Source organism: Telopea speciosissima, chromosome 11 (assembly GCF_018873765.1).
Source record: "Telopea speciosissima isolate NSW1024214 ecotype Mountain lineage chromosome 11, Tspe_v1, whole genome shotgun sequence".
In the NCBI taxonomy this organism is placed as follows: Eukaryota; Viridiplantae; Streptophyta; class Magnoliopsida; order Proteales; family Proteaceae; genus Telopea; species Telopea speciosissima.
In genome coordinates, this window is record NC_057926.1 from 24,170,603 (window position 1) to 24,242,691 (window position 72,089).

General features: G+C 40.8%; 1 pseudogene; it reads left to right on the forward strand.

Moving 5' to 3' along the window:
• Positions 1-16,133: 16,133 nt before the first annotated feature.
• On the forward strand, positions 16,134-38,651 carry LOC122644889 (annotated as a pseudogene).
• The last annotated feature ends 33,438 nt before the right edge of the window (positions 38,652-72,089 follow it).

A 72,089-nucleotide genomic window follows, 5' to 3' on the forward strand; every position in this document is an offset into this window, starting at 1 on the left:
ATTGTTTGTTTTCCAGTCGAAGTGAAACACTAAGTAGCAAGTAATGAACTATGGAATATAACTGATCCATCAAGTGACATCACGAGGACCTCAGTGTCGCTGGTTCCTTGGTAAGCTCTGACGCTGCTGCTATTCCTGGCTTTGCAAGTTATAAGATATTTATCTACAAGCCCCAAACTGAACATGCTTGAAAACCCCACTTCTCATACCGGCAACTGATCTTCCCCTTTTCAAACCCAAAATGATTTGGGGAAGATGAGTTGCAGGTTTTTTTTTCCCTTGAAGTGGCATTTTTGTAACTTTACCCCTGGGTTTTAACACTGTTAGTCATGATCTAACGGAATGGGTGTATTTGTTAACGTTTGTAAACCTCAGGGGGACACCCAGAATTATCCAAAACTGGGGGTAAAATTATACTTTCGTTAAACCTCAGAGGTGGTATGTGTAAAGTACCCTAAATAAAAAAAGGTGACTTAAGTCACTTAAATTGAACCACTGGTTCAAACTAGCTTTGGACCCTTTCAAGTTAAAACACACATAGAACCCAACCCTAGACTTATTCCTAACAAAACAAGCCTATTTTGGTGATGAATCTTCATGGGGGGGGGGGGGAGGGGATGTGTAATTACACTTCTACTACCCACCCTCGTCCAACGGTTGAAGGCACGTCAATGTACGTACACAGCTATGCAAAAAATCTTTTCCCTTATTATTATTATAATTATCATTTTATTACTGTCAACATCTTCATCATTATTATTGATTTATTATTATTGTTATTATTAGGGAAAAGTCTGGGTACCCTGCTAGTATACCGTAACCTAGCATCCGATGTGTCTATCTCTCTCTTCCCCTTTTGAAATGACCCCTTGCCCCTCCTGTATGATGCCCTGTCACGCGACCCCATTGGTGCCGCCAGCATGCTTACCGCAGTACCGCATGTGGCTAGTGTGCCTATCTCTCTCCTTTATTATTATTATTGTTTTTTTTGTCATTATGGACGGTTAGCGGAGATGAGGAGGTTGAGATGGATGTGTGGTAAAACTAGGAAGGATAAAGTAAGGAATGACCATATTAGAAATGATTTGGGAGTTGCCCCGATACAGGATAAACTACGAGAGGTGGCATGGCCATGTTCAACGGTGGCCTTGGGATGTTTTAGTACGAAGGTGTGATTTGATTCAGATGGCGGAAACTAAAATAGCTAGGGTCAGGCCTAAAATTACCATAGGAGAGAAGTGGTGAGTAGATACATGCATATTTTGGGCTTTGTTTCAAGTATGATCTGGAATAGTGATGATTGGAGTTTTAGGATCCATATAGCCGAACCCATTTAGTTTGGGATAAGGAGGTCATAATGTTGCTGAAGTTTATATTTTGTATCGATGCCATAGCCCATTGAAGAGCAAGGATCCATGTAACCAACCCCATTTAGTTGGGATAAGGGTGAGTAGTAGTTGTTATTGTTGTATTATTTTCATTATTATTATTATCATAAATAGAGAATCTATTCTTAAAATTGAACTACGATGGATTTCTTATTTTTGAAATATATTCGATGGATACAACCAAACAATTTCAATTTCTTGACCAAAAATATCTGTTTACTTATTTTAAGAAACCAAATTGAAATTGAAATTGAAATAGAAATCCAACCATAGAGGGCCTTTGTGATGTGTGGTTTGTTTCATATACGCAGAGAAGCGACAATAATCGAGGTCTTATTTTTCCACAGGAAGAGGTTGCTAAAGAGTTTGGCATTCCAGTTGAATCGCGGCGTTTTTGGTCGTGGGCCAAGGGTCAAAATGATAATTATCGTCCAAGCGGCACCAATGATTTTTAAGGAAGAGCAACAATCTGTAACTACTTCTACTTTCATATATTTGTTTTATTAGTTTCAACTATCTACATCCTAAAGTTATCATGAATGTGGCACTACATGTATTGCTTTATTTCTGTCGCTTTTTCCTTCTAAATAATGCCTAGTTGTCCAAAGAATCTATATTCCATAATTTATCATGATTTTAGCCATAGATGCATTACTTTACTTCTTGGTGCTCTCTATTAAAGGAAAAAAGGCAGGCAACTTACTCCTCCGGATTACATTCAAAGTGTTATTACACTGTAATTGTCATCCTGATTTTTGTTGATGGGGGCATTTTGTGTGTCTATGTGTGTGTCCAGTTGAGATTTAGGTAATGGATGTAAGGTAAGAAAGAAGAAGAAGATAGAAGAAGAAGAAGAGAAGAAGAAGATGAAGAAATGGAGAGGAAGATAATTCGATGGAAAAGTTGTGTGTCAGAGAGAATGTCTCTCACACACCTATATTACTTCACTAATGAGAATAGAACAAATTACATACTCTTCCCTAGGGAGGTAAAAGGAAAAAAAGAGAATTACAACATAAGGCAACTAGTAAACTAACTAGTCCCTTAAAAACCCTTACAACATATAAACTCTAACACTCCCCTTCAAGTTGGAGAATAAATATCATGCATTCCCGCTTGCATAATAGGGTACCATCTTGGAGAGAAGAAAGCCCTTTGGTAAAGATGTCCGCCAATTGATCACCTGTCTTCACAAAAGGAGTGCAAATACAGCCGGAGTCCTTTTTCTCCTTGATGAAATGCCGGTCCACTTCGATGTACTTAGTTCTATTGTGTTGTACCGGACTGTGAGCAATGCTTATAGTTGCCTTGTTGTCACAATAGAGCCGCATAGGATCATTTGCAGCAAAATCCTAACTCTTGAACTAATCGCTTCAGCCATATAAGTTCACAAACTCCATGTGCCATTGCCCTAAATTCTGCCTCTGCACTGGATCTAGCTACAACAAGTTGTTTCTTGCTTCTCCATGTAACCAAATTACCACCAACAAATGTGCAATAATCAGAAGTAGATCTTCTATCTGAGATGGATCTAGCCCAATCAGCATTTGTAAAACCCTCTATCCTCAGGTGATCATGCCTGCCATACAATAGTCCATTCCCTGGGGAGGACTTCAAGTATCTAAGTATACAATATACAACATCTAAGTGCCCACTCTTGGGGGCATGCATAAACCGACTCACAACTCCCTCTCGCATAAGAAATGTCCTGGCGAGTCATAGATAGGTAGATGAGTTTTCCCACTAATCTCTGGTACTTCCCTGCATCAACAAGAGGGGGACCACAATCTTCTCCTAGTTTGTGATTTTGCTCAATAGGAGAGCTCACTGGTTTGCAGCCCAACATCCCTGTCTCTTTTAACAAGTCCAGAACAAACTTCCTTGACATATGTTGATGCCTTTCTTGGACCGTGACACTTCAATTCCCAAAAAATACCTCAAAGGACCCAAATCGTTAATCTCAAACTGTTGAGCCAAGTAGGACTTCAGTCTAGCTAACTCAACACTATCATTACCAGTCACAATAATGTCATCAACAGAGACTATAAGGGTTGTAATGGTACCATTACCACGCCGAGTAAATAAGGTATGGTCAGCTTGACTTTGAGAGTATCCATTCTTCAGAATAGCCTGCCTGAACCTCTCAAACCATGCTTTTGGAGATTGTTTGAGACCATATAAAGCCTTCTTGAGGAGACACACCTTGCCTTCAGCTGAAGGGAACTTGAAGCCAAGAGGAGGCTGCATGTATACTTCCTCCTCTAAGTCACCATGGAGGAACGCATTCTTCACATCCAACTGGAATAGGAGCCAATCCATATTGGTTGCCAATGATAAGAGAACCCGAATAGAATTGTTCTTTAGCTACAGGAGCAAATGTCTCCTGATAATCAATCCCATACACTTGACTATAACCTTTGGCTACCAATCTTGCTTTGTACCTCTCAACTGCATCGTCAGAGCTATACTTGATTATATAAACCCACCTGCATCCGACTGGGACTCTTCCCCTGGGAAGATCTACTAATTTCCAAGTACCATTCTTCTCAAGAGCCATCATCTCCTCAGACATGGCTTGCTTTCACTTTGGATCAGACATAGCTTCAGTGAGATTCCTGGGAATGGAATAAGAAGAAAGAGCAACAGTGAAAGCAAGACTTATGGGAGAGAGAGCATCATAGGAAACAAACTGGGAAATAGGGTTAGTACAAGTTCTCTTTCCTTTTCTAACAGCAATCGGAAGGTCTAAATTAGAGGGAGGAGGAGGGATATCACCTGAATGAGGTCAGTGGAGCTCAGGATGAGGATCCAAATAGGGCTCTTGGCAAGTCTTCTATCCTGTATTATGCAAGCCTTCACCTCTTTTGTATATAATGTGGTAATCTTTCTGATTACCAGAACCATTTTCAACAACAACAGCCCCTTCTATTTCATTGCTAGCATCATCACCTGAATGAGTATCAGTATCAACAACAGCCCCTTCTTTGTGTTTCCCAATATCAAACAAAAACGAAGAAGTAGGCAGGTGGATAGAAAGGGATAGAAGCAGCCTCTTCATTTCCATTATTCTCCCCTTGAAGAGGATGATGAGAAGAAGTAAAGAAAGGAATAGATTCAAAGAACGTAACATCTTTGGAGAGAAATGTCCTTCTGGAAGAAGGATAAAAGCACTTATACCCCTTGTAAAGGAGGAGTATCCAAGAAAAATACATTTGAGTGCTTGGTCAAGCTTGGTCCGAGCACATTTATTGGCATGGACATAGTAGACCCACCCAAACACCTTAAGAGGAAGAGAGAAAGCAGAAGTCTAAGGAGACAACAAGTCTGTAGGGGATTTGGAGCCAAAAAGTTTAGAGGGCATGCGATTGATTAAAAAGGCAGCAGTAAGAAGGGCTGCAGACCAAAAAGTCTTAGGAGCATGCATGCCAAACAGGAGACTCCTAGTGACTTCCAACAGATGGAGATTTTTCCTTTCTACCACCCCATTCTGTTGAGGGGTGTCAACACAGGAAACTTGATGGATAATGCTATGATCAGTGAAAAACTGTTGAAGCCACCCATACATATACTCCCCCCCTTTATCAAAACGAACAATTTGAATGCGAGTATGAAACTGGGTACAAATGAGCTGATAAAAATTTTTAAAAGCATCATAAACATCAATTTTTTGTTTCATCAAGTAGGTCCAAGTGGACCTGGAATAGTCCTCAACAAAGGAAACAAAATAACGATAGCCAGACAGAGAAGTAGTCGGAGATGGTCCCCAAACATCAGAGTGTACAATATGGAAAGGAACATCAGATCTATGACCATGATAAGGATAAGGAGAACGACAATGTTTGGCAAATAAACAGGGTTCACACTTAAACACATGGAAGAAAATAGGTGGGGTAATTTTGCCCTCATAATACCAAAAGAAGGGTGACCCAAACGCTAATGCCACAACATAACAGAGTCGACATTACTATTGTCATTACGCCCACATACATATGACTGAGCAATCATAAAAGATGATGGACCTATATCAAGAAGGTAGAGCCCCTTTTCCTCATGGCCTCTGCCAATTACCCTCTTTGTCACCAAATCTTGAAAAACACTATGAGATGGAAAGAAAGTAACAGAGAAATTCAAGGATTTGATTAGATGGCTCACAGATAGGAGATTAGTATGAAACTGAGAAACATGTAGAACAGAGTCAAGAGAGAGAGATGAAGTAACACGGACACTACCTTTACCAGAAATGGAAGAATAGGAACCATCAGCAACTCTAACCTTTTCTGACCATAATAGGTAGAGTAAGAGTCATAACACTGAGATATGCAGGTTATATGGTCAGTGGCTCCAGAGTCAATGACCCACATAGAGGTAGTAGAAGAGCCAAATGTAGAGGCCTATAAAGTGGAAGTTGAGTACACCAGTGTTTGTCTGTAGTCCATATGGAGGTCGCATAGGTGTATCCTCACTCAACAAGGTGCATGCTCTGGCTCCCCCTCTTCTGCTGCCTGGTATACCAAGGAGATAACCATGAAGTGTCCAACATCTCTCTCGTGTATGTCCAAACTTCCCACAATGCTCACAGTGGAACCTATCTCTGTCATTTTCTTGGGTTGGATCCTGACCTCTTCCACCAGGAGCTGACATAATGTAGGAATGAACAAAGAAAAGGAAATGATACTCAAATCCAATAGGGAGTATATTCTCAACCGAAAAAGAAATTTTCAAACATTGGTAATTGCAATCCAGGTAGCAAACCAAGCTAATACTTCAACAATATCCAATTCCACCATATGCTTCAAAGTGTAATGGCATCATACAACAACACGAGAGACTCAAACAACACACCTCACCAACACCACGCAACTGAAAGTATCACATACCATCTAGGTTGGTAGCTCCCTTCTTCACCAATAGCACCTTCTATCCATTATAAAACAACCCATAATCTTGAAACAATATAACTCAGCAAATAAAACCCATCAAATAGGTTCAATATAGTAGTATATCATAAAACAGTCATTATTTCAACAACTGGCAGCATTATAGAGCATCACAGTTTGGAGTAAAAAAAAAGAGGGCTAGATATCACCAACTGAGCCTATAAAGGCTTGAAAGTAGATACCAAGGTGACTCCATAGGACCTGATTTCATCTCCAACTGACCTTGGATGAAGGAGAAACAAGAAAAACTTCCCGAAGCAGCGGAGTTACTGTAGTAAGCAAAGACATAAAAGTAAGTTGCGGACCTTGGGCTTTCCTCCTTTGCAACCAATGTTTTGGGGGCTTGAAAGGGGACCCTAGGGCGACTCCAATGGGCCAGGTCCAAGCTTCAACAAAGCCAAGATGAGGGAGAACAAGGGTTGTTTCAGAAAAAGGAAAAGTAATTTCTTAGGTTACTATTCACAAAGCAGTATTCTGGGTTGTCTTTCATTGATTTGGGCTTCAAACAGCCAAGTCTTCACATGAAGACCTATCTTAGTGCTTCCATAGGCTTCATCAAGAGATATGGCATGATTTCTTCAAAGTTTTCGCATATCAGCCTCTTCCTTGGAACCCCTTTGTAACCTAGGGTTCCAAAAAAAGGGAAAGGAGGTAGAGAGCTTGTAGGATGACTCTCAAACCAGAAATGGAGGTTGCTCTGATACCAAGTTGAGATTTAGGTAATGGATGTAAGGTAAGAAAGAAGAAGAAGATAGAAGAAAAGATAGAAGAAGAAGAAGAGAAGAAGAAGATGAAGAAATGGAAAGGAAGAGAATTCAGTGGAAAAGTTGTGTGTCAGAGAGAATGTCTCTCACACACCTATATTACTTCACTAATGGGAATAGAACAAAATACATACTCCTCCCTAGGGAGGTAAAATGGAAAAAAGAGAATTACAACATAAGGCAACTAGTAAACTAACTAGTACCTTAAAAACCCTTACAACATATAAACTCTAACATGTCCATCAGCTGGGATGTGCATTCTGTAGGTGTTGAATGAGTTAGATATTTCTTGCTCTAGTTAGGGCTCCTTTACTTGATGAGAAGAATGCAATTTCCAGAATAAGGGTTTTGAGTAAGGCATTGATAAGAAAGCTATTGTTTTTCTCCACTTTTCCCACTCCAACTTGAGAGCAGTGGTTGTAATTATTCTGATTCCTCGTTTCGTTTGGTAAAGGATGTCATTCCCTTTGTCTAACTATTCTTTACTTTGTCAAAATGTTTCACCTTTTGAAGTATGCAATGTGAAAATACACAATCAGTATGCCTTTGCAATGTCGTTAAGGAGAAAGTCACTTGCTTAATTATTGTTTTGGGAACCATATCTCATTGCTACACTTATGGTTTGGAACGCATTGTTCTTAGACCATGCAAAGCTTTCTTGGATGTTATTCCTTTCTCTTAATGTTTGGGACCTTGATAATTAAATACAACTGATGCAATTAGACGTTGGATAAATTAGGAATTAATTTTTTTTTCTTTATTTTAGTCGCAGATACAAGTTAGGTTTGAGCCAAAGTTGTTTTAGTTTTACAGTCCAATTAGAGTTGAATTTTGTTTTAGAATTAGATAGGGTCGATTCTAATTTAGAGTTCGATAAGGATTAGGATTTTATTTTTTCTTTAAATATTTCTTGTAACCAGCGTATTATTCAGTTTTGAATGAATGAAATTTTGATTAGGTTAACCAATGGCTGCCATGAGCCTTGCATGGATTTCTTCCCTCTTCCGATTCTTTCTTTCATCCTCCTCTCTTTCATTCTTCTTCTTCTTCTTCCTCTTCTTTTACCCAAACATTTACGATACTCTGTCTCGAGAAAGGAGTGATCGAATTCCTTGCTGTTCTTTGGTTTAGGCCTGAGATCTTAATCTACCTAATCCAGGGGTTTCATTACTCAAATCAACTTCTGTTTGAAGATCAAGTCAAGTAAGGACCGCTTCCTGTTTTACCACCAGACCTGGTTTTGAGTCTCTTCGGATCCTCTTCGCTACTTTATTCCAACTGGTTGCTTGTGCTATTGAGAGGCCCTGGGGTGTAGTTGCTACTCTCAAAATTTTGATGTAATTGCTTCTTTTCTTGGGTGGGCCCTTAAGCAACCCAATAAGGGTTATTCCAACCCGGGTCTACATTAAATTGGTATCAGAGCTGAATTTTTGGCAATTACGAACCATGATAGCCACGGTCACATCACTAACACTGAGTTGCACAAATTATACCGGGAATTGGCTAAGAATCAACTGGAGAGTGAGGCCAGACTTGAGGCCATATTTGAAAAAAAATGAGGCTAAACTTGACAAATTTATGGAAGAGATGTTTACTTTTATGAGGAGAATCGACAAACAAGTTGAAGCAAGAACTTCTACACCACTTCCTCAGTTTCATAACTTATAGATTGAAGGTACACCTCAAAGATAACCCGATCTAGTTATACCCTAGGAAATCACCGGATAATTTTTTATAGGGACTATGGCATCAAAATTGAGGTTCCAGTGTTCGGTGGTGAAAAGGGGCCAGAGAAATTTCTTGACTGGCTTACCAAGGTTGAAAGGATCTTTGCTTATAAATCCTTTCTGGATGAGAAAATGTGTGAACTTATCCTTACCAAATTTAATGGGTATGCATGTTCAAGGTGGGATGATGTATTACACTCGAGGTTTATCAGGCGACTTGGACTTGTTAGTTGTTACCAATTGGGAGGTCGTAAAATAGATTCTAAACGAGAAATTTGTTCCTCCTAATTATGAGCATAGTTCAAAAACTCGGGTCTCGGTGAGATCTCGGTCCCTTGGAAAACCGAGACTAGTCAAGATCTCGATGAGATTCTACATTTTTTTTTACTCGGACCCCCAACTCGGTAGGTTTTACACATATTTTGAGTCTGAAACTTGGTATTCTACCTATTTTAGGCTATTTAAACACAATGACATGCCCAGATTTCCCAAAAAATAAGTCCAAATATAAGTTTCAATTTGGATCATAGGTTGGTAGGCAACGAGTCATACTAAAATAACCTACTCTGCACATAATTTAGTAATACATAGCAAATTAGCAATCAAAACATTCAAATAAAGAGTACATTACATCAATCTTCTTTGAATTTATTACATAAAATGTGATCGAGTAATGAATTCTTCTCCATATTGATCCACAAAGAATTCCCATGTCATAGAATTGCTGAAATGTTGCACATAATGTTACACAGCCTCCATATAAGTGTTGTCATCAACATATTCCAAACTCTTTATCCTAGGGTATATGGGAGGCTGTTGGTATGAGGTGTGAGATCCACTGCTACTGTCATATTGAGTTTGGGGCGTGTATGGCTGGTTTGGGACTGAGAATATGTACCCAAAACCTGACCCAGTGCTTTGATTGTCAAACTCAACTAATGACTGCCTAAACTGACCATAGCCACTATATTCAGAACCAGTGCTCTCCTGGCCATATTCAAAGCCATGATGATGATGAGATGAATGCCATGACTAATACTCACTAGTAGTATCTATACTCATACTTCCAAAACTTACAAGCATGGTGTTCATACTGTTGTCATCATCTTGAGCATGTGAGTATTTGCGACCCTTCTTTCTGTTGTACATTTCTGTGTGGCCACCATAGTCTTGATCTTGAGTAGCTTGCATAAACTGAGACTCACTTGTGAAACGTACAGGGTTCGCTTGCGTTTCAACATTATACTAAAACTGCTTGCGCATCCCCTCATGCCGATCATCATAATAACCACCACTCTATATGCCACCACCACCACCACCACCACCACCATCACCATCATCACCATCACCAACCTCATCACCATCATCATCATCAGTAGGACTTCCTACAGCAGGCTCAAAAGGTCTCGGTGACTCTGAATGTATACGCCCCCTCTTACGACATATAGTCCTTAACATCAGTACCGGTTACAGACGTAATAGTGGGGTCGGACCTACCCTTAGGCTGATCCATATCGGGTATACCACAATCCTTCACCCACTGGAATAGGGAATCCTCATCATCATCAGAGTCCTCCTTTAAAATGTTGGACAGTTCAATGGGTTCTTTGTCATTGGCTTCAATTCCTTCATGTATGCGCCTCATCATTAATCTTATATTATAGTGCACATACACAAGCTGCTCCAGGACTCAGCTTGTTCGCTACCCAATCCGTTCGCCTCTTTGAATGTATCAATGAGAATGTACTCTAGTTGCGCTCGCATCCAAAGGATGAACAAGTCTATGAGAGCACTCTCACTGCTACCTTCCTTAGGTTTGGTGAACTTGTACCATAAAGCACCCACCATTCGGCTGTATAACAAATGTAGAATATTAAGAGTATGTACATTCTAGAGGGATAAAATTATAATTCATAAATATAATATCATGCCACCTACCAGGGTCTAACTTTTGTCTACCCTCCACTGCAGCTTATCGATCGAAACTTGTTGAGGTCTCTCTAAAGTATTTGATGTATTTTTATTTTAAATTTCAAACATTGTTACATGCATTAGTATTTGGTATTTAGTAATTACATTCATAAACTAACTACCAAAGTACCAAAGTCCCATACTCTCACCTCATCATTGCAGGTAGTTTGTATCTTTGGATTGGGCTACAACTGCTCAATAACAGCTTGAACTCCTACTAATAAATCTGTGTCTAGCCCAAGATCATGGGAGTACTGATACTTATTCAAATAGTATGCTGGTAAAGTAGACACACAAATATAATTTGTTAGTAACTTAATGCCTTTGGGTTTTGAATATATAAATGCAAAAAAATTTTAACATTTAAAGTGTAAAGTATGTTGAACACACCAGCTTTATGCAATGGATGACTCAAGTGCTTCTCCCACAACTCATCAATGTTAATGTATCTCCTCCATTTGATCTTCCTTCAAAGTTGGCGATCATCATCTCCATGAACTTTGAACACATGTGGATCATCATCATCAACATGCACTAGAAAATCTCATCTCCTTTAAAATTACAATGGAAACCTAGTAAAAATTTTATAGACTTTCTTTTCCATAATAAAGAAACCCCGTATGGAGAAACTAACCCACCATTTGGGCTGCCTATGGGGTGGAGTACATTTGCTTATAAAACAGATAAGGGGTGAGAGAGAGAGAGAGAGAAGGAGGCATAACATCCATCCATTAACCCCATGAAATTAACTCATGCAAAAAATAACCACCCACATTATTAGATAGCCAATCCCATAATCACATAGCCAATGCAAATCATGTATGGGCATAACCATGCAAGTAAAGAAACACATGGATTTCATCAAATATTGAAACACCACATCACATGTGATAACATGTACCCAAACCCATAAAAATCAAAATCCAATTTTAATTCCAATAGGGTGGAGAGAAGTTTCTCTTCACCCATCTTCTTCCTCCAACCACAAAACTAATGTTTAAAAACAAAATTTTGTTTTGTAAATTTTTTTTTTTAAATACTGGAGGTAAAAATACTGCAGGAAAAAAATTCTGTCGAAAACCGCACCCTAGCACAGGCCCTGATCATGGATTATGAGCAAGGTCTAGGGGAGGAGCGTGCAGGGGTGCTTAGCAACGTACGCTCCACCCCCACATCAAAAAATTAATAAAATCTTCTTCCCTAATTAGGTACAAGTTTTCAATAATTAGAAGTAAACATGGTTTATCAAGATTATAACCAACTCACATGACCAAGTTGCTATAAAATTTAACAACCTTGTAACTAACCATGTGTACATGGGAAGGTTATTACAATAACCAAATAACCACCCATGTGCATCCTTAACAAATCCAATAAAAACTTAACAACTTGCATCCCATACATAATAAATACATCTAAATTTAATTATGTGATATCCATGGGTGAGTAAGGTAGCTCTGATACCACACTGTCCATGGGATCATCTCCACGGTTCTCCTGGGAAATCGATAAGAAGCATCATCTTGGGACTACATGAATGGGAAAACTTGGGTTTCCTTAGGACACCCTATTTAAATTTTAGGGTTTCCCATGGTCACCCATGGGTGCCCTACTGTGATCCTATTTAAATTTAGGATTGCCCATGTGAACCCGGGTGTAACCCAATCCTTCTCTTTCTCGTCCCATAAAATTATGGGATCCCTAAGAAAGAGAAATTCATCTCTTTTTCATCCCACGGAAAGAGGGATCCATCCCATACCCGAATGCGTAGTGGAAAAAGATTAATTCAGGTTTCTTTCACATCCCATGAATAATCATATAATTAAAACAAGAGGAATTAACAGTAACTTGCTAACCTGATGAGCCTCAAGTGTTGCTCCTCCAATAGATAGTGGTTCTTCCTCCAACGAGCACACTACGAAAACAGATCTGAACCTCCAATGGTGCAGCCAAGGATCTCCAAGTCAAAACCAAATATTCTTCAAATCTTCAAGGGCAATCTTGGATTTCCAAAACCCTAACTCTCAAAAGCTAGAGAGCAAAAAGAATGAGAGAGAAAAGAGAGAGAGAGAGAGAGAGAGAGAGAGAGAGAGAGAGAAGATTGTGGAAGAGGAGGGGGGGGGAGCACCCAAAATGCACAAGGCTGGAAACGTGGGGCTCCCTTCCATGGTTTTGGATATTTAAATAGATAGGGCTTGTAAAGCTCTATTTGGAAAAAATCCTAGTGAGAGTCTATTGCTCTCTCTCCTCTTTGACTTGAACCTATTTAAACCTAATGGGCTTCTAATTGGTGAAAAAACAGAATCTAATAGGGAATAGTTTAATTAATTATTATTTTGTATTTAATAGATAAATAAAAATAGCACCTTATCCAATAAATTAAATAAACTATTAATTAGTTAGCAAATTTCATTTATACCCTCATATAATAATCAATTATTATATACCAACCCACCACTAATCAACATCATCATTATGGAATCTAGGGCATGTACACATGTACTGCCAAACCCCATTCCATAGAATATATCCATACGAGAGCATCTGTGTACGTGATCAGATCCTGCAAAACACGATAAAATATTTTAAATAAAAACTATATATAATTTATCATTTTATGTAAAATAGGTTTTGCAAAAACCAATTTAAAACGGCATTGAATCCAGATTCCAATCCGACCTTCCACAGACAATCTCTATTTTGATGTTCCCCAATTGGGCAGTGGTGACCATGTTGAGTAGCTCTCCCACTCACGAAATATTCATGCATTCCCAGAACACTGGCTTTGACTCTCTTGAATCTTAGTCATTGATGATCCAACGAATATGGTCACATTTTGCAGTGACAAGGTCCTCTCAGGTACAGGGTCTCGATGACACATGTCTATCCCATCCTACATCTGACAATAATACAGGAGGGATTCGACAAAGTAGATTCTTCGCCAATGCACATCATAATGTACATTTAGATTCATACCTTGACATCAATATGTCTAGGCATACCCAATGCGACGACCATATGATAAGGGTATCTAGCCTAAACCCTGGTTGTGACTACCATTTTAAGTAAAACTTATGGACAAATAATATTCAAAAAGTTTATATCGCATGTGAATATTAAATCGAAATGTATAAAAGGTTTAATATAAAATAAATCAGACCGAACCGGAAACATACCGTGTTTGATGGATATATAAATCCAGCAGTACTCTCCTTAGACTAGGAGATGATCCGGACTCATGTCTGGTGCCGAGAAAGCGTACAATACACACCCATGTAACATGTCAGTGGAGGATTGGTTCAGTGTGAAAAATTTAAGGGTGTGAGATAAGGATGACACGGAGCACATACAAACACCTGACGTGATGAAGCTTACGCCAGATGCCATCAGTGAAAAGATTGGAGAAAGGGAAAAGGAAACGTAGGAGAAAGAAACTACAGGATTCGATCTTTAATTTCCATTTTCCACATTACCCTACAAAAGATTGCTTTAATTTTGACTTCTAGGATCTGCATCAAGGAATATGCTCCTACTAGATATTTTTTGGTACGATTCCCACTAGATATTGACGTAGAGTAGCATTTGAGAGGTCTCTTTAATTTTAAGCTAGATTTAGGTGTTTTTTTTTTATCTTAAAAGGTCCAATGTTAGGTGCGTGAGTGCATTTAGATATTGACGTAGAGTAGCATTTGAGAAGGTCCCTTTAATTTTAAGCTGGATTTAGGTTTTTTTTTAATCTTAGAAGGTACATTTTTAGGTGCGTGAGTACATGGATCTGGCGTGGCTGAGCTGGACGTACGCTACGGAATGGTAATAACACTGAATCCAGATCTTCTCTAACGACATTTTTACCATCAAAGTCGATCTCATACCATCCATGGGATGTGAGACCACATCCCAGAGATTGTCTCCACACCCATAGTTGGTGTGAGATCGACTCTGGTGATTAAATGTCATTGGAAGGATCCCGACTCTTCACATGTGGGAGGTGTTAATTATTATTATATGGTGTTATCATACGTATGGAATGCTAGTTATTATCGTATGTAGGAAGTGTTAATTGGTACTTTATGTACGTGGTGTGGTGATCACATGAAGTTGTGGGGTTATCCTATGTGCTAGGAGGTAGTTATGGGGAGTATGGAAGTGGGAAGGTGTTGGTAAGGGTATGTTTATGTATTTATTGTTGAGAAATTAATGGAGAAATATCGCCAACAGAGTGCATGCTGAATCTTCAGGCGTGTTTCATCGGAGCCGCTGGATCTCAATGGGAATCGCATGCCCGAGTTGTGCTTCAATGCGGTACTTCAACGCAGTGCTTCAAAGCTACTGCATCAACTTCCTCCTCTCCGGCAACGGCCATGCGAGAACCAGCCCAGGATCTCAATGGGAATCGCATGCCCGAGTTGTGCTTCAATGCGGTACTTCAACGCAGTGCTTCAAAGCTACTGCATCAACTTCCTCCTCTCCGGCAACGGCCATGCAAGAACCAACCCAAATGATAAAAACCTTTTTTTGAATCGTCCTTCAAATGGTTTGGTTAACCAAGGTTAGAGTAAAGGTATGGTTGTTTAACCAGAGTTAGGGTATGGGTTGGTGTAATAGGATTAGATAAGAACTTAAAAACTTATTATTAAATTTTGACCATTAGATCAGCTAATACCAAATATCACGATTCTAGAAGTACTTACAAGAACATAAAGATCTTGAACTTGAGAGGAGAAAAATCCAAAAAATCCATAACCAGCTGACGCCGTGAACATTCACCCCCCAGCTAGACACTTATCATAATTAATAAAACATTCTTACCTTTCTTTCTTAGCAAATGACTAAAAACATCAGAAACATGTTTTAATAAAAAAATCTTAATGTCCTTTCATTCTTTGTCAAGACTAGCACATTAGAAACATGTATAGTATTCTAACTTTAAATATTCACCGGAGGATGTGACAAATGATCTATATATACAAAGCACTTGTTTGCCCAAACTTGCATCTTCGCTTGCTGTATCGTTTTACCATTCTGAGTTCGGTTCCCTTGCAAGAGAGAAATAGAGAGACTCTTACCGACGACACAGATAGTTTTGTGTTTGATTCCTTCTCTCCCTAAGCTTCTTTTATTGAGAGAGAGATATTCATGATTTTGTCCGTCTAGTTGCTTCTCTCTCTACTTTCTTCTCTGCTCTGTCCTATAAGAATAGAAATTTCTGTTATTATCACTATCTTTGTTTCTTCCTTTCTGAAACCTCTTTCTTTCCTAAATAATTTTTTCTCAGAATCGAAGCTCTCGAAAACAAAACTCCAATGGCCTCAGCTACCCCAAATAAAGCTTCAGTTTCAGATAACGTGAATTCAAACATGGTGTTTGGTTGCTGTATGAAGGGACCAAGTTACTTGACTCCCATTGACGCCATGTCTGGTCCAAAAGAAGCTCTGATGTATGTAGCATGTAACTATTCAGGTAACCTCCATCGAGAAAGCATATCTACGTATCATAGTGCTCTTTAAGTTGGTTATTGGTTTCGTCCGCATCATCACCGTCGGTTTCTTTTTTTATTTTTTATATTTTATTTTTATATATGAAAGTGTATTCACACAAGCCACACATCAATCCCAAAAGGTTAACAGACTGTTCGGACCTTCAATTTCTTTTGTCCTTTTTTTTTTTTTTTGATTTTTCGGGGTAGGAATAAGATGTCATTGATGCCCGTGACCATATATATATTTTTATGGAAAAAGATTCCTGCTTGGTAGTGCCCCCTACGCCCGGTTAGAGGATATCATGAAATGACACCTTTGCCCCTGAGTGGATACCCAGACACAACTCCCCCATTGGCCCAGATGTTGGTGTAGAGACTATGCGACCAACGCTATCTGGTCATGTGGTTCCTGTGCCTAGATATAGGAGCGTGGAAAGTACTACCCTATCCTTATGAAATAAAAAATCACATCTTCATTGATGTCCCCTATGTGCTTTCGTTGGCCCCTGCGCTGGTGCAAACGCTACACGACCAGACAACAATCTCTTGCATTTTTTATTATTTTTGTAGAGGTTTCTCTAAGCAAGTGGCATAGAGGAGCACACCAACGAGGTGTGTCAAAACTGTATGATGCATGGGAGGGCAGCAAGGTCATTTCATATTTGAAGGAGAGAGATAGGCATAGGTATGCTAGTATACCCTACCCCAGCTGATCAGAGAATCTTTTTCCTTTTTTGGGGGGGGGGGGGGAGAGGATAGGCACACTCTCCACGTGCGGTAAGCCAATGGCTGCACAATGGGGGCACGGGATTTAACATTATACATGAGGGACAAGGGTTTATTTCAAAGGGAGGAAGAGAGTGATAGACACAATGGTGCTAGACTCCTAGCTTGCAGCATGCATGTGGTGTACCCAGCCTTTTTTTGTCGTTTGTTTGGATAGATAATCCCTTTATTAAGTTTCCTTTGGTTGCAAAGTAAAATAAAAGGGAAGGGAAATAAAGATTTTTAAACATAATAAAAAAAAAATTGGTAACTATTATCCAACATGGTTGTACAAACTAAATTTTTTTTATCATATTTAGTAATAACGTTTTGGGGAAAGTTTTCATACACGGCCGTGTAATCATGCACGATCGTGTCCCCTCTCACAAAGAGTTGAAAAAGTCATAAACCCCCACCCATTAATTAATGCTTTGAATCTCCCACCCTCACATACACGGCTGTGTATGAAAACTTTCCCCCTAATATTTTTTAGATGTAATTTTATTTTACTTTTCAAAGATATTTAGATGCAAAGTAAAAATGCATTTATATAATCTAATATGGAATGATTTAAAGTTAATAATATAATCATGTGCGATAATAACTACAAAAATTTCCTTTTTAGGTTAAAAAATTTCAAAGTCCCCTTCCTTGAACAAAACGGAGCTGGGAAACAAAAAAACTATGATATATTGTTCATTTATGAAAGAATTTGAATCACCAAATTTTTTGTTTCGTTGGGTAACAAATTGAGCTACGAGGCAAAGAAATACTTTTCCCCACCCCTCTCCCCCTCCCCTCCCCTCCGCCACCCATCAAATGATTAAAGAGAAACTGAACTAATCCGGATATAGGATTGTAAAAAGGAGAACCTGAAGTTGTCTATTGTTTCTCAATTTAAATCTCTCTCTCTCTCTCTCTCTCTCTGTCTCTCTTCATATTTGTAACGTATTATTAATGGAAAAAATAACTGACATTTTATGGGAAAGAGGTTTTTATAGGCAGCCCAACCAGAAAGGTTTTTCTCTACGGCCCAATTAGCTGCCACGTGGAAATATCTTCCCCTGGCAGCTCAAATGGTCCTAATTTTTGTGGGCGGGAAGACCTCAAACCTCTTGCTTATACATTTTAAGTTTTAGCTCAGATAGAATTTGGCAAGTGAAAAAATAAAGTTTTGAACAATTTTTAGGGTTGCAGAGAGTATGGATGAACATATATGAGAGGGTATGTCAATACATATGAGGACATGTGATTGAATCTAAATTTGGAATGTGTTACTTGACTAATCTAAGAACATTACCTGTATATCATTTTGAACATTCGTACATAGGGGAACGGAGCAATGATTCCAACAGCATGGTCTATTGTGTTGCCGCTCACAAAACCTTTAAACTACTTGGTCTATTATTTTTTTGGGTTTTTCTTCTAATGTGATGTAGTGGTTGTACTCATAGCTTTATTAATTTGCACAGGGACTGGAATAGAGAAACCCGATTACTTAGCTACAGTGGACGTAGAACCAAGTTCACCTACTTATTCTAAAGTAATCCATCGTCTACCTATGCCTTACATAGGGGATGAACTTCATCATTTTGGTTGGAATGCCTGCAGCTCATGCCATAAAGATCCATCTGCAGTCCGCCGTTTTCTTATCATGCCTGCATTCCTGTAAGATATGTGATTCTTTTTGAGTTGCAAGTTCATTTCTTAGCTTCCCATGGAACAACTAACTCTCAAGAAAATTTCTTGTTAACTAGATTGGTTATACAAAATTTTTTTTATTATAAAAATTTTAGTGAGTGGTAGCAAAATAGGTGTTTTCTCAGGCCAAACAAAATAGTCCCTTATTTCTACCACCAAACAACTCATCCAAATCTCAAATTTGGCAAACGGGTAGGTCCACCATTTCCCATTTTCTGGTCTAATTTCAACCCAATCTGAATTTTACACATGGATAAAAACGATATGAATGAAATAAATTGACTTTGAAAATTGTTGGGCCTAGAAGATCAGTGTCTCCTCGTGACTCTGGGACTAAACAATCGCCTTGCATAAGAAAATAAAATTGCACCCTCACTACCACCAATAGGTTTTACTGTAGCAATAAGCACTTAACTCGAAAGGCCAATAATTGATATTAGAACCAAGGTCATATGTTTGAGTTACTCTTCAAATGCTAAGAGGAGATTATTGAGCCTAGAAGATTAGCATCTTCTTGTGGCTCTAGGATTAATCCCTCGTCTTGCATTAGGAAATAAAGTTGCACCCTCACTACCACCAATTGGTTTAGTGTAGCTGTAAGTGCTTGATCCGAAAGACCAACAAAAATATACAATGAATGTTCTAGTACAAATGGACCATATGATGGAATTAACTACCAAAGTTAACATTTGACCACTCCAAAATAGACTCTAACTATCAATATGGCTTGAACTTTCTAAAACACTTGACAATGGCATAAATGAGATGAACCACTTTGCAAACCTAGAGAGAACCATTCTGCCACCTTCTTGCCCCCCCCCCCACCCCCCACCCCAAAAGAAAAAAGTTATGGGACCTAAATAGAAGAATCATGATATCAAGACAAACATAAATAATCAAAACATAATTGTTATCCTAATCGAATCCCTATAGCTGAATAGGGGGCACTGATGGGGGGAGGGGGGGCTGTTCTTGACACTTTGGTTTTTTTTATTAAAAAAACACTTTGGTGTTTTAACTAACGGTTCTCTTCCCCGTGACTATGTCTAGTGAAGTATACCACTTCATTATTTGCCACATGGCAATATATGGGTTAGTCCATGTGATAGAGGACAAGGCAAGCATCTCATTGGTACAATTTCACCTTAAAATGAGTAGAGAAAGTAGCTAAAATTACAAAATATGTCATTTTGTAGTTATGATAAGATAGGATTCTAGGATTGAAAGATGAAGAAGAGAAGGGAAAGACACCAGAATTAAAGTGGTTCGGTTGTAGTAGCCTACGTCTACTGTGAGAATGCATTCCACTATGTTATCCCATATGGTTACAATCCTTATATAAAGAGGACTGTTGATTGGTTGGTGAGGTAATTGATTGAGGAATCCCTCTATACAAGGTAATAGAATATTTAGGATTGATTTCCTGAGAATTAGAAATTATCCTCCTACTTTATATATTGGACTTGATTGGATTCTTATCCTTTTCCAGCCGTTGCTTGATTGAAGTAGCCGTTGGAGAAAGATTCTCCCTTATAATATTCATCTCCATTTGATGGTATTTTGGAGGTTTTCTTATAATTTGAATCAAAGTTTGAGTAACTTTCCTTTCTTACTTTGGACTGAAATTTGGCCATTGAAATGTATGTGGAGTCCTGTACCACATGGACTTACCCATATATTGCCAAGTAGCAATTAGTAAATACTTCACTAGGCAAAGTTTGAGCAACTTTCCTTGCTTACAAAGAATTCTATTTGTAAACTGCAATGATTTTGTACTGTTACAGCAAATTGTATAATCAATCTGAGTGACTCATCAGACAGCAATCCACTACCATTAATGCATGCATAACCTTAACATTCCCTAACAACTATAATTATGTTTTTGATCTTTAATTATGAAATTAACATTGTTGATGAACTTAGTCATAGTATGTTATTATTCTACCAGTTCAGGTCACATATACGTGATTGACACACAAAAGAATCCAAGAGCTCCCACTTTGCATAAAGTTGTTGAGTCTACAGATATTGAGCAGAAAACTGGTCTAGCATATCCCCACACCACTCACTGCCTTGCTTCTGATGATATCATGGTGTCTTTCCTTGGAGATAAAGGTGGAAACGCTAAAGGAAGTGGCTTTCTTCTTCTTGACACAAAGTTTAACGTCAAGGGAAGGTATTATAATTAATTTCTCTCGGTATGTAGATATAGTTTTTGAGTGTGAATGCCCAGTACACCTTCCAAGTCCCCTAGACTCGAACTGAGCCTATAATATTAATGTATTAAGTGTTGAACACACAGTGCAGATGGCAGTGACTGTGTGTTGGTTGTCATTGTTGTCAACACAGTGCATGTGTGTTGTTGTGGTCAACACAATGCATCTTGGTGCAAATACAGCTCATAGGGGCATTTTGGTCATTTGACAATGTTGTGACATGTTGACAATGATGTTGGAGCATCCGGGAATTATGTGGCAGCATAAGAGTGTTCATTGCAGTGTTTGGAAGCTTTAAATAGCCTTGGGTGAAGGCTAGGTGCATTAAGAATGTTGATTTCATAGGTTTCCGCACTGGCATATTGTTCATTGGCATTTTTGGAGGGTATTTTGACAGAACTGGGTGGAGCTTTCTACATGAATATTTTAGTTCGTCAAGTCCTCTTCGAAATGCAACTGGAATCGTGTAATTCCGAGTTTGGATGGCGAAGTTACATTAATTCCCGTTTGGTCACTTAAAATGAAGGGCAATTTAGTCAATCCGAACTGTTTTTGGGTTTCCTGAGAAAATCAGTAAAGATTTTGCTGATGTGGATAATTTTGATTGGTAGTGCTCATCGTCACGGACACGTGGCCCCAAACGGCGCTTAAATCGGAGCTAAAACGAAGAAGTTATGGCCTAGATTCCATTTCGGGCTCCTTGGTTGGTTGAAGATGCAAAAGATTCCGATCAACACGATCTCATTCAATTGAGATTTTAAAATTTGAATGTGTGGTCTAGATTTTAAAATTTGAGTGTGGCGCCTGTTATTTCAAGATATAAATGATGAAGATCCAACGGTCTAAGAGCTTTCCCGCCTTCACCGACAGATCTAACGGATCGCAGTCCGCCGTACGAGACAGCCAATAGGAGCGCGAAACGTCGCCTGCTATGTCAGCCGATGACGATTGACTTGCTGATACGATCTGAAGCGATCTGACGGTCTCAAGTTCTATGATTCTGATCCAGCGATTCCTGCTGTGCGCGATACTGTATCTGTGCTACACAGAATCAAGCGGCACTAAAGTGTTTGCGCGTCCACGCATACTCTCCCTCGAGATTCCATTTTAACCTCTACGAATGGCCCAACTTCTAAACCTGATATCTCACTCATCCAATGGCCAAATGAGGTGAGTTTTTTTTTTTATTCTGGGTAATTTTTCGAGATCTATCCATTGGTGTGCTGAGAGAACAGAGAAGAGACGCAAAGGTCGCCGGAAAAGGGTTACAACCCTAAATAGCTGATGTGTGTAGTCATGGCTTGAATCACCTTCTCCATCTCATGTGCTCAGCCTCCCTAGAAGCCATTGATAGTCTGAAATCATAGTTTCAGCACCTCCCTTTGTGGTTGTAGCCAAGGAAGAAAGGGGAAAAGAGAAAGAAAAAAAGAAAGAAGGAAGGAAGGAAGGAAGGAAGAAAGAATGAAGAAGGGGAAAAGAAGATGAAGGAATGGGGAATGAGATAAAGCAAAAAGGTTGAAGCTCATCTCACATTCCGTGAAGGTAGGTTTAGTGCAAAAAGAAAGAAAGGAAGAAGAAAGAAAGAAAAAGAAAAGGAAAGGAAAAAAGGAAAAGAAGAGAAAAGAAAGGAAAGGAAAGGAAAGGAAAAGAAGAGAAAAGAAAAGAAAGGGAAGGAAATAGAAGGAAAAGAAAGAAAATGAAGAAGACAGTGGTTTCCCACAATGCCAGTAACCACTCCAGGACTCCAGTGACGGAGCACACTTGAAGATTCCAGTTCTCCATCAAATTGGGAGAAATTGAAGATTCCAGTGAGCCACCAGAGTTGCCAGACTCCATCACCGAACATCAGTGATCAGAGACAGTGCATGGTTGTGAGATTTTCTACACTTTATTGTCTGTTGTGTTTGATATACTCTATTTCCATTGCATATGCTAGCTAGGTTATACTGCCATAGACCTATGTTATGTGGATTTCATTGTAGGGCATTTGTATATGCCCAATTATGTTTATTGAGTTGTCCAGTTGCATCTAGACACAGTGCTGGTTACCAGTGGGTGCTGGGAAAACCATTGGGGGTAACACCCTTGTCTCTATACTTAGGGACAAAAGTAGGTCAGATGTCCTGAGTCATAGGTGTGACTAAAACATTATCTGCTGTGGGTGTGGTCTCTCAGTTTTATACTGGGAAAATTAGTGATGAGTAGATGCTGAGGTCCAAGTGACCATTACTCCGTGCACGTAGGCAAATTGCCGAAGCATGTATTTCTTTATGCTATGGATGATTGCTTGCCTTTATTAGAAGTGCTTTTCTGCAGGATGGGTGTACACACCTGGTAGAGCCTTTGACAGTCAGGCTGGGGTGTGTATGTGTATATGTATGCCATCAGTGAGGTCCTCCAGTTGTGATTGAGTCAGTGTGCTTGAGTAAGGGATCTCCAACAGTTGACATAGCAGCTATTGGCAACACTTTGTTTAGTAGCTCTTGGCAGCAGTATCAGTGACTGTGGTTGTATGAGACTGAGTCAGGATTGCTATTAGAGTGTGATTGTGTGCCTGTGTGTATTCTGAGAAGACTGTGTGGGTGGTTGTGGTGAGTGATCTCAACAGGTGAATAGATAGTGAAACTATTGAGGGAAAAATAATTTTATAGTCCGCTGATTCACCCCCCCTCTCAGTGGCCATCACTGTTCAATAATTGGTATCAGAACAAGGTCCCTGCAGTTAGCTTCAGCAGCTTAGGGTGATCTTGGTAATGATGGCAGCAGTTGATAGCCTTGGACATCCCAGATTTTCTGATTCAAGAGCACCTACCTTCTATAGTGTAGATTATGTTTTCTAGAGATGTAAGATGGACTCATATATTGGAGCTGAAGGAGGCTATGATGTGTATCAAGTTGTCAAGAAAGGCTATGGAAAGTCAAAGAAAGAAAAAAGGTTTGATTCCAAAGCCAAAGCTCTTATACTTGATGGATTGACTGATAGCATCAAAGTCAAGGTTAGTGGATGTACTTCTTCCAAGTCTATGGGGGATAGACTTCAGAGCTTATATGCTACTGAGCCATGTAGAGCAATTGTACAGTTAGCTAGTGATGAGTCAACATCAGAGGCAGCTAGCAGATCATCAGGACAGTGCTCTATTAGCCACTCAGAGATAAAGGACATTGATCCAGCTTTTGTGGTTTCTAAGGAGATAGAGCATAGAACAGTTGATAGTGTACACACAAAGTCTGATGATGAGGCAGATGAGGCAGATGATGCAGATATTAACTGGAGAGGAGAACTGACATCTGCTCTCAGTGAGTTGAGACTGGAGAGGGATAGACACCAGGAGATCTTCAGAGATCTCATAGATGCCAGAGAGACCATCCAATCCTTGAAAGCTCAATTGAGAGAGTCCTCAGTTATAGTTGAGGAGTTGGAGGCTCAGGTCATTAGGAGGGATGACATGTACATCAGTCTGGAGGTGGAGACTACTGCTTTGAGGTCACAGTTGGTAGAGCTTGAGAGCAGCAGATGTGTCTACTGTAGACAGTCAGAGGCTAATAGTACAGTCACGAGATCATTACTGGAGACATCAGTACAGGAATTATGCGATAGTCACCTTGAGGAGAGATGCAGAGGACTTCAGCCAGAAGTCATAGCATTGCAGACACAATTGCAGGAGCATCAGAGCAGTCAGACATCCATCCCATCTATGGTTGTGGATATTGATAGACAGCCAGCTCAGTCAGTAGATTGTCAGAGACCACCCATCATTAGTTCTGATTCTATTACAGAGCAGGGTGAGTCATCTAGGAGAGCTGCAGAGACAGATTTGAGCAGACCACAGAGACTGAGCACTGGCACAGCTCAGAGGAGGACACAACAGAGAGCTCATAGGAGACAGAGACAGAGAGATCAGAGGTACAGGCAGATAAGACCTTCAGCACACCAGGCACAGTGTGGAGGTAGTCCACAGCAGAGATAGACTCGAGGGACTCATACCAGAGGTACCTTCCAGCAGATGCAGAGGAGAGGTACAGAGTTCAGAGGTAGAGGCCAGCAGAGGCAAGGCAGATATGGTGACACAGGGAGATATAGCATGTTATATCAGAGATTAGCTGGGCATGGCAGGTTCAGTAGATTTCCCCATCAGAGGCAGATGGTTCCTACAGATTGGCATAGAATACCACCCAATTGGCATAGGCAGCCCCCAGTGAGACAGTCACATTTTCATTGGTATTGTCACAGGTGCAGTGGGTATGGACACAGGAGTGCAGAGTGCACTCAGAGAGTAGGATCCACTAGCTATGGAGGGAGGACTCCCATAGCACCACTAGGCAGACAGTCAGTGGAGTGTCTTAGATTTCACCAGCTTGGACATTGGGCCAAGCACTGCAGGACAGTTCTCTCCCCTCATCTTGCTCAGCAACAGAGAGATTATTTACACTCCAGAACCAGGAAACCTAAAAGTGGTTCTAGGAGACAGCAGATGAGTAGACAGCAGCAGAGACAGGAAAGACAGCATCAGCTGTGGACAGAGTCTGGAGACAGAAGACAAATGTTAGTTCAGCAGTTGTTCAGGCAGGCTTCAGAGAGAGTAGACCATCTGTTGGGCAAGCAACAGAGAGGTCAGTTGATTCGGTTGAGCAGAGACAGAGGCACGAACAGAGATATAGAGTAGTGACTAAACAGAGAGGTAGGCAGTAGAGCAGGAGAGCTTCTGAGAAGAAGCCCAGGCAGAAGACCAAGGCAGTTGGTCAGAGAGTTTGGAGAGAGAGGCAAACTGAGGTGTGTGCAGCTACACTCACCACCCTCACACCACATAGCTTGGGTGTGGGAGTGGGCACCTCCCAAGCACTAGGTGCACAAGAGAGGGGGAGCTCACTAGATGTTCATTGGTGCCCCCAACAGGACTCAGATTATAGCCATAGAGTTCCTGTAGTAGTGCTTAGATTGGAGACATCAGTTGACACACAGTGCAGTTCTCGACAGTGTTGTTGCATTTGGTGGATATGGCAGTCATCAGATGAGCAATTTCAGGACAATCAGAGGACAGAGCAGTTAGTGGTGATGTCAGAGATTTACAGTTGATGAGTGTGGCAGCCAGCAGTCAGTTTATGTGCATTAGTATGAGTCAAAGTTTCAGTTGGTATCACTTTCAGAGACAGTTGTCAGAGTGCAGTTCTTCAATTGAGCATGGTGATTGTCTGACTTGGGCAGAGTTGGATGTTTTAGCACTTGTGAGGGGGAGTGATATGTTGTTTTGACTGGATACAGAGGTTTATGGTAGACAGCTAGTGTTGGTGTTGTAGCTGTGAGCTGCAGTTGTTTTTGTTGGTATGTATCCACTTGTGACAACACTCTTTCTGTTGAGTAGTGTTGGGTGGATATGAGTTTGAGGTGAGTAATTGAATTTTCAACTCATAGGATAGGGAAGATGCGCATGGGCACTCCTATGTAATTTGAGAATTCACACCTGTAGGATAGGAAGATGCGGTGGGCACTCCTATAGGTGCTTGTATCCCATTCTGGGAGAGATTGCTCAGTTTAGGAGATTGTCAGAGGCAGCAGATGGATATATGGACTATTTTTGTTGTTGCTACTTTTAGTTTGGACTCATATGGAGTCAAATGGATTTCTTTGGTACTGAAGCCAAAGATGGTGTTCTCAGATATACATGAGAGAGAGACCAATTGGGCATAGGGATATCCCAGCCAGGGGGAGTATTCTCAGGCAGTTGTGCTCAGTAGCATAGAGCAGAGATTGGACTTAGGGGAAGTCCAAAGGAGGGAGTCTCTATTGAAGGTGGAAGGCAGTCCACTTCATCCCTTTGCAATTATTGTCAAGGGGGAGAGAGAGAGACTCATGAGCATGGATGACTTTTGATGATATTTTGCTCATGATGTGTTGACAACAATTCCAAAGGGGGGGATTGTTGAACACACAGTGCAGATGGCAGTGATTGTGTGTTGGTTTTCATTGTTGTCAACACAGTGCATGTGTGTTGTTGTGGCCAACACAATGCATCTTGGTGCAGATACAACTCATAGGGGCATTTTGGTCATTTGACAGTGTTGTGACATGTTGACAATGATGTTGGAGCATCCAAGAATTATGTGGCAGTATAAGAGTGTTCATTGTAGTGTTTGGAAGCTTTAAATAGCCTTGGGTGAAGGCTAGGTGCATTAAGAATGTTGATTTCATAGGTTTCTGCATTGGCAGCGTGTTTGTTGGCATTTTTGGAGGGTATTTTGACAAAACTGGGTGGAGCATTCTACATAAATATATTAGTCATCGAGTCCTCTTCGAAATGCAACTGGAATCGTGTAATTCCGAGTTCAGACGGCGAAGTTACATTAATTCCCATTTGGTCACTTAAAATGAAGGGCAATTTAATCAATCCAAACTGTTTTTGGGTTTCCTGAGAAAATCAATAAGGATTTTGCTGATGTGGATAACTTTGATTGGTAGTGCTCATCGTCACGGATACGTGGCCGTAAACGGCGCTTAAATCGGAGCTAAAACGAAGATGTTATGGCCTAGATTCCATTTCGGGCTCCTTGGTTGGTTGAAGATGCAAAAGATTCTGATCAACACGATCTCATTCAACTGAGATTTTAAAATTTGAATGTGTGGTCCAGATTAATTCAGATCTGTAGACCCTGTGGTCCCTGATTGAGTGTGGCGCCTGTTATTTCAAGATATAAATGATGAAGATCCAACAGTCTAAGAGCTTTCCCGCCTTCACTGACAGATCTAACGGATCGCAGTCCACCGTACGAGACAGCCAATAGGAGAGTGAAACATCGCCTGCTATGCCAGCCGTTGACGATTGACTTGTTGATATGATCTGAAGTGATCTGACGGTCTCAAGTTCTATGATTCTGATCTAGCGATTCCTACTGTGCGCGATACTGTATGTGTGCTACACAGAATCAAGCGGCGCTAAAGTGTTGTGCGTCCACGCATACTCTCCCTCAAGATTCCATTTTAAGCTCTATGAATGGCCCAACTTCTAAACCCGATATCTCACTCATCCAATGGCCAAATGAGGTGAACTTTTTTTTTGATTTTGGGTAATTTTTCTAGATCTATCCATTGGTGTGCTGAGAGAATAGAGAAGAGAAGTAGAGGTCGCCGAAAAAGGGTTGCAGCCCTAAATAGGTGATGTGTGTAGTCATGGCTTGAATCACCTTCTCCATCTCATGTGCTCAGCCTCCCTAGAAGCCATTGATAGTCTGAAATCATAGTTTCAGCACCTCCCTTTGTGGTTGTAGTCAAGGAAGAAAGGGGAAAAGAGAAAGAAAAAAAGAAAGAAGGAAGAAAGAAGAAGGGGAAAAGAAGAAGAAGGAAAGGGGAATGAGATAAATCAAAAAGGTTGAAGCTCATCTCACATTCCGTGAAGGTAGGTTTAGTGCAAAAAGAAAGAAAGGAAGAAGAAAGAAAGAAAAAGAAAAGGAAAGGAAAAGAAGAGAAAAGGAAGGAAAGGAAAGGAAAAGAAGAGAAAAGAAAAGAAAGGGAAGGAAATAGAAGGAAAAGAAAGAAAATGAAGAAGCAGGTCAGATGTCCTGAGTCATAGGTGTGACTAAAACATCATCTGCCATGGGTGCGGCCTCTCAGCTTTATGCTGGGAAAATTAGTGATGAGTAGATGCTGAGGTCCAAGTGACCATTACTCCGTGCACGTAGGCAAACTGCCGAAGCACGTATTTCTTTGTGCTGTGGATGATTGCTTGCCTTTGTTAGAAGTGCTTTTCTGTAGGATGGTTGTGCACACCTGGTAGAGCCTTGGACAGTCAGGCTGGGGTGTGTATGTGTATATGTATGCCATCAGTGAGGTCCTCCAGTTGTGATTGAGTCAGTGTGCTTGAGTGAGGGATCTCCAACAGTTGACATAGCAACTCTTGGTAGCACTTTGTTTAGTAGCTCTTGGCAGCAGTATCAGTGACTGTGGTTGTATGAGACTGAGTCAAGAAGGATTGCTATTAGAGTGTGATTGTGTACCTGTGTGTATTCTGAGAAGACTGTGTGGGTGGTTGTAGTGAGTGATCTCAACAGGTGAATAGATAGTGTAACTGTTGAGGGAAAAAGAATTTTATAGTCCACTAATTCACCTCCCCCTCTTAGTGGCCATCACTGTTCAACATTAAGCATATTGGCCCGTTCAGTTAAGCAAGAGTATCATCACATTGATAGTTCCCAAGTCTTTTAATGTTAATCTTCCATATGGTTTTAATTATGATCAGGAGGGAGAAACCAGGTCATAGTCCCCCTTTTGGCAGTGATTTTTGGTATCATCCCCGACACAATACCATGATCAGCTCAGAATTTGGAGCTCCAGTAGCTTACACAAAAGGTTTTCATCTTTAGCATGTTGCAGATGGTCTGTCTGGAAGTAATCTCAACGTATACAGTTGGCCTGGTGGGGAACTAAAACAAACAATGGAGCTTGGAAATGTAGGTCTCTTAACCTTAGAGGTGATTAGCTTTGGAGACAATAAACTTGCATGTTAGCTAGGCTTCACTTCTTCCTTGGAGCAATTCTAATACAATTTTGATTTATATGTAGGTAAGGTTCCTCCATGATCCTTCAAAAGACATAGGCTTCGTGGTGTGTGGACTATCAAGCAATGTCGTAAGGTTTTTCAAAAAGGCTGATGGGTCTTGGGATCATGAGGTGTACTTTCTTATTCTTATGAATTTGTATTAATAAATTTCACTTCTTTTTGATGATTCAAAGCTAAGAAGTTAAACTCAAAATGTGAATGTGAATGATTGTAGGTTGCGATCACAGTGGAACCAATAAAGGTGAAGAATTGGATACTTCCTAAAATGCCTGGGCTTGTAACCGAGTGTTTGATCTCACTTGATGATCGTTACCTCTACTTTGTGAATTGGCTTCATGGGGATTTGAGGCAGTACAACATTGAGGACCCTACAAAACCCATATTGACAGGCCAAGTGTGGATTGGTGGTCTACTTCAAAAGGGAAGCCCTATAGTAGCTGTGGCAGAAGATGGGAATGAGTGGCAGATTGATGTCCCTAAAGTACAGGTAATTAAGTTCACTCAATGGTCTATTTCAACATGAATTTCCCTGGCCCAACAAAGTGAAAAGTGGAGCCCATAATCAGTAGTTAATCGGTTCTAACTGGTAAATTGGTTCGGTTCAGTCTTTGTGCTGTCTCTAAAATATAATTCACTCTAATGGCTAGGATCATAACTGGCTCAATAATAATTGGAATTGATTGATTTTTGGACCTGATTAGAATTATAGGTCCATTTGGATTTTATATCAGATTATGATCTATCATCATTATCACGCAATCGAAAATTATCTCCTCTAGTTTCCTGCCCGACCCAATTCCCCAGCTCCTCTAATAGGGGCTGATGGACCCCACCCGAGTAGAGTGTGTGGGCAAAGGTAGGGTGCTCATTTCAGCCTCCCCTTGTTAGAGGAACTGGGGAACTGGGCTGGGCAGGAAACTGAAGGAGATAAAGATCCTGAGTCACATAATGCGCTAGTTGAGATTGTTACCAAATTAGCATTCCATTAATCACAGAGGTTTAGGGATTACCTGAACAAAATGGAATCGTAGCGGAAGGGATGATCAAATGTGGCTTGCCATTACGAGCAGATCACGATCATGAACAATCACGAAAGGTTTCTCCACAAAGAAGAACTCCATACCACAAAACCCTAGGCAACGATGGAAACCCTAGGATAACATAGAACTTGAAAGAGAGGGAGAGAGACGGCTTCTCAAAAGATATGAATTAATCGTGATAGGGTTTAAGCCTAATACTTATTTATAGACAAAACCCTGGGCGCCTCTCTCACTTGGTCGACTTCCACTAGAAGTCTAGACCGAATAGAAAAGGGGAGGGTTGGTCACTTAAGTGATCGACCCCTCCAGAGCTCGGGTCTCTCGTGGCCAGCCCCTTATGGGCGCACAAATTGGGCCCAGCCCATTTACGTTTACATCTCCCACTCGCCCACACAGGGCGCATAATTTTAATTATGCATTCAAGCTTCTCTCATTTTGCGTTATCCTCTATACAAGTAATGAGGCGTGCGACCTATCGAGATGGTACAAGGTAGGAGTACTATATCAAACTTCCATCTAGCCAACATAGTACATCACTCTCAAGAGTCTCGAAATACCCCAAACGATCCACTTACACCCGACCTAACACCCTCGATCCCTCATGATGAGTAGTGTTAATCCTTGGTATGTAATGTACTCATGACTGCGTTGATCACAAATACGACACATCGCTCGAGCAATAAGACACATAACAAAGGTGTAACGTCCAATGGTTTTCCCTGAGCCCCTCATGTCAACCCAAATATCCCAACAGCTTTCCCAATCGCTTCCCGCTAGACCGCATCATCCATGGTCCTAAGGAGAATGTCAAAGTAGTGTCATTGGGTATCTTTTTTATGACATTGTCTCAGGTAATAAGGGTACTGTGGGATTGATATAATCCACATGGCTCACACAGTGACAAAGCAGGGATCCATTCGGTCACTCTCACAATTGGTCGTCATGAGCACATGTAGTATGATATGCACGTTATGGCGTAACTCCCACTAGGGTGGGCATGTCACTCGCAATAAATAAATGCCATATAGATCTTAGTCTAGCCGCTACTCTAAGCGCCTAACCTGAGTCTCTAGCGCAGTCACCCTCATGGTTTCTGCCTAGAACCTCACATCTGGCTTCTAACAGGCTACTTGGAAGTGTTGTGTCTTCCAAGTTGGACCAAGTAAGGGTCTCATCTTAGCTCTAACTAAGGGGCCATAGAGCACACATGCTCATGGGCTCATCTCACTCGCTACACCCCAGAGCCGAGGTGAATCACCCGTGTGAGTGGGTCGATTCTATGCCTGGTGACATCTTTACAAACAATGAATGTATACACACAAGATTACTCAAACAAATATATGCTCATCAATAAATGTCAAAGAAATACAGATCAATATCCATCACAAACAAAGTGTTCTCAAAGCAAATACATATCAGATCCGCCTGAGTCCCAAGTTCCTAACATGAACTAGGAAAACATCTCTGGCAATGGGCTTAGTTAACGGATCAGCCAATATATTGCCAGTGGAGATATGCTGCAGAACCACTTCACCTCGCGCTACCATGTCTCGAATGTAGTGATACCGTATGTCAATGTGCTTGGCTCTACCATGGAACTTGGGGTCCTTCGCAAATGCAAGCGTTGCCATGCTGTCACAGTGTATAAGCACAGCGTCGTCTGAGTGAGCAGAAATGCTAAGTCTCTGCAAGAACCTCCTAAGCCAAATGGCCTCATGTACTACTGCCAAACATGCGACGTACTCCGACTGCATCGTGGATAGAGCGATGTAGGTCTGCTTTTTGCTACTCCAAGTGACAGCCCCGCCTCCTAGGACAAATGCATACCCCAAAGTGGACTTGCGCTCGTCTCTATCACTAGCCCAATCAGCATCACTGTAGCCTCTCAGTCTCAAGTCTGAACCACTGAAGGTGAGCGAGAGGTCTACAGTGCCACGTAGGTATTGAAGTATCCTCTTAATTGCCTACCAATGAGCTAGCCCTGGGTTACTCTAGTAACGACTCACCATGCCAACGGCAAAGCAAATATTTGGACGCATGCACATCATCGTATACATTAGACTGCCTACTGTCGCTACATAGGGTATTTTGGACATTTGATTTCTTTCTTCATCACTCTTAGGGCATTGGTCTAGGCTCAAAGTACATGCCTTGTCCATTGGAGTGTCAACGGGTTTTGAGTTGCTTATATGGAACAGCTCCAGGACTTTCTTTATGTAAGTCTCTTGAGACAAATTAAGAAGTCTCCTAGTGCGATCCCTCATAATCTTCACGCCCAACACAAAGTTACCCTCACCTATGTCCTTCATCTCAAAAGTAGAGGACAACCACTCTTTAGTGGCGACAATCATTCATGTTTCCTAGCTAATAAGATGTCGTCAACATACAATGATAGGATAAGAAACCCTGCCTTGGATCGTTTAACATACACACAGTGGTCCTCTTCAATCATGTCAAAATCCGCAGTGGTAATGGCATGGTGAAATCTAATGTACCACTGCCTGGACGATTGCTTAAGGCCATAGATGGAACGTTTGAGACGGCATACTTTGCGCTCATTTCCCTTCTTCTCAAAGCCCACAGGCTAAGCCATAAAGATCTCTTCGTCCAGTTCTCCATTGAGAAAAGCAGTTTTAACGTCCATTTGGTAGAGTTCCAAATCCAACTTTGCGACAATGGCTAGAATGAGACGTATTGAGGCCATTCTCACCATAGGGGAGAACGTCTCATCATAGTCTATACCCTCCTTTTGGGTATATTCCTTCACCACAAGACATGCCTTATACTTGTCAATTGATCTATCTGCCTTTCGCTTGACCTTCAAGACCCACTTGTTTCCGATGGCCTTGCTCCCAGGTGGAAGATTAACTAACTCCCAGACTTGGTTCTTACTCATAGAACTCAACTCATCTTCCATAGCAGCTTACCATATTTCCTTAGCTGGAGAAGAGAGCGCCTCACTCACTGAGGTTGGCTCATCCTCATCCCTCGGGGCACAGACGAGGGCAGCGTCCCCTTCAATCTCAAAATGACGTTGGGGAATGTGTCCACATGCGCTCTTACGTGCAGAGGGTTCTTGACCCATAGGTTATGCGCTTTCATTAGGTAGCGCACTCCCACTGGGATGATGATCACTCTCACCCTCTCTGGCGATCTCATGATGAGTGTTTAATTCCTCACCCTCGCCAAGAGTAGGTGAGACATTTTCATCAGTCTCTATCTCAAAGAGATCAAGGTCTCTGCCAGCGTCACTGATGCTAGGGAAATCAATCTCAAGAAAATCCATATCGCGGGACTCACTCTCTGTCATTCCTCCATCTTGATGTTTACCGTACACTACATAGCCTTTCAAGGTAATGGAATATCTTATAAAGATACTCCTTTTAGCTCAAGGGCCAAGTTTTCCAAACTGATGGGAGGTACTATGAATGGTCGCATATGCCCCAAAGTAGGTTTTGCGCCTTTCCACAATTCATAGGGAGTGGAGGGAACTGACTGTGATGGCACGCGATTAAGGACGTGGGCAGCGGTCAACATAGCATCCCCCCAGAAAGATATTGGGAGGTTGGCCTGCGCCATCATCGATCTAACCATATCTAAAAGCTTCCTATTCCTCCGCTCTGCTACACCATTTTGCTGTGGAGTGTGGGGAATAGTCAGCTGCCTAGTGATTCCTTTTTCTTCACACATCTCTTTAAATTGATCAGACAAATACTCACGTCCTCGATCAGTGCGCAGAGTTTTTAACCTCTTGCCTTGCTGATTCTCAACCTCTGCTACAAAGCGTTTGAAGCAATCTAGTGCTTCGTAGCAGTGAGCGATCAGATACACATAACCATATCGTGAATAATCATCGATAAAAGTGAGAAAATAGGAAGCACCATGACGTGCCTTCAAATTCATAGGTCCGCAGATGTCCGAATGGACAAGCTCTAGGGTCTGGATTACTCGTTTAGCCTTTCCAAAAGGCTTCCGGTGGGCCTTACCCGCTAAACAGGCCTCACATGTTGGTAGGTTGACTTTAGCGAGTGAGCCCCAAGAAGGCCTTCTCGAGCTAGCCGTCCCATCCTATCTCGACCTATGTGTCCTAGTCTAGCATGCCATATAACTGAATCTGGACTTGTATTAGAATCAACTACAACAGCTGAAGAGGAAACAACAGGAATTATTAAATCTAATTTAACAAAACCATTCTCAAGTCTACAATATCCAAAACTACTGCCATCCAAACGAATCTCAAAAGAGTCACCATAAAAAATAAAGGAATATCCTAAAGTCAATAATGCAGTAACTGAAAGTAGATTATGCTGGATTTTTGGTGCGTATAGCACATCATGAAGTAGCAAGATGCGCCCAGTGCGCAAGGTGAGCCGGTAGGTACCAACTCCTCGAACTGCTTCACTTGTGCCATTCCCCATGTATACACTTTGGACACCATCCAAAACCTTTCTATAATCTACGAACCCTCCTCGATCTCGTGCTATGTGTCTTGTTGCACCTGTATCCACAATCCAATTAGATTGGGTTTGGGCAACCAAAACATGTGTACATACAAAAGTACAAGGAGAGAGAGGCAGAAATGGTACCTGCTTCGCTTCAGTACAGTCACGAGCGAAGTGCCCCATCTTCTGGCAGTTATAGCACTTAACCTTAGTGATATGTTTATTTCCACCTCGCTTGCCACATCGGGGCTTGGTGGTCTTATACCCAGTTGGCGCAGCTTTCTGGGCTTGATCCTGATTCCCAGTGGTCCTTTGTCTCTTATGCTTAGACCCATTCTTGCGCTTCCCCGCTTGAGCGATAAGGGCATGTGATTGGGTCGCCTCTAGGCGCTCCGCCTCTAGTTCCACATAAGCGGCAATGTCATTAAATGTCTTAATAATATCATTATGTGTCAGAACTATCTTCATCTGCCCCCAAGAATCAGGCAACGTCCTGATGACGGCCTGTACTTGCTGCTCATCGGTAAGGCGTACCCCAGCATCATCCAATTTTTGGATCATGTCTTTCATGACCCTGAGGTGGTCAACCATAGTGTGCTTGGGGTCCTTACGGTACATCTCAAACTTCAAGGTCATGGACCTAAGTCTGGTTGTGGATGTACTACCACAGTCGAGCCTTACCTAGTCCCATATGGACTTGGCAGTCTCGCACTTCTTATACTGGCCGATAACATCATCGTGCATCGTGCTTAACATAAAAAAGCATGCACTGCGATCTCTCTTAAACCAAAATTATCGTAAGCCTATTTTTCTTAACGGTGACGAGCGGTAGTACCCGCTTCGGGTGGGGCCATCTCAGTGGTCAGGAGGTCTAGGTAATCTTACTCATTAAGCAAGAGCTTGGCCTTTCGGTGCCACATGTCATAGTTGGTACCATCCAACTTGTTGCCTTGGTTAAGGTTGACGACAACAGTCTTAGAAGTCATCACTACAATGTGCAAGGGAGGACATTTAGTATACATCCATAAATCCATAAATTTGTCCAAGAAACCCTAATTAAAATTAATGGTACCCTTTCCCACACGGTGAGACCAAAAACTTCGCTAAGCTGGTAATCAAATCTCACAATGTGTGGGTCTGAGGACGTATAACTTTAACTGATTTGAACAAATGTAGGAGAAAAATAGGAATCTCCTAACCACAGTTTAATGCGCCATACATACGGGTGCGTAAGGGACTCACACAAGAGACCCAAATTTGGTACTTGAAGTGATATGCTGAGTCAGTACGAGGTTGTGATACGCAGTGCAGTAGCTCCTATTACATGGCTTCTCAAAAATATTAAAAATACAACCGGCTCTTTACACTCAAGATCCTACTACAAACTACCGGCGAGCACTGCACTTTGTATCACTTCCAGGCACTAACTCTAACACACATCCATCCAAATAAACACATCACTTGACAAGTACCAAATCCATCCCATGAAAATATCAAAATAGCAAAACACATGGTGTGCATGGGATGGGGTGTTTGACAGCGGTACCCTAATGGCAACGTCAAACAGGTCTGTACTGCTATGGGGGGATTACATGTTTCTTTATTAACAAAGTGGCCTTGGGCGATCTCCAATACACATGGGAAAAATATGGGACGATTTGGGACAACACCCTATCTCCCATTTTTCTCCCATGGATCTCACAAAATGATTTCTCACTAATGGGGGGTGCACATGAAATAAATAACATACCCCAAAAACGAGAAACCCTACAGGGGAGATCCCCAAAAAATTTGATGGGGGCCACAAGAACAAACCATGAGCATTCATATTAATTGAACAGTCCACATATGATATGCATATAATAACATATGGTTTTATCTCTATTAAAAAGAACCGCATGATCACATATTCAAGAATCAATCCCCAATGCATGTATAACAAATCAAAGCATATGCATATAGTTGTCACTAACCAAAACCATATCACATGCATATTGTTATAAATAGATACTAAAGTATGAATATATTTTCAAAAACAATAAACATATATGCAATTTGTTATTTTCTTTATTTATTATTTTTGTAAAACCAATCATGAATGACTCTTCCACCGTGACATCATATTAATCCACACAAATCATGATCACAATCTGTTTTTTTTTTTTTTTTTACTTTTATACTTTTATAAAAACTGCAGGAGCCGTGCTTGGCCGTTGCCGAGCATGGCTGCTGCCCCCTTCAATGTTGTTTGTTTTTTTTTTTCTCAAAACTCGGCAGTGGGCATTAAGCCTGCTACCAAGGTTCTAAAGGGGTAGCCATTAATGGCCGACCACCTCTTCGAAACCAGGTTTTCCAAAACAAAAAAAAACTGCAACCTTTTTTTTTTTAAATTGTGCTGCTGCCACTGGCGCACGCTGTTGACAGCCTTGGGCACATGTGCCTTGGACACAGCAACAACAATAGCCGTGTGCTACTGCCGAGCTGTGCGCCAAGGCAGCGTGGACAAGGAGGGGTTGGGACGTTCCCAAATGGAAAACCAGGAAAAAAGAAGAAAGAGGGGATGAGTGAGATCGATGCTCCAGAGATCTTCAAAAAAAAAACTCATCTGCAATTTGCGAACCGTAAACCCTAATGGCTCTGATGCCACTATTACCAAATTAGCATTCCATTAATCACAGAGGTTTAGGGATTACCTGAACCGAATTTAATAGCAACGGAAGGGATGATCGAATGTGGCTTGCCGTTACGAGCAGATCATGATCACGAACAATCACAAAAGGTTTCTCCACAAAGAAGAACTCCACATAAAATCCTAGGCAACGATGGAAACCCTAGGATAACACAGAACTTGAAAGAGAGGGAGAGAGACGGCTTCTCAAAAGATATGAATTAATCATGATAGGGTTTAAGCCTAATACTTATTTATAGATAAAACCCTGGGCGCCCCTCTCACTTGGTCGACTTCCACTAGAAGTCTAGACCGAATAGAAAGTGACCAACCCCTCCAGAGCTCGGGTCTCACACGGCCAGCCCCTTGTGGGCGCGCAAATTGGGCCCAACCCATTTACGTTTACAGAGATAAACCACAAAATTTAAAATATGGCCTTCCTAACAATTGCCCTTTCTATCCAATAGTTTTATTAACAAAATGATTCACCATATTAGCTAAAAAAGCTGTTTGAGGGAGGGTACCCTTCTACACAACCCACGAATGAAACATTTGTGCCTCATACCTGAATTTAGCACACATTGTGTGATAAATCCCATTTATGAAAAACAAAAACATGATTGATGAGCTATGTTTGTTTCCAAGAAAATCGTTTGCGGGGAGGGCCTCATATGCTTCAACTAAGTTTGGATGGAAAGAGACTTTATATTACTAACTCACTCTTTAGCACATAGGATCGCCAATTCTATCCAGAGCTTGTGGAGAAGGGTTCCCACATGTTGCTGATTGATGTGGATACTAAACAAGGAGGCCTTGCAATAAACCCTAATTTTTTCATGGACTTTGGATCTGAACCGGAAGGTCTTTCTCTAGCGCATGAGATGAGATATCCTGGAGGAGACTGCACTTCAGATATATGGGTTCAAGGATACATGTCTTGTTCAGTAATTTCTAGTTACTTTTGTTAAGAATAAAAATCTAAAAGTGTCTCTTCTGCAAGTTTTTTTTTTTTAGTAACCCCTGTTGTCGTTGTTGTTCTCTTTTAAGAAGTTCAAAGCTTTGTTTCACATATGTTCCAAGGGAGAATAACAATTGTGCTGACTCCCTGGCAAGGAGGGCACTATCGATAATGTGTACGATAGTGTGGCCCATTTTCGATCCACAACTTGTTGATCTTTGTAATCCTCAGCCATGAGCTTTCACATTTTTCATAATAAAGCTCTTTTTACCATAAAGAAAAAAAAGCTTTGTTTCACCACAAGAATAACTTTCTTTGGATTTAATTTTGATAGATAGAGGATGGCATACTGTACAATTGCTCCAATTAATTTAGGTGTGTAGAAAATTTATATGGGACAGTTATAAAATGCCTATTAGGCTAGGCGTAGCTGCTACCTCCTTCCTATAAATTGATTAGAAATATGTAGAATTGATGATCATACAATCAAGCTAATCTGCGCTAACTCATGACTTCTTTAATTATTGTCTCCATCTAGTTGAAGATATCTGTTGGAGTATGTCCATCAAATCTAGTTCATTTCAAGCACGATTCTCTTTGGAATAAATAAAATTATATTTTTATTGCATGAATTTATTTATGGGCTTATAAGTTTGTTCCATGGGTATTCACCCAAACCATTCTTGACTAGGGATAGGACCGGACATCCTATTCACATGGACATCACATTGTATGTCAATGAAAAGTTGTTTTCAGGGCATAAATGTGAGTACACATAATGTGTGTGTAGAGAAAAGAATTTGGTACAAATTCTTAGATGTATTACTGTCTATCGTATTATGGAGAGATGCGTACCTGTCACAGTGACCCTTTGATTTGAGATATCCTTTTCATTACGATGTTACATTGTGGGTTTTAGTAGACCAATGGTTGATGTCACATGAACTAAATATTGGTGTGTTGGATTCGTGACTGCACATCGTGAACGAAAGAGATGCTCAATATGAAATCCACTACGCTTCATTGGAGAATATCAAGAAGTGGAATACATGTGATTAATCGGACAAAAAATTGGATCTAGTGGCATATTTGTAAATTATTTACAAACTTTATTCTATTTATTAAACTTATTAGAATATTATTTCAAATAATGTTTAATCGAAGTTTTGGCCATTAGATTATGATCGCATGATCTTTGATTATAGACATGTACGATGGATTGGGGTTTGGTAGTATTGAATTACATGTCGTATAGTCCATCATGAGATATTGTTTAGTGGAGGGTCCTATATGCAAATTAAAGACTTTAATTGTGCATGACATTTAATTGGGATATTACAAAAAAATAGGTTATTTGTGATCATTAATATTATTTTTGTTAAATATTGACTATAATTAAAATATCACAAAGTTCCTTTTAGATTCTACTTTTTTCCTCTTTAGAAGCAAGTAGAGTGCAAGTCAAACTTATCTTCACCAACAGTTTTCTGAATTTTTTGTTCCCCCTCTAATGAGCACATTTATGTGTGAAATCTTAGGGCATAAAGCATGCATTTTACCATATTGGACAAAGTTACTCGGTGCTTTCTTGTGCTTTTCAGGTGTTTGGGCTATTTATTGCTATTCTGGACTATTGGGACCTGCATGTCCGAGTTTACACGTAAAGTTGCCCAATGTTTTTGCATGGCTGTGTTCAGAGCTAAATTTTGAACAAGATGGACGTGTCGGAATTCAGTTACGCATTTGTTTAGGTCTCGATGCAAGCAATTATTCTTTTCAAGCTAGGAAAGAATAATGGGCCAGAAATGAGCACTTTCTAATTTCTTTCTTTTGCAGGTGCACGTTAGCATGAGTTTAAGGTTTGATGGAGGGGCCTCCCTGCGCTGGGGGGGGCTCGCCACTGGATTGTGCTGGCCGGTGGCTGCCAAGCCTCCCTCGTTCTTGGCGGTGGTGGCGCATAACACTTGCGGGCCTTCTCTATAGACGGGGAAGAGGCCCTCTGTGCACAAAGGATCGCCTGCGGTGTTTTTTTCAGAGGAAACTCTTAGGTTTGAGGAACCGTTTAGCATGGCGCTGGTTGCGAAGTGCGCCTATGGCAGACCTTCGCTGTTTGAGGTGAAGCGAACGTTGCAGTCTGTGTGTCAGTTGGCGGCAGACATGATGGTCTCATCCCTGGACGCATGTCATCTTTTTCTCCACTTCGTGAACCAGTCTAATTTTGTAAGGGTTTGGCTGAAGGAGTATTTGGTGATCAAGGGATTTCTGTTCAGGTTGTTCAAGTGGACCAGGATGTTCAAGGCGGGCTTGGAGTCGCCGGTGGTGCCGGTTTGGGTCTCTTTTTCGAACCTGCCGGTCAATCTTTATATAGGAAATTACTTCTTATTAGTGGCAGGGGTGGTGGGTAAGGTTTTACGCGTAGACGGGGCTACAGCAGGGTGCTCTAGGACGGTTGCAGCAAGAGCCTGTGTAGAGGTGGACCTTCGTTGCAAACTTCCGGATCGCATATGGGTAGGGTGCGGTGCGTCTGGGTTTTTTCAGAGGGTCGTGTTTGAGAAACTGCCTGAGTTTTGTGTGGGCTGTAGCAAATTAGGTCATGCGTTGGACAGGTGTCGCAAGCAATTGGTGGGAGAGAGAACTGGTGGTTTAAAGGTGATTGAGTCGGGCCCAACAACAGTGCAGCCAGCAATTGCAGATAATGGAATCACCGTGGAAGGGACCCCATTGGAGGAGGGGCTGTCGCCCTAAGGAGAGAACAATAATGTTGTTAAGGGTGCAAGAGGTGTGTTGGAGGTGGGGGAACCTTCGGTGGCATGTGCGCATGAGGTGGGGGAAGATGCAGGTGATTGTGCTTTGGTTGTGGTCCCCTCAGGGATGGACCAAGAAAGGGGGTGGAAAAAGTGGAGGCCCACAAGACGAAGGCTGGAGGGGAGTGGGGGGCTACGGTGTGAGTCACGTTCGGTGGCATGTGGAGCAGGCACTCAGGGTGATTTTGTTGCGGCAACAGGGCTGGTGGATGGTGCAGGGGGGCCAGGGAATTGTCGCACGGCTTGGTTACAGCTACAGGGCCAGCTGCTTCATATGTTCCTCCAAGGAAGGTGGTTTATTCAACCACTGATGACTCAGGTGTGATTAACAGAGGCGTGGTGCAGGATTGGAGGAAAGCTTTCAATGAGTTGAGAGAAAGCAGCAAGGGAATTGATAAAGGCTTTAAAGCATTTATGGCTAGGGTTAAGGAGAACAGGGAGGTGCATGGCACAGTTGAGGCATTGGGATCTTCAATGAAAGCAATAACAGAGAGCTGTTCTCAACCAGAAACAGTGAGACGCAGAGGCATGGTCACTAGGTCTATGAGGCCGGATCCCCCACCCTGTTGAGTTTATAATGAACATGTTGTTTTGGAACATTAGGGGGATTGGGAATAAGCCGACGTTGGGGCGTTAGAAGGCTCTGATTAAAGATGAAAGAGTGGATATTGTGGCAATCGTAGAACCCAAGGTGCGCTTTGAGAAGGTGGCTAGAATTATGAGGAGAATAGGAATGCATGCGGTCACCTCCAATGGGGAGGAGATGGGTGAGAGAATTTGGGTATTCTGGAGAGAGGAGGTCCTTATTAGAGTGGTAAAGGAGCACGTGCAGTATGTGATGGTGGAGTGCTCAGTGCAGGGGTCCCAAAAGTTTTATTTCTCGTTTGTGCATGCGCTATGCAGCACAGGGGAGAGACGTCGACTTTGGGAGGATTTGCTGGAAGATATGCGCAGCTCCAACCAGCCCTGGGCGGTGGGGGGTGACTTCAATGCAGTTTTAGATCCCTCTGAGAAGGCAGGGGGGAGGACGGTATGCCCCAACACTATGGAGGGCTTTGGAAATTTTGTCAATGGTGCGGGTTTGGTTGATGGGGGTTTTCAAGGGAACACATATACCTGGGCCAACAACCAAACAGACAGAGGGAGAGTGGTGGCTAGACTGGACCGCTATTTTTTTAATGGTCATTGGTTGGATTTATTTGCAGTGAACAAAGTGGTGCATTGGAGCCGAGTGTGTTCGGACCACGCTCCCATTCTCTTGCAGAGCTCGCAGTAGGTGAATTCTCATAGCAGTTCTTTCAAGTTTCAGCAAATGTGGCTTTCGCATCCAGGGTTTTTGGACTATGTTAGAGAGAGTTGGACGACACCGGTGTATGGTTCTCCTCTCCATACTCTATACCTCCGTTTAAAGGCTCTCCGAGTTCATCTTCGAGGATGGAATAAAATAGTATTTGGCAACATACATCAGAATGTAAGGAAGGCGGAAGACAGGGTGTGCAGGGCTGAAATTGAGCTTGAACAGAACTTCTCTGAGGCTACAAGAGGAGAGCTAGAAGATGCCACCAAAGCTCTAAATGAGGTATTGTTACAAGAGGAAATATTTTGAAGGCAGAAATCAAGGATTCGCTGGCTCAAGGAGGGGGACAGAAATACTAAGTTTTTTCATGCCACGGTTAAGGTGCGCAGGTTACGGCAGGGGATGGAAAAAATTAAAGATGCACAGGGTGTTTGGCTCAATGACACGGCGGACATAGCAGGTGAGGCGGTTAAATTTTTTACTAAAATGTTTTCTTCGTAGGCCTATCTCCAGGATGAGGATCTCCTTCAAACATTCCACCGTTGGTGACCGAGGCGGAGAATCGATGCTTTTGGCCACCCCTTTGTTGGAGGAGGAGTGTTTGACCTAACGGATAGTACCGCGGCCCCCAAGCCGACCACGAGCGCATTCTCCAGATCTCATTTTTGAGTAGGATCCAACAATTTTTAGGCAATAAGATGCCTACCAGCCAACCATCCCTCAAATGTTTGGTGGTAAATAAGAGGAAGCACAGAAAGCCTTCAGCAAGTTCATGCTATACAATGGGCATTCCAGCTAATGTAGTACAAGGAACATACTATAATACATTCCTTGACGCTGTAGGGAGGGCTAGCCCAGGATGGAAGTGGCCTTCACCACATGAATTATATAATGTATATTTGCCTCAGGAGGTACAGGAGCTGAAAGAGTATATTGATAGTTTGAAGCCAATGTGGAAGACGTATGGGATTACTCTTATGGCTGATAGTTGGACTGGACCTACTAGACTATCCATTATAGATTTCATGGTGAGTTACAATGGAAAGATTGTATTCTTGAAGTCTGTCGATACATCAAAGTATGTAAATGATGCATCATACTTGTATAAGGAGTTGAAGCAAGTGGTGGACGAGGTAGGAGCAAAAAATGTTATCCAAATTGTGACGGATAATGGTTCCAACTTTAAAAAGGCTGGAGAGAAGTTATTGAGTAAGAAGAGTAAGAGGATCCGGCTCTTTTGGACTCCATGTGCAGCGCATTCTATTAATTTAATACTGAAGGATATGGGGAAAAAATTTTGGTAGCGGGTGTGGTAAATAGGGCAAGATAAGTGACAGATTTTGTATATAACCATAGTTATGCTTTAGACTTGTTGAGGGAAAAATGCAATGGAGATTTAGTGAGGCCTGGAGTCACTCGATTTGTCACCAATTACATTGCATTGAAGAACTTTTAAATGAAGGTGATAGGTCTGAGGTTTATGTTTGCAAGTGAACAATGGTTTGATTGGCAAGGTTCTAGGTCAGAAGAAGGGAGGGCAGCACAATAGACCGTTGCAAGTGACGGATTCTAAAAGGACTTGCATAAAGTGATTGCCATATGAGCCAATGGTGGCAATACTAAGGATGATTGATACAGAGAAGAAGCCTACCTTGGCCCACATTTATACTGCCATTCAAAAAATGAAAGAAATGGTTAGAGCTGCTATACCTCGAAGTACAATGTCCTACATTAACATTGATGAGTTGTGGGAGAAGCACTTGAGTCATCCATTGCATAAAGCTGGTGTGTTCAACATACTTTACACTTTAAATGTTAAAATTTTTTTACATTTATATATTCAAAAACCAAAGGCATTAAGTTACTAACAAATTATATTTGTGTGTCTACTTTACCAACATACTATTTAAATAAGTATCAGTACTCCCATGATCTTGGGCTAGACACGATTTATTAGTAGGAGTTCAAGTCGTTATTGAGCGCTTGTAGCCCAATCCAAAGATACAAACTACCGCAATGATGAGGTGAGAGTATGGGACTTTGGTACTTTGGTAGTTAGTTTATGAATGTAATTACTAAATACCAAATACTAATGCATGTAACAATGTTTGAAATTTAAAATAAAAATACATCAAATACTTTAGAGAGACCTCAACAAGTTTCGATCGATAAGCTGCAGTGGAGGGTAAACAAAAGTTAGACCCTGGTAGGTGGCATGATATTACATTTATGAATTATAATTTTATCCCTTTAGAATGTACATACTCTTAATATTCTACATTTGTTATACAGCCGAATGGTGGGTGCTTTGTGGTACAAGTTCACCAAACCTGAGGAAGGTAGCAGTGAGAGTGCTCTCATAGACTTGTTCATCCTTCGGATGCGAGCGCAACTAGAGTACATTCTCATTGATACATTCAAAGAGGCAGAACGGATTGGGTAGCGAACAACTGGAGTCTGGAGCAGCTTGTGTATGTGCACTATAATATAAGATTAATGATGAGGCGCATACATGAAGGAATTGAAGCCAATGACAAAGAACCCATTGAACTGTCCAACATTTTAAAGGAGGACTCTGATGATGATGAGGATTCCCTATTCCAGTGGGTGAAGGATTGTGGTATACCCGATATGGATCAGCCTAAGGGTAGGTCCGACCCCACTATTACGCTCAGAATCGTGCGATGTTAAGGACTATATGTCGTAAGAGGGGCGTATACATTCAGAGTCACCGAGACCTTTTGAGCCTGCTGTAGGAAGTCCTACTGATGATGATGATGGTGATGAGGGTGGTGATGGTGGTGATGGTGATGGTGGTGGTGGTGGTGGTGGCATATAGAGTGGTGGTTATTATGATGATCGGCATGAGGGGATGCGCAAGCAGTTTTAGTATAATGTTGAAATGCAAGCGAACCCTGTACGTTTCACAAGTGAGTCTCAGTTTATGCAAGCTACTCAAGATCAAGACTATGGTAGCCACACAGAAATGTACAACAGAAAGAAGGGTCACAAATACTCACATGCTCAAGATGATGACAACAGTATGAACACCATGCTTGTAAGTTTTGGAAGTATGAGTATAGATACTACTAGTGAGTATTAGTCATGGCATTCATCTCATCATCATCATGGCTTTGAATATGGCCAGGAGAGCACTGGTTCTGAATATAGTGGCTATGGTCAGTTTAGGCAGTCATTAGTTGAGTTTGACAATCAAAGCACTGGGTCAGGTTTTGGGTACATATTCTCAGTCCCAAACCAGCCATACACGCCCCAAACTCAATATGACAGTAGCAGTGGATCTCACACCTCATACCAACAGCCTCCCATGTACCCTAGGATAAAGAGTTTGGAATATGTTGATGACAACACTTATATGGAGGCTGTGTCACATTATGTGCAACATTTCAGCAATTCTATGACATGGGAATTCTTTGTGGATCAATATGGAGAAGAATTCATTACTCGATCACATTTTATGTAATAAATTCAAAGAAGATTGATGTAATGTACTCTTTATTTGAATGTTTTGATTGCTAATTTGCTATGTATTACTAAATTATGTGCAGAGTAGGTTATTTTAGTATGACTCGTTGCCTACCAACCTATGATCCAAATTGAAACTTATATTTGGACTTGTTTTTTGGGAAATCTGGGCATGTCATTGTGTTTAAATGGCCTAAAATAGGTAGAATACCAAGTTTCAGACCCAAAATATGTGTAAAACCTACCGAGTTGGGGGTCCGAGTAAAAAAAAATGTAGAATCTCATCGAGATCTCGACTAGTCTCGGTTTTCCAAGGGACCGAGATCTCACCGAGACCCGAGTTTTTGAACTATGCTCATAATTAGGAGGAACAAATTTCTCGTTTAGAATCTATTTTACGACCTCCCAATTGGTAACAACTAACAAGTCCAAGTCGCCTAATAAACCTCGAGTGTAATACATCATCCCACCATGAACATGCATACCCATTAAATTTGGTAAGGATAAGTTCACACATTTTCTCATCCAGAAAGGATTTATAAGCAAAGATCCTTTCAACCTTGGTAAGCCAGTCAAGAAATTTCTCTGGCCCCTTTTCACCACCGAACACTGGAACCTCAATTTTGATGCCATAGTCCCTATAAAAAATTATCCGGTGATTTCCTAGGGTATAACTAGATCGGGTTATCTTTGAGGTGTACCTTCAATCTATAAGTTATGAAACTGAGGAAGTGGTGTAGAAGTTCCTGCTTCAACTTGTTTGTCGATTCTCCTCATAAAAGTAAACATATCTTCCATAAATTTGTCAAGTTTAGCCTCATTTTTTTTCAGATATGGCCTCAAGTCTGGCCTCACTCTCCAGTTGATTCTTAGCCAATTCCCGGTATAATTTGTGCAACTCAGTGTTAGTGATGTGACCACCTATCATGGTTCGTAATTGCCAAAAATTCAGCTATGATACCAATTTAATGTAGACCCCGGTTGGAATAACCCTTATTGGGTTGCTTAAGGGCCCACCCAAGAAAAGAAGCAATTACATCAAAATTTTGAGAGTAGCAACTACACCCCAGGGCCTCTCAATAGCACAAGCAACCAGTTGGAATAAAGTAGCAGAAGAGGATCCGAAGAGACCTGAAACCAGATCTGGTGGTAAAACAGGGAAGCAGGTCCTTACTTCGACTTGATCTTCAAACAGAAGTTGATTTGAGTAATGAAACCCCTGGATTAGGTAGATTAAGATCTCAGGCCTAAACCAAAGAACAGCAAGGAATTCGATCACTCCTTTCTCAGTACAGTATCGTAAATAGCAGCTGGGTAAAAGAAGAGGAAGAAGAAGAAGAAGAATGAAAGAGAGGAGGATGAAAGAAAGAATCAGAAGAGGGAAGAAATCCATGCAAGGCTCATGGCAGCCATTGGTTAACCTAATCAAAATTTCATTCATTCAAAACTGAATAATACGCTGGTTACAAGAAATATTTAAAGAAAAAATAAAATCCTAATCCTTATCGAACTCTAAATTAGAATCGACCCTATCTAATTCTAAAACAAAATTCAACTCTAATTGGACTGTAAAACTAAAACAACTTTGGCTCAAACCTAACTTGTATCTGCGACTAAAATAAAGAAAAAAAAAATTAATTCCTAATTTATCCAACGTCTAATTGCATCAGTTGTATTTAATTATCAAGGTCCCAAACATTGAGAGAAAGGAATAACATCCAAGAAAGCTTTGCATGGTCTAAGAACAATGCGTTCCAAACCATAAGTGTAGCAATGAGATATGGTTCCCAAAACAATAATTAAGCAAGTGACTTTCTCCTTAACGACATTGCAAAGGCATACTGATTGTGTATTTTCACATTGCATACTTCAAAAGGTGAAACATTTTGACAAAGTAAAGAATAGTTAGACAAAGGGAATGACATCCTTTACCAAACGAAACGAGGAATCGAATAATTACAACCACTCGCTCTCAAGTTGGAGTGGGAAAAGTGGAGAAAAACAATAGCTTTCTTATCAATGCCTTACTCAAAACCCTTATTCTGGAAATTGCATTCTTCTCATCAAGTAAAGGAGCCCTAACTAGAGCAAGAAATATCTAACTCATTCAACACCTACAGAATGCACATCCCAGCTGATGGACATGTTAGAGTTTATATGTTGTAAGGGTTTTTAAGGTACTAGTTAGTTTACTAGTTGCCTTATGTTGTAATTCTCTTTTTTCCATTTTACCTCCCTAGGGAGGAGTATGTATTTTGTTCTATTCTCATTAGTGAAGTAATATAGGTGTGTGAGAGACATTCTCTCTGACACACAACTTTTCCACTGAATTCTCTTCCTCTCCATTTCTTCATCTTCTTCTTCTCTTCTTCTTCTTCTATCTTTTCTTCAATCTTCTTCTTCTTTCTTACCTTACATCCATTACCTAAATCTCAACTTGGTATCAGAGCAACCTCCATTTCTGGTTTGAGAGTCGTCCTACAAGCTCTCTACCTCCTTTCCCTTTTTTTGGAACCCTAGGTTACAAAGGGGTTCCAAGGAAGAGGCTGATATGCGAAAACTTTGAAGAAATCATGCCATATCTGTTGATGAAGCCTATGGAAGCACTAAGATAGGTCTTCATGTGAAGACTTGGCTGTTTGAAGCCCAAATCAATGAAAGACAACCCAGAATACTGCTTTGTGAATAGTAACCTAAGAAATTACTTTTCCTTTTTCTGAAACAACCCTTGTTCTCCCTCATCTTGGCTTTGTTGAAGCTTGGACCTGGCCCATTGGAGTCGCCCTAGGGTCCCCTTTCAAGCCCCCAAAACATTGGTTGCAAAGGAGGAAAGCCCAAGGTCTCGAACTTACTTTTTATGCTATCGCACAGAACTCCACTGCTCGGGAAGTTTTTCTTGTTTCTCCTTCATCCAAGGTCAGTTGGAGATGAAATCAGGTCCTATGGAGTCACCTTGGTATCTACTTTCAAGTCTTTATAGGCTCAGTTGGTGATATCTAGCCCTCTTTTTTTTTACTCCAAACTGTGATGCTCTATAATGCTGCCAGTTGTTGAAATAATGACTGTTTTATGATATACTACTATATTGAACCTATTTGATGGGTTTTATTTGCTGAGTTATATTGTTTCAAGATTATGGGTTGTTTTATAATGGATAGAAGGTGCTATTGGTGAAGAAGGGAGCTACCAACCTAGATGGTATCCGATACTTTCGGGCCATGTGGTGTTGGTGAGGTGTGTTGTTTGAGTCTCTCGTGTTGTTGTATGATGCCATTACACTTTGAAGCATATGGTGGAATTGGATATTGTTGAAGTATTAGCTTGGTTTGCTACCTGGATTGCAATTACCAATGTTTGAAAATTTCTTTTTCGGTTGAGAATATACTCCCTATTGGATTTGAGTATCATTTCCTTTTCTTTGTTCATTCCTACATTATGTCAGCTCTTGGTGGAAGAGGCCAGGATCCAACCCAAGAAAATGACAGAGATAGGTTCCACTGTGAGCATTGTGGGAAGTTTGGACATACACGAGAGAGATGTTGGACACTTCATGGTTATCTCCTTGGTATACCAGGCAGCAGAAGAGGGGGAGCCAGAGCATGCACCTTGTTGAGTGAGGATACACCTATGCGACCTCCATATGGACTACAGACAAACACTGGTGTACTCAACTTCCACTTTATAGGCCTCTACATTTGGCTCTTCTACTACCTCTATGTGGGTCATTGACTCTGGAGCCACTGACCATATAACCTGCATATCTCAGTGTTATGACTCTTACTCTACCTATTATGGTCAGAAAAGGTTAGAGTTGCTGATGGTTCCTATTCTTCCATTTCTGGTAAAGGTAGTGTCCGTGTTACTTCATCTCTCTCTCTTGACTCTGTTCTACATGTTTCTCAGTTTCATACTAATCTCCTATCTGTGAGCCATCTAATCAAATCCTTGAATTTCTCTGTTACTTTCTTTCCATCTCATAGTGTTTTTCAAGATTTGGTGACAAAGAGGGTAATTGGCAGAGGCCATGAGGAAAAGGGGCTCTACCTTCTTGATATAGGTCCATCATCTTTTACGATTGCTCAGTCATATGTATGTGGGTGTAATGACAATAGTAATGTCGACTCTGTTATGTTGTGGCATTAGCGTTTGGGTCACCCTTCTTTTGGTATTATGAGGGCAAAATTACCCCACCTATTTTCTTCCATGTGTTTAAGTGTGAACCCTGTTTATTTGCCAAACATTGTCGTTCTCCTTATCCTTATCATGGTCATCGATCTGATGTTCCTTTCCATATTGTACACTCTGATGTTTGGGGACCATCTCCGACTACTTCTCTGTCTGGCTATCGTTATTTTGTTTCCTTTGTTGAGGACTATTCCAGGTCCACTTGGACCTACTTGATGAAACAAAAAATTGATGTTTATGATGCTTTTAAAAATTTTTATCAGCTCATTTGTACCCAGTTTCATACTCGCATTCAAATTGTTCGTTTTGATAAAGGGGGGGAGTATATGTATGGGTGGCTTCAACAGTTTTTCACTAATCATAGCATCATCCATCAAGTTTCCTGTGTTGACACCCCTCAACAGAATGGGGTGGTAGAAAGGAAAAATCTCCATCTGTTGGAAGTCACTAGGAGTCTCCTGTTTGGCATGCATGCTCCTAAGACTTTTTGGTCTGCAGCCCTTCTTACTGCTGCCTTTTTAATCAATCGCATGCCCTCTAAACTTTTTGGCTCCAAATCCCCTACAGACTTGTTGTCTCCTTAGACTTCTGCTTTCTCTCTTCCTCTTAAGGTGTTTGGGTGGGTCTACTATGTCCATGCCAATAAATGTACTCGGACCAAGCTTGACCCCAAAGCACTCAAATGTATTTTTCTTGGATACTCCTCCTTTACAAGGGGTATAAGTGCTTTTATCCTTCTTCCAGAAGGACATTTCTCTCCAAAGATGTTACGTTCTTTGAATCTATTCCTTTCTTTACTTCTTCTCATCATCCTCTTCAAGGGGAGAATAGTGGAAATGAAGAGGCTGCTTCTATCCCTTTCTATCCACTTGCCTACTTCTTTGTTTTTGTTTGATATTGGGAAACACAAAGAAGGGGCTGTTGTTGATACTGATACTCATTCAGGTGATGATGCTAGCAATGAAATAGAAGGGGCTGTTGTTGTTGAACATGGTTCTGGTAATCAGAAAGATTACCACATTATATACAAAAGAGGTGAAGGCTTGCATAATACAGGATAGAATACTTGTCAAGAGCCCTATTTGGATCCTCATCCTGAGCTCCACCGACCTCATTCAGGTGATATCCCTCCTCCTCCCTCTAATTTAGACCTTCCAATTGCTGTTAGAAAAGGAAAGAGAACTTGTACTAACCCTATTTCCCAGTTTGTTTCCTATGATGCTCTCTCTCCCATAAGTCTTGCTTTCACTGTTGCTCTTTCTTCTTATTCCATTCCCAGGAATCTCACTGAAGCTATGTCTGATCCAAAGTGGAAGCAAGCCATGTCTGAGGAGATGATGGCTCTTGAGAAGAATGGTACTTGGAAATTAGTAGATCTTCCCAGGGGAAGAGTCCCAGTCGGATGCAGGTGGGTTTATATAATCAAGTATAGCTCTGACGATGCAGTTGAGAGGTACAAAGCAAGATTGGTAGCCAAAGGTTATAGTCAAGTGTATGGGATTGATTATCAGGAGACATTTGCTCCTGTAGCTAAAGAACAATTCTATTCGGGTTCTCTTATCATTGGCAACCAATATGGATTGGCTCCTATTCCAGTTGGATGTGAAGAATGCGTTCCTCCATGGTGACTTATAGGAGGAAGTATACATGCAGCCTCCTCTTGGCTTCAAGTTCCCTTCAGCTGAAGGCAAGGTGTGTCTCCTCAAGAAGGCTTTATATGGTCTCAAACAATCTCCAAAAGCATGGTTTGAGAGGTTCAGGCAGGCTATTCTGAAGAATGGATACTCTCAAAGTCAAGCTGACCATAGCTTATTTACTCGGCGTGGTAATGGTACCATTACAGCCCTTATAGTCTCTGTTGATGACATTATTGTGACTGGTAATGACAGTGTTGAGTTAGCTAGACTGAAGTCCTACTTGGCTCAACAGTTTGAGATTAAAGATTTGGGTCCTTTGAGGTATTTTTTGGGAATTGAAGTGTCACGGTCCAAGAAAGGCATCAACATATGTCAAGGAAGTTTGTTCTGGACTTGTTAAAAGAGACAGGGATGTTGGGCTGCAAACCAGTGAGCTCTCCTATTGAGCAAAATCACAAACTAGGAGAAGATTATGGTCCCCCTCTTGTTGATGCAGGGAAGTACCAGAGATTAGTGGGAAAACTCATCTACCTATCTATGACTCGCCCAGATATTTCTTATGCAGTAGGAGTTGTGAGTCAGTTTATGCATGCCCCCAAGAGTGGGCACTTAGATGTTGTATATTGCATACTTAGATACTTGAAGTCCTCCCCAGGGAATGGACTATTGTATGGCAGGCATGATCACCTGAGGATAGAGGGCTTTACAGATGCTGATTGGGCTAGATCCATCTCAGATAGAAGATCTACTTCTGATTATTGCACATTTGTTGGTGGTAATTTGGTTACATGGAGAAGCAAGAAACAACTTGTAGTAGCTAGATCCAGTGCAGAGGCAGAATTTAGGACAATGGCACATGGAGTTTGTGAACTTATATGGCTGAAGCGATTAGTTCAAGAGTTAGGATTTTGCTGCAAATGATCCTATGCGGCTCTATTGTGACAACAAGGCAACTATAAGCATTGCTCACAGTCCGGTACAACACAATAGAACTAAGTACATCGAAGTGGACCGGCATTTCATCAAGGAGAAAAAGGACTCCGGCTGTATTTGCACTCCTTTTGTGAAGACAGGTGATCAATTGGCGGACATCTTTACCAAAGGGCTTTCTTCTCTCCAGTATGGTACCCTATTATGCAAACTGGGAATGCATGATATTTATTCTCCAACTTAAAGGGGAGTGTTAGAGTTTATATGTTGTAAGGGTTTTTAAGGGACTAGTTAGTTTACTAGTTGCCTTATGTTGTAATTCTCTTTTTTTCCTTTTACCTCCCTAGGGAAGAGTATGTAATTTGTTCTATTCTCATTAGTGAAGTAATATAGGTGTGTGAGAGACATTCTCTCTGACACACAACTTTTCCATCGAATTATCTTCCTCTCCATTTCTTCATCTTCTTCTTCTCTTCTTCTTCTTCTATCTTCTTCTTCTTTCTTACCTTACATCCATTACCTAAATCTCAACTGGACACACACATAGACACACAAAATGCCCCCATCAACAAAAATCAGGATGACAATTACAGTGTAATAACACTTTGAATGTAATCCGGAGGAGTAAGTTGCCTGCTTTTTTCCTTTAATAGAGAGCACCAAGAAGTAAAGTAATGCATCTATGGCTAAAATCATGATAAATTATGGAATATAGATTACTGGACAACTAGGCATTATTTAGAAGGAAAAAAGCAGCAAGAAATAAAGCAATACATGTAGTGCCACATTCATGATAACTTTAGGATGTAGATAGTTGAAACTAATAAAACAAATATATGAAAGTAGAAGTAGTTACAGATTGTTGCTCTTCCTTAAAAATCATTGGTCTGCTTGGACGATAAATATCATTTTGACCCTTGGCCCACAGCCAAAAACGCTGGCAGTTCACTGGAATGCCAAACTCTTTAGCAACCTCTTCCTGTGGAAAAATAAGACCTCGATTATTGTCAGTTCTCTGCGTATATGAAACAAACCACACATCACAAAGGCCCTCTATGGTTGGATTTCTATTTCAATTTCAATTTCAATTTGGTTTCTTAAAATAAGTAAACAGATATTTTTTGGTCAAGAAATTGAAATTGTTTGGTTGTATCCATCGAATATATTTCAAAAATAAGAAATCCATCAGGTAGTTCAATTTTAAGAATAGATTCTCTATTTATGATAATAATAATAATGAAAATAATACAACAATAACAACTACTACTCACCCTTATCCCAACTAAATGGGGTCGGTTACATGGATCCTTGCTCTTCAATGGGCTATGGCATCGATACAAAATATAAACTTCAGCAACATTATGACCTCCTTATCCCAAACTAAATGGGTTCGGCTATATGGATCCTAAAACTCCAATCATCACTATTCGAGATCATACTTGAAACAAAGCCCAAAATATGCATGTATCTACTCACCACTTCTCTCCTATAGTAATTTTAGGCCTGACCCTAGCTATTTTAGTTTCTGCCATCTGAATCAAATCACACCTTTGTACTAAAACATCCCAAGGCCACCATTGAACATGGCCATGCCACCTCTCGTAGTTTATCCTGTATCGGGGCAACTCCCAAATCAGCTCTAATATGGTCATTCCTTACTTTATCCTTCCTAGTTTTACCACACATCCATCTCAACCTCCTCATCTCCGCTACACGTCCATAATGACAAAAAAAACAATAATAATAATAAAGGAGAGAGATAGGCACACTAGCCACATGCGGTACTGCGGTAAGCATGCTGGCGGCACCAATGGGGTCGCGTGACAGGGCATCATACAGGAGGGGCAAGGGGTCATTTCAAAAGGGGAAGAGAGAGATAGACACATCGGACGCTAGGTTACGGTATACTAGCAGGGTACCCAGACTTTTCCCTAATAATAACAATAATAATAAATCAATAATAATGATGAAGATGTTGACAGTAATAAAATGATAATTATAATAATAATAAGGGAAAAGATTTTTTGCATAGCTGTGTACGTACATTGACGTGCCTTCAACCGTTGGATGAGGGTGGGTAGTAGAAGTGTAATTACACATCCCCTCTCCCCCCCCCCCCCCAATGAAGATTCATCACCAAAATAGGCTTGTTTTGTTAGGAATAAGTCTAGGGTTGGGTTCTATGTGTGTTTTAACTTGAAAGGGTCCAAAGCTAGTTTGAACCAGTGGTTCAATTTAAGTGACTTAAGTCACCTTTTTTTATTTAGGGTACTTTACACATACCACCTCTGAGGTTTAACGAAAGTATAATTTTACCCCCAGTTTTGGATAATTCTGGGTGTCCCCCTGAGGTTTACAAACGTTAACAAATACACCCATTCCGTTAGATCATGACTAACAGTGTTAAAACCCAGGGGTAAAGTTACAAAAATGCCACTTCAAGGGAAAAAAAAACCTGCAACTCATCTTCCCCAAATCATTTTGGGTTTGAAAAGGGGAAGATCAGTTGCCGGTATGAGAAGTGGGGCTTTCAAGCATGTTCAGTTTACGGCTTGTAGATAAATATCTTATAACTTGCAAAGCCAGGAATAGCAGCAGCGTCAGAGCTTACCAAGGAACCAGCGACACTGAGGTCCTCGTGATGTCACTTGATGGATCAGTTATATTCCATAGTTCATTACTTGCTACTTAGTGTTTCACTTCGACTGGAAAACAAACAATTGGGCAAGGCTACTACATGGATGTGCGAGCTTCACCTTTCAGGTTCTCAGCCACCTGAAACAAGTTTACAGCGACGGATGCGATACCATTGCCGACATAATTGAGCCTTAGGATCAAAACTTCTTGAGTGGCTACATTCCTTGTGCAATGACATTAAGAGTGTGAGGAATGGGTCTTGCACTGAATCAGTTGTTCCGGACTTCAATCCCTTTCAATCTCAAACGTGTCAAAGTTCTTCTTGTGAGTATAGAGTATGTATAGCCACACCAAGCTCGGGGTTCCAACCCTTGCAGCTACGCTTTCTTGGCTGATCAAGACTGGTTCACCTTCAAATTATCAAATTTCTCGACTAATAGCCTTGCCAAATCGATTATTCCGGTGGTGATGGATTGGGTGATTGGGAACAAAGTCTCCTCCTTCGAGTTTCAGATCCAGAGCTGGAGTTCGTCGGAATCTAAATATAGCTGGTGAGACATTGCCACCAGTAATCCCGAGGCGCGATCGGCCTGAAATCGATAGAAATCTACAAGCCCCAAACTAAACATGCTTCAACCCCCACCTCTCATACCAACAACTGATCTTCCCATTTCTCAAACCCTAAACGATTTGGGGAACATGAGTTACAGGTTTTTTTTTCCTGAAGGGGCATTTTTGTAACTTTACCCCTTGATTTTATCATTGTTAGTCATGAACTGACAGAATGGGTGTATTTGTTAACGTTTGTAAACCTCAGGGGGGTACGCAGAATTATTCAAAACTGGGGGGTACAATTATACTTTCGTTAAACCTCAGGGGTGGTATCTGTAAATTACATTTTTATTTAATGTAATTTTATTTTTCTTTGGGTCCACACCTCCCATGAATTAGTCAAGGGAGGTGATATTAGAGTTAGCCGGCTAGAAGTATTTACACTCCTAGGCTGCATAGGAATTGGATCTTTGGTTACTCTAAATAAAGGAATTTAGTGGAGAGGTTTCTCACCTCTGAATTTTTTAAAAACTGCTATTGCTGCTCTGCAACTTTGTTTCTTCTCTGAAGAATTGCTTTGTGTTTGATCGAGGCTAGTGGGATTGGTGTCTGATCCAATTGACACTATGCAGTGTGAAGCCCGAGTGGTTCCTCTCAAGTTCTACTTTCAAGTTTCCGTCCAAGATTCAAGTTTTATTCAACTTATGCATTTAAACAAGCTGCTGCCAAGGATTCCCTGCACAACAGCAAGTTTGAAACATCCCCCATCCCCATACTTCTTCTAATCCTCTGCAACCCCCAACCCTAGTTTTCCCCTTTGCCATTTTCAAAATTCCCATACCCTAAATTCCCCACAGACCTAACCAGCCGTCAATTTTCATCAAGCTTTAACCACATTACCCCCTGCCCATACGGAAAATTTGATCTCCCTTGCTGCCCCTTCCTACCACTGAAACCCTAATTCCCCCCATCTTAAATAAATTCCCAAAAACCCTAAAACTCCCACAGCCCAAACCAACTGTCAGAACAATCTACAAATCTGACCGAGTATCCCTCATACCCTCCTAAGAAAACCATTCAAAACTTCTGCCCAACCAAACCCTAGATTCCCCTCTTTTCGTCTTTTCCAACCCTAAACCTAAGTTGTTGCCTATTAAAGTTTACACACTTCCATCAATCAAAACATCTCAGGACCTTCACTAATAGACTCCCCTACCTCAACTTCACATAACCCATACATCAAACCCTAACCAAAAACCCTATTTTGACCTAGCTAATTCACCGGTTTATAATAGATCCTGATTACGGGCTCCTAGTTAGTCTCCTACCAATCTAGGACTACATTACCCCCCCCGTCCCTTGAAGGCAAGCCCGTGTACATACATGGCCATGAAAAAAAGAAAACTAAGTCCTAATAATAATAACGATAAAGGACAAAAATGATAATAATAATAGTGACGATGATAATAGTAACGATAACTATAATAATACTAATAGTAAGAAGAAGAAGAATAACAAACATAAAAACACTAATTATAATAACAATAATAAGCAGGTGGTCTCTTTAAAGATAATGAAGGTGCTGTCTGGTTCTCTTTCTCTATACTTTTGGGCCATTGTACAAATTTTGAAGCTGAATTCTCAGCCCTTATTCATGGATTAGTCGAAGCAAGAGAGCTGAGGATTCCAAAACTATGGATGGAATGCGATTCATGTGCGGTGATTGTAGCTGTTCAATCTAGATCCATTCCATGGTTTGTGATGCAGAAGTGCTCTTTCCTCCATCAATATCTTTCTTCAATCAAATGGAAGTTAACACATTGTTTCAGAGAGGCTAACCCCTTAGCGGATTTCCTGGCTAAGGATGCAATTAAACAAGGAACTTCAACTGTGGAGATCGAATTCCCTATTCATCTCCAGGAGGAAATTCAACGTGATGTTTTATGTAGGCCTAGATTTCGTTTATTCTAGGCTTTGGGTAAGGGAGTTTCCTGCTAATGGCAATGCCAATGATGGGGCCGGGGCCGCCCTTTCCTTTGTGTTCTGTAATCATCTAGGCATGCATAGACGTTAACTATGTACATCCTTCTTTCACTTAATTGAAATTTTGGATCCCTTTAGCTACAAAAATCACAAGGGCTTTTAAAACTATGACATGTAATCCAAAAGCGATGTTTTGTCTGCACATTGCCAAAAAGAGAGAAATGGTGAAATATGACACGCCTACAGTACTCCGATCACTACTATTCACTCTCCCATGATACTATATTTTTCAAACCTCCATTTTGCAAACTCCGTTTGAGCAGAAACATGACAGACATGTGAGCTGGGGCCCTGGGGTCTACCTCCCCACAATATTTGAGCCCCATCTAATCTGCCACATGGCAGATTTCTATGGCCGTTTTCATTACCCAATAAAGATTTGTAAGTCCTAAGATCACCAATGATGACGGTTACTAGGATGAAAAGACCAAACACCTAAAACCTACAAGAAACCAGAATCACAGTGAACCAGAAAACTATAAATATGGTAGAAATTAAATATGATTAGAACTTGCAAACAATAAATCTGTTGGGATTGAACCAAACAAATATATATCAGAGGTCCTAACGGAGTGAGTATATGGTTAAGATATCAAAGCAAAATAATGGTTAGGTTAGGAGATACGAACATGGACAGAAAATGGAAACTAAAAAAAAAACTAGAAAATAGCGAGTAACAAAAACTTGAATAACTCGCAATTCACTAGTGTGATGGTGCTCAAGTTTGGGTCGAATGGAGTAGAAGGGGAAGGGAATAACATGGTCGAATCTTAGCCCAATCTGATGGTTAGATAATCTAAAAATAAAAACTTCAGACTCACATGTTGTCAAATAACCCAATCGCCGAACTGAAACAACACTTAAAATAATAGCAAGAATAAAGGATTAAATAAATACACAAAAAGTTCTGCAGTCACCTAGTAAGAGGCCACGATAGTGAGAGAAAGCTACTGAAATATCTGCTGAACAGTGACGAAAGAATGAGAAAAGGAAGGGTCGAAGGGGATGTGACAAAGGCTTCACCACCATTCCCAATCCAAGGATTCACCACCTTGGGTTGCTCTTTGCTTCACCACAAGAGCTAATCTCAGTATCACCACCGAAGAGAAGAAAATCGATTCATCAAAAACCAAAATCGTTGGCTAGTGTGTCCCATCTCCTTAATTTATAATAGCCAATGAACTGAATACAAGAAATGAAACTCTCCTTGCTACTTGGCTGCCAAGTAACTCTAGAATAAAAACTAGGGTGGAATTCTTCTTAGGTTAAAGCTCAGAAAACTGCCACAATTAGGTTAAAGCTCATCTCCTAGAGTGGGTAAATTCTCATATTTTAGCCTTGAATCTGCATATTCGCATTTGGATGGAAGTATATATTTTCGCTCCGATAGTGATATAGATATAAATATAAGGGAACATATCATCTCCCTAGCTCAAGGAGTTCAATTAGGCACATTAAACCTCCGATGTTGACCGCTTAGGATAAAGGGTGATAGAGTAGGTGTAGTAGGACGAAGGTATGGAATACAGAATTACGAAAAGGAGTTCTCTGAGAGAGTTAGGCCGCCACTTCGACATATTGATCCCGATATTGTTGTACCCTCGGACCACTAACCCAATCTATTCTTTCTGCGTTTTAACCCTTATAAGCAACACGTTAGGCCAAGTACCGAGAAAAGCTAATTTTTGGGGTCCGATCGATCTAACACTGGGATACAAACACAAACCCAACATTGCAACCAAGCAATTGAACATTGGCACAAAATATAATACTAAATAATTCATATGGCTTAAGCATGCATTAAAGAATGGATTTCTAATAGAAAGTCGTTAAGGCAACGCCTAGGCATCCAGGCATTCTATGATGTAAGGGCACGTTGGTCAGCAAGGCGACACCTAGAGGCCTTCATAATGTCACCTAGATTTTGTTTCCCTCCTCCAATGCCTAGGATTGTCTAGACACCGTGACAAATTCTCCATCACAACAAATTCCAACATAAGCCACAATTTCTAAATAGACCTACACTACAACACCAAGATTGAAAGACCACAAAAAAATGACAAAATCCCATCAATGAAAGCAAGCTAAAGAAAATATGATATATTTAATGTGTATAATATTGCATTTTGCAATGCAAGATGACATATTTGCTCATCCACACCTCCTTTCGCGTGAGGAAAGAAAAACTACAGATATTTCATCAGCACTTTGTTTCTATTTCCATTAACTCTCCCGAATAATATGCCAACTGAGCACTTCATGAAACACTCTATGAGGCAATAGATAATTAGCCCCCATAATTATTTCAACAACAACCAGAACATCAACTCAACAAATCCTTGTCCCTAGAGGACAAACCTATTGAAATGTTAATGAATTATACCTTGAAAATGATAAAAGGCATATGATTTGGAATTATGTAGCTCCAGACTTTATCATGATCCACAAGATCAAAATAAATATATATCCCTCCCAATCTGCTCAATGAAATCCTTTTCTCGTGCAACCTAATGGTACAAAACAACTACTTTAGTAAGAAAAGTAAGCGGTTCACCAATTCTAACTCTGGGTAGAAAATTAATGATTCAAAAAAACCATGTTGAATATATTTACCTTTATGATTGTACAAAGGCGACGCACTTCTTCTTCCCTTCTCAAGTCCTTCCATTTTTCCTCTGTTTTAACGTGTTCCATCAACCTCATCTGAAATACAAGGTTAGATGTGCTCGGACAAATTTCCCCCCCCCCTCCCCCTCCCCTAAAAAAAAAACGAAGGAAAGTAGTGAGTGAAGAATTCAAATCAATTATTCATACAAGAAGTATCCTACCCTGAGGTGTTCAGATATGTCCTCATCCACGTCACAAAATATTTTTCCCTTAACACTTTCACGTATATAAACAAGCACGCAGGCACTGGAGTATTTCGAAAATTCAAACAGAGTGTTCTTGAAGCCAGGATTTTTGTGCAGAAATTGTTAGGAGAAAAAGGTGAAAAGAATGAGCACATGTTAAAAGGAAATGCCAGTTGAAGGATCCTTAGAGAAAGTGCACTAAAAAGCATATAGGTTGCAAGGATAATATCACCTTTTCCTCACCACCATACTGCTCTTCCAAGGCCCAATTCATATCTTCTTTTGTTACCAGTTCATCATAAAAGTTGAACCTGGATATAACAACTTAAAAGTCACTATTGAGAATTAATGGTTGATATAATCACAACACTGTTGGACCATACAAAAATAGCTTAACAGAAATCTTGAACAGTTCATATCGTAAACTATAATACGCAATCATGAGACAGGCAAACATTAAGATGTCACAGAAACATGAATCAGAGTGCACAAGCCAATGATTCAACCCACTCACCCCCCCCCCCCCCCCCAATTGAGTAGTGGCAATACCAAGAAAAAGCACCAATGAGACGGTGTAAGGAACACAAAGTTCAATAACTAGTGAACCCGTTTATGAATTTACATGAACTGAATTGAACGCTATATATATATAGGATTAATCTTATATATTTTAAACCATGGATCACCTAATCCACTGTGTATATCAGGCATTTGCTCCTTGGATTGGTTGATACTTTTGATTGGATTGTTCCAAACCGTTCTGGATCAATACCACCCGTGACAATAGAGTTTTTTCCTGCAAGTGCCCTAAACTTGGGAGAATACGGATAGATTTAGTACCACCGAAAATCAAGCACAATTCTTTCATATAAGTCTCCTAATCTTGGCAAACAACTTCCAATTTAACAGCCAACAGTAAGTTATTAAAGCCTCTATTTGAGTCCCAGCAATACTAATAAAATTTCAAAACAGTTCAATGCATACAAACACTACCATTTCAAGGATATGATACACACCATTGTGTTGGACAAGTGTGTGTCCATCAAACCCGGTTCGATCCGGTTCAACCCGGTTCACCTTTGTATTGAACATTTATACATTTTAGTTTAATATTGTCACATGCGATACAAACTTTTTGAGCATTATGTGTCCGTAAGTTATACTTAAAATGGTAGTCACGACTAGGGTTTGGGCTGGGCACCCTTATCATATGGTCGTTGCATTGGGTATGTCTAGACATGTGATGTTGGGGTACGAATGTGAGTGCTCACATGTTTGATGTGTGCATTGGCGAAGAATCTACTTTGTCGATTCCCTCATGTATTACTGCCAGATGTAGGAAGGGATAGACATGTGTCACCGACACCCTATACCTAAGGGAACCCTGTCACTGCAAAGTGTGATCGCATTCTTTGGTTCATCAATGACTGAGACTCAAGCGGGTCAAAGCCAGTGTTCTGGGAATGCGTGAATACTTTGTGAGTGAACTGTCCGATTGGGGAACACCAAGATAGAGACTGTCTGTGCATGGTCGGATCAGAATCTGGATCCAGTACCATTTTGGAAATGGTTTTGCAAAATTTATTTTACATAAAATGATACATTATTTATAGTTATTTCAAATAAAGTGTTTTATCGAGTTTTGCGGGACCCGATCGGATGCACAGACGCTCTTATATGGACATGTACTATGGATTGGGGTTTGGCAATACATGTGTACATGCCCTAGATTCCATAATGATGGTGTTGATTAGTGAGGGGGTTGTATATGATAAATTGTTATCATATAGGGAGTTATTTAGAATTTGCTAATTTAATTGGCTCTTTATTTAATTAATGGATTTGGTGCTAATTATAATTATCCATTAATAATTAAATAAAGAATCTAATTAATATTTTCCTTATTAGATTATGCTTCTTCACCTGTGTAGCACTTTGAGTTTAAACAGAACTGCCAGACTGAGAGAGAGAGAGTTAGACTCTCACTAGGGCTCTATTAAATCTATCTAGGATTTAATTAAACCCTATTATTATAAATAGGGGACCAAAAAACGCAGAAGAAAAAGCTCTCCACATTTTTGGAGCAGACATTCTCTCTCTCCTGTGTTTTTTGTTTCTCTCTCTCCCACTTCTGATCTCTCTTCTTCTTCTTGCTTCTCTCATCTGTATTTGAGAGTTAGGGTTTGTGATACCCGAGATCTGTGCTGAGGATTTTGAGGGGATCTGGGACTGGCGTGTAGAACCTTGGTAGCACCATTGGAGCGCTCGCTGGAGGAAGAACCACTGTCTATTGGAGGAGCAACACTTGAGGCTCACCAGGTTAGTAGTTCTTCATTAATTCCTTCAGTTTATTGATTATTAATATTTATGGGATGCGAAAGAAACTCGAATCGACCTTTTCCATTGCGCATTCGAGTTAGGGATGGACTAGGGATGAGTTTCTTCGTCCCTACTGTGATAATAAATTTTATGGGACACATGAGGGAAGGAGAAACCCTAACAGGGATGCACCAGGGTTCCCATGGGTGACCATGGGAAGCCCTAAAAATTAAAATGGGGCACCCATGGGACACCATGGGCTAACCTAGGGCGTGCAAAACCCTAAGAATAAATATCTTGGTCTCCCTAGGAAACCATGGTTAGATCCCTAGACCGTTATTTGGCCAATAGTGTGGTATCAGAGCCACCTTTCCCACCCATGAATATTAGATAATTAATAGTTTAATATAATTATCATGAGTGGGATGCAAGTTGGCACATGGGTGGTTAGAATATGGTTGTTGTAACAACCTTCCCATGTGCACATGGGTGGTTACAAGGTTGTTAGTGTAACAACCTACCCATGTGATGATGGATTTGGTTTGTTTTATTTATTCCAATTATTGAAGCATGTATCCAATTAGGTTGTGATTACTAATTTTTAATTTTAAAATTTTTTTAATCATATTCTATATGCGGGGGGGGAGCACATGCTGCCAAGCCTCTGCGCACGCCCTCCCCCATGAACCTACCCTTGTGCCTATGGGCTGCACAGGGAGTGCCAACAGCCTGCGCAAGTGGGCTGCATGCACCCCCCTTGTTTTCCCTCCAATTTAACAATAAAAAATATAAAAAAAAAACAGATTTTTCAAAACAGAATTTTATTATTTTGTTTTGTTTTTTGGAGGATGATGATGGGTGAAGAGATTCCATCTTTACCCACTTGCAATTAAAATGCGATTTTAATTTTATGGGCTTGGACACATGTTATCACAAGCGATGTGGTGGGTCAATAATTGAAGGAATCCATGTTTTAATTTTTGGTTTACTTGCTTTAATGCCCATGCATGAAATTATATTATGATGTGATAATGGGAATGGCATTCTAATAAATGGATGGATTGTTTATGTATGTGATACATGGGATTATGGGTGGATGTAATGCTTCTCTCTCTTTCTCTCTCTCCCCCTATCTTTTTTCTAAACAAATGTACTCCACCCCATGGGCAGCCCAAATGGTGGGTTGGTTTCTCCATGCGGGGTTTCTTTATTATTATGGAAAGGAAAGTGTATAGAATTTTTTCTAGGTTTCCATTGTAATTTTAGAGGAGTTAGGACTCCCAGGGCATGTTGATGGTGATCCACATGTGGTGCTCAAACCTTATGGAGATGCAAGTCACCTACTTTGAAGACGTAATCGGGCGGAGGAGATGATCGAGGCATGGCATCCATGGCATGATAAATGCACCCAAAGTTATTAGTTTTATTTTTATTGGAAGGGTTCTTTAATTGCTTCTGATAAAAATGCCGCCATCCTATAATCACTTTTAATTAATGTTGATTAATTATGTTGTTTAAATCTATCCATGTATGTGAGAGTTAATCCCTCTTTATTCACAATACATGTATGATATGGACTAGTCTTAATCGGTAGACATGTCCATGGCCTCCTATTGGAGATAAATGTAGAAAGTGTGTGACATGATCCCGCATAAGCCAACAGGACATTGCCAGGACCTCTATCACACCTTTATCTATATTTACCTCTATCTAGATACGTTAGGGTATGGATAGTGAGAGGGCACTACGACAGTGGGCTATCTTTCATGATTCCATGATTCTAACTAATGCAATAGGTAAGTACATGACTTAGGTATATGTCAGCCGACAGGATCTAAACATGACACCCAGGTGGCCGAAAATATTGGAAGCCCATGAGGCAGACAGCTTAGTCCACACTACCATGGTGTGTATAATGACTCCAGACAGGGTAAGTTATGCATGCAAGGGTTGTAGGTATCTAATTCATCTTTTGGGTTATGAGGAAAACCCAAATCATGAAAGACCATTGATGTGTGTGTGCTCAATTTATTATTTTCAATGGTCATTAATCAGCATGTGGTTATTTACTTATGCATGTGTAGATTAATATACGATGGCTGTTTTTAATTCCATTCTATTAACACTCATTAGCGAATACAAACTTAATGGTATAAACTATGTCAATTGGTACCGGAGCATTAAGTTGCTCCGACTGCTGAAGGACTGTACATAGTTCTAGATGAACAAGTTCCTCCTCAACCCGATCCGAACGATTTTGAGAAAAATGAAGAGATGCAAGAGTTCCTCATGAGGGATTCCAAGGCATCACTCTATATCCTAGGATCATTGGAAAAGTCAGTTGTAGACTCAGTCAAGGATATACACACTGCTGGGGATAAAATGGATAAGCTTGCTGAATTATTCAATAGACAGTTGATACACGCACATTCTGATGCAGTGAGTCAAATCCATAACTCCAAGATGTCCAAGGGGACTCTAGTGATGGATCATGTAATGAAAATGATCAATCTGTTTGAAAAATTGGAATCCATGGGGACTGATTTCAGCCTGCGATACAAGACTGATGTGATCTTAGCGTCACTCACTTTTACCTACGCACCTTTAAGGATGTCCTACAAGATGTCCGAGAAGGAGATGGAGCTCATCGAGCTTGCTAATGCGCTGGTAGAGGCTGAAGCATCCTTGAAAAAGGATATGACTGAGGTCAATGCAACTGAGGCAAAGCCTTCTTCAAATGGGAAGAAAAAGAAAAAGCGAAGTAAGGGCAAGACCCTGAAAGCCAAGGGTGGGAAGTCTGGCAATAAAGGCAAAGGCAAGTGCTTCTATTGCAAGAAGGATGGTCACTGGAAAAGAAACTGTCGTGCTTACCTGGCAACTTTGAAAGACAAGAAGCCGGATGAAACAGAGGCTGCTAAAGAAGGTACATGTGATGTTCACGTTCTTTATGAGTCTAATTTATCTTTTGAACCGACCAATTCTTGGTTGGTGGATAGTGGATCCACTGTTCACATTTGTAATGATTTGCAGGGGTTCAAGGAGACAAGGAACCTGGAAAGAGATGAAGTGCATCTTCGGATGGGCACTGGAGCTGAGACCATGGCGTTGGTTGTGGGAACTTTTATTTTAAATTTTAGTTTTGCTAGTTTAGTTTTAAAGGATTGCTATTATGTACCCTCTTTCAAGAGGAAGATAATTTCAGTTTCAAAACTTGTTTTGGACGGATATAGTTTTTCCTTTAATTCTAAATTGATTATTCGTTTTAATAATTCCTTTGTGGCATCCGGATATATGAAAAGTGGTTTGTATTTTCTAGATTGTCCTATTAGAACGAATGTTGTTTCAAATGTTGATTTGAAACGGAAAGCAGCTCCAGTGAACTCAACATATCTGTGGCATCTAAGATTGGGTCACATAAATATGGACCAAATCAGTAGATTGGTGAGGGATGGGCCCCTAGAGAGTCTGAGGGTGGAACCATTCCCCACCTGTGAGTCATGTCTTTAGGGTAAAATGACCAAAAATCCCTTTAGCAATAAAGGTGCTAAAGCCACAAATCTATTGGAGTTGATACACACTGACGTGTGTGGACCCATAAACATACAAGCAAGATATGGGTATGAGTACTTTATCACATTCACCGATGATTACTCTAAATATGGTTACATATACTTGATGCATAGGAAATCGGAAGCCTTTGATAAATCCAAAGAATTCCAAGCCGAGGTCGAAAGACAGCTCGATAAACGCATCAAGTCCTTATGATCAAATCGTGGAGGGGAGTATCTATCGGATGAGTTTAAAGAACATCTTATATCCCAAGGGATAGTTAGTTAGCTAACTAATCCAGGCACACCACAACAAAATGGTATATCCGAATGACGCAATCGGACCCTATTGGATATGGTCAAGACGATGCTCACTTCTAGTGAGCTGCCTTTTTCTTTCTGGGGGTACGCTTTAGAGACGGCGATATATATATTGAATAGGGTTCCATCTAAGTCTGTAGCCAAGACACCCTTTGAGTTATGGAAGGGGCGAAAGCCCAGTATTCAACACCTTAGGGTATGGGATTGCATAGCACATGTGCGAAAGCAACAGACAGACAAGTTGGAATCCAGGACTTCGAGATGCTATTTCTTAGGCTACCCAAAAGGCACGATAGGCTATTATTTCTATGACCCAGTTGACCAAAAGGTCATTGTAAGTAAACATGTCACATTTTTGGAGGAAGAAATGATGACGCAGAGGTCCCAACCAGTAGTCATAAAAGAGCTATCAGATGGCTCAGAAACATCACTTCCAGAAGTGAGACCAACTGACATACCCACTGAAATACCAACACCTGAGGAACCTCGACGCAGTGGGAGGACTATTAGACCACCCACCAGGCTAACTCTTCTAACCGAAGAGAAAACTGTGGAAGAGTTCCACATGGTATCGGTTGAATCGGATGATGATCCAATGACATACGTTGAGGCTCTAAAGGATGTTGATGCCACTAGGTGGCTGGAGGAAATGCGCTCTGAAATTGATTCGATGCATTCCAACAAGGTCTGGACTCTAGTCGATCCACCACTTGGCATCAAGCTAATTGGATGCAAATGGATCTTCAAAAGGAAGAAGGGCGCAGATGGAAAGGTCGAAAGATTCAAAGCGAGACTGGTAGCAAAGGGCTATACCCAGAAAGAGGGTAGAGACTATGAGGAAACCTTTTCACCAGTAGCGATGATGAAATCCATTAGGATTTTATTGGCTATCGCAGCACACTTTGATTATGAGATCTGGTAGATGGATGTGCAGACTGCATTTCTAAATGGGTTCCTTCAAGAGGAAATCTACATGGAACAGCCAGAGGGGTTCTCTTCCTTGGAGGAAGAAAGAAAGGTGTGCAAATTGCAGAGGTCCATTTATGGGCTGAAGCAGGCTTCCAAGAGCTAGAACATCAGGTTTGATCAATCGATCAAATCGTTTGGTTTTGATCAAAACATGGATGAACCATGCATTTATAAGAAGATCAGTGGGAGGGCAGTATGTTTTCTTGTTTTATACGTAGATGACATATTGCTGATTGGTAACGATGTAGGATTCCTTTCATCAGTAAAACAGTGGTTATCCACAACATTTTTGATGAAAGACCTTGGTGAAGCTAGCTATATCCTTGGGATCAAACTCGTAAGAGATCGCCAGAAAAGGATGCTAGGCTTGTCATAGGCTACCTATATAGACAAAGTCCTGGCCAGATTTAGTATGGAGAACTCCAAGAGGGGAAGTGTTCCCTTCAGACATGGAGTCAGTCTTTCCAGATCTCAATGTCCTCAGTCTCAGACAGACATTGAAGAGATGAAGAGGATTCCCTATGCCTTAGTAGTAGGGAGTCTTATGTATGCCATGTTGTGTATGAGGTCGGATATTTGCTATGCAGTAGGCATGGTAAGTCGTTATCAATCTAACCGTGTACGCGAGCATTGGAGTGCTGTCAAGAATATCCTCAAGTACTTGATAAGGACTAAGGAATATTTCTTGGTTTTTGGATCTGATCAATTGTCAGTATTGGGATACACAGATTCGGATTTCTAAACTGACAAGAATGATAGAAAATCCATGTCCGGGATGGTATATCTAATGGGTGGAGGTGCCATTGTGTGGCGGAGTGCGAAACAAAAGTCTACAGTCGATTCTACTATCGAAGCAGAATACCTTGCAGCTTGTGATGCAGCAAAAGAAGGTGTTTGGCTGAGGAAATTCCTATCAGATTTGGAGGTAGTCCCTGATTTTGTCAAGGGCCCTATTCCCCTGTTATGTGATAACAGAGGGGCCATTGCACAAGCTAAGGAGCCTAGGGCTCATCAGAGGAACAAGCACGTGCAGCGGAAGTATCACCTCATCAAAGAGATTATCCAGTAGGGTGACGTGAGTATCTCCAAAGTGGACACAACTGAAAATGTGTCTAATGCCATGACAAAGGGTTTGTCACCAGGTGTGTTTGAGAAACACATGAAGGGCATAGGTTTAAAATATATGGGGAATTGGTTTTGATGTACAAGTGGGAGATTGTTGGACAAGTGTGTGTCCATCAAACCCAGTTCGGTCCGGTTCAACCCGGCTCACCTTTGTATTGAACATTTATACATTTTAGTTTAATATTGTCACATGCGAATAATGCCCGTAAGTTATACTTAAAATGGTAGTCACGACTAGGGTTTGGGCTGGGCACCCTTATCATATGGTCGTCGCATTGGGTATGCCTAGACATGTGATGTCAGGGTACGAATGCGAGTGCTCACATGTTTGATGTGTGCATTGGTGAAGAATCTACTTTGTCGATTCCCTGATGTATTACTGCCAGATGTAGGAAGGGATAGACATGTGTCACCGACACCCCGTACCTGAGGGAACCCTGTTACTACAAAGTGTGATCGCATTCTTTTGTTCATCAATGACTGAGACTCAAGCGAATCAAAGCTAGTGTTTTGGGAATGCGTGAACACTTTGTGAGTGAAGGAGTTATCCAACACGGTCATCACTGCCCGATTGGGGAACACCAAGATAGAGACTGTCTGTGCATGGTTGGATTAGAATCTGGATCCAGTACCATTTTGGAAATGGTTTTGCAAAATTTATTTTACATAAAATGATACATTATTTATAGTTATTTCAAATAAAGTGTTTTATCGAGTTTTATGGGACCCGATCGGATGCACAGACGCTCTTATACGAACATGTACTATGGATTGGGGTTTGGCAGTACATGTGTACATGCCCTAGATTCCATAATGATGGTGTTGATTAGTGGGGGGAGTTGTATATGATAAATTGTTATCATATAGGGAGTTATTTGGAATTTGCTAATTTAATTGGCTCTTTATTTAATTAATGGATTTGGTGCTAATTATAATTATCCATTAAGAATTAAATAAAGAATCTAATTAATACTTTCCCTATTAGATTCTGCTTCTTCACCTGTGTAGCACTTTGAGTTTAAACAGAACTGCCAGACTGAGAGAGAGAGTCAGACTCTCACTAGGGCTCTATTAAATCTATCTAGGATTTAATTAAACCCTATTATTATAAATAAGGGACTAAAAAACGTAGAAGAAAAAGCTCTCCACTTTTTTGGAGCAGACACTCTCTCTCCTATGTTTTTGGTTTCTCTCTCTCCCTCTTCTGATCTCTCTTCTTCTTCTTGCTTCTCTCACCCGTGTTTGAGAGTTAGGGTTTATGAAACCCTAGATCTGTGCTGAGGAGTTTGAGGGCATCTGGGACTAGCGTGTAGAACCTTGGTAGCACCATTGGAGGTTCAGATCTGTTTGCTTGGAGCGCTCGCTGGAGGTAGAACCACTGTCTATTGGAGGAGCAACACTTGAGGCTCACCAGGTTAGCAGTTCTTCATTAATTCCTTCAGTTTATTGATTATTAATATTTATGGGATGCGAAAGAAACTCGAATCGACCTTTTCCGCTGCGCATTCGAGTTAGGGATGGATCCCCCTTGCCATGTGATGGACTAGGGATGAGTTTCTTCGTCCCTACTGTGACAATAAATTTTATGGGACACATGAGGGAAGGAGAAACCCTAACAGGGATGCACCAGGGTTTCCATGGGCGACCATGGGAAGCCCTAAAAATTAAAATGGGGCACCCATGGGACACCATGGGCTAACCCAGGGCGTGCAAAACCCTAAGAATAAATATCTTGGTCTCCCTAGGGTACCATGGTTTGATCCCTGGACCGTTGTTTGGCCAACACATTGATCAGAGAGGTTTGGCCTGATAAAATCGGAATAATCTCCATAACACATCCCATTACTGTGAACCAAAACACTGAAAACAAACATGGATGAGTAAGGGTCTGGATGAAGGGAAAAAAGAATGCAATTCCTTCAAAGTTAAGATAAATTACTTTGGTTAATAAAATCAACGTATAAGAACAAAATCCTACTTCAGAGTAAAATAATATTATAGTTTAGACTGGGTAAATCCAAAACTACTCACCAATAAACAATCAAGCAAGATATTTGTTTACTGAGGACTATCAACAACCAAATAACTAAAGAAACATAATTGAGAGGTGACTGGTGCAAGCATGGTGTATGTACAAAAGTTGTGGTGATTCTCGCCTTATGAGGTGGATGTGGTGCTGCTGGCCTGTTTCTCTCCCAAGGTCTAACTATGTAGGGTGAAGAAAGGTGACTGTGTGAGGGTGGAGAAGTGTAGGCAGGGTTGGCCTGCTGTCCCTGTGTGCTCCAATCTTTGCCATCTCGGCCTGGTATCCTTAGGGGACAAGGATATTCCTATTAACCCTTTTAGAGAAGGAAGGAGGTATTACGGCAACCAACAAAGCCTGGTCTTCCTTGTCCTCCATATCCTCTGCTGGAAGTGAGTTGGTCATTTTTCACAGCCGAAATAGATCATTGGAGTAACAAACAAGCGGGAGGAAGACAAAGCTCAAGTAACTGAAGGAGGCCCTTCTCATGTTCACAAAAAAGCTTTGATCCTTCGACCATGGACTCCCCTCATCAAAGGTATTCATCTCGATAGTTAAGAGCATTCTCAAGCTTGCCTATTTACTCTCCTAAAATGGGGGGGGGGGTGGCCTTGGTCTGAGAAGGATTAAGTAAATTTGGCAAGAATTCTGAAGTTGTTTGGCGAGTGGCTGACCGAGGCTGGGGGGACATGATCTCCTCCTATTACCTCTCAAAGGACTTCATGAACAGTTACTTGTACCCAAGATGCCTTTTGG